At 36.0% G+C, this 50,827-nt stretch overlaps 4 protein-coding genes across 8 annotated transcripts; 1 reads left to right on the forward strand and 3 right to left on the reverse strand.

The window, feature by feature from the left end:
* The first annotated feature begins 15,360 nt into the window (after nt 1–15,360).
* On the forward strand, nt 15,361–17,674 carry LOC108211470 (homeobox-leucine zipper protein ATHB-13). 2 transcript variants are annotated; one of them, XM_017383076.2, is made up of 4 exons: nt 15,361–15,672; nt 15,895–16,274; nt 16,846–16,984; nt 17,325–17,674. In XM_017383076.2, exons 1-4 carry the CDS (start codon nt 15,570–15,572, stop codon nt 17,492–17,494), a joined length of 792 nt encoding a protein of 263 aa, XP_017238565.1. In that variant the 5' UTR covers nt 15,361–15,569; the 3' UTR covers nt 17,495–17,674. The 2 variants fall into 2 exon arrangements, with proteins under 2 accessions (XP_017238565.1, XP_017238566.1); XM_017383077.2 differs by having other exon boundaries at nt 15,901–16,274.
* A 486-nt stretch (nt 17,675–18,160) lies between these two features.
* Nucleotides 18,161–31,454, reverse strand: LOC108212578 (uncharacterized). The gene is made up of 6 exons (XM_017384303.2): nt 29,380–31,454; nt 28,950–29,290; nt 24,125–26,309; nt 23,651–23,991; nt 19,162–21,469; nt 18,161–19,055 (listed from the first exon to the last, which is right to left on the reverse strand). The coding sequence occupies exons 1-6, from the start codon at nt 31,178–31,180 to the stop codon at nt 18,691–18,693; spliced, it is 7,341 nt and encodes a 2,446-aa protein (XP_017239792.2). The 5' UTR covers nt 31,181–31,454; the 3' UTR covers nt 18,161–18,690.
* Nucleotides 31,455–31,973: 519 nt separating this feature from the next.
* On the reverse strand, nt 31,974–34,231 carry LOC108212580 (MDIS1-interacting receptor like kinase 2). The gene is made up of 2 exons (XM_064089230.1): nt 33,306–34,231; nt 31,974–32,695 (listed from the first exon to the last, which is right to left on the reverse strand). The coding sequence occupies exons 1-2, from the start codon at nt 34,066–34,068 to the stop codon at nt 32,346–32,348; spliced, it is 1,113 nt and encodes a 370-aa protein (XP_063945300.1). The 5' UTR covers nt 34,069–34,231; the 3' UTR covers nt 31,974–32,345.
* Nucleotides 34,232–37,741: 3,510 nt separating this feature from the next.
* LOC108214575 (protein IQ-DOMAIN 31) lies at nt 37,742–46,352 on the reverse strand. Of its 4 annotated transcripts, none has more exons than XM_017386646.2 (8): nt 46,199–46,352; nt 45,956–45,996; nt 44,674–44,780; nt 43,420–43,713; nt 42,222–42,419; nt 41,072–41,149; nt 39,805–40,831; nt 37,742–38,149 (listed from the first exon to the last, which is right to left on the reverse strand). In XM_017386646.2, the coding sequence occupies exons 3-8, from the start codon at nt 44,746–44,748 to the stop codon at nt 38,118–38,120; spliced, it is 1,704 nt and encodes a 567-aa protein (XP_017242135.1). In that variant the 5' UTR covers nt 44,749–44,780; nt 45,956–45,996; nt 46,199–46,352; the 3' UTR covers nt 37,742–38,117. The 4 variants fall into 4 exon arrangements, with proteins under 4 accessions (XP_017242135.1, XP_017242137.1, XP_017242136.1 ...); XM_017386648.2 differs by having other exon boundaries at nt 44,674–44,761; nt 46,199–46,342; XM_017386647.2 differs by lacking the exon at nt 46,199–46,352 and adding an exon at nt 46,085–46,197.
* Between the last annotated feature and the right edge of the window lie 4,475 nt (nt 46,353–50,827).

Consider the following 50,827-nt stretch of genomic DNA (forward strand, 5'->3'; position numbering starts at 1 on the left):
GATTAATTGAAAATATTTTTTCAGATGTTAATACCCACTTATTTTAGTCATGTACAAAATAATATATTTATAAATTTATCTTGTACAACTTTTTAATAAAAATCTTGTAAAATTACTAGTCCCCAAAATAGGACTCGTGCCAGATTCGTTGAATTATTTTGATAAAAATCCGTTGTTTGGTCAATGAACCTTCTAGAATAAGGTCTAAACACAAAATTTATTTTATTAAAGATCGTTGTGTCCTCTTTTTCGAAAGTTCTAGAAGGAGGCTTTTAGACAACGGTTTTCTATGAGAAAATATTGTGTGAGAAAATCTCTGACAACATTTCTTTTGACAAAAACCGTTGTGTAAGCGTATCAACGTTTTTTAAACTGACGACTGATTTTAAATATCCTTTCAATCAACGGCTCTCATTGCACCATCTCAACAATCCAAGTGATAGTCTTATGACTAATCATATGGTGCCACCTCATCATGTGGTGTCTATTGAAATTCTAAAAGAGTTACTTTAGACAACTGTATTCATCCGTTGTGTGATATTGTATAGGACAATACACTCGAAAAACCATTGTACAAACTTTCTAATTTGCACAACACAGTTTCAAAAAGGCTTGTCTAATTCATTAATTAGACAATTGTTTTGAAACCGTTGTCGTGATGTTTATTAGACAATGTTATTTTTTTAAATTAAATGTAACCGTTGTCTGAATTACACAACACTACATCAAAAACCATTGTCTTAACCACCTCGATTAACAACGGTTACTAGACCATTGTGTTAACAATGTCACACAACACTTCCAAAAATAAAGCTTGTCTGTCGAGTTTTGAATATTATCAAATAGACAATAGTTTACGTAACCAATATCTGTTCCGCTCTCAGACAACTGTATTTTAAGGAAAAATATTTCGCCGTTGTATGTCGGAATGGCACAACGGAATTTTTTCGAACCGTTGTGTAACGTGTGTTGTGTGAGGCTGTTTTTCTTGTAGTGAAACCGAAGATGCCGGTGCCAAGAAGTGGATTGTTGGACGCTTTCTTGACTACAAGATGGTGGATTCCAAGACTGTTGACAGTCAGGTGCAAGAGTTGCAGCTGATTATTCATGAGATGCATGCCGAGCGGATGGGTCTCACAGAATCTTTCCAAGTTGCTGCTGTAATAGAAAAGCTGCCTCCTGGATGGAAAGATTTCCAGAACTACCTTAAGCATAAGCGAAAGGAGATGACTATGGAGGATCTGATTGTTAGACTTCGCATTGAAGAAAATAACAGGGGATCTGGAAAGAAGCATATTGCCGGTGAAAAGGCAAATATGGTGGAGCATGCTCAAAGCTCCAAGTCCAAGAAGACCAGTTCCGGGAAAGGGGCTAAACTAGCACCCAAAGGAGGAGTTTCGAAGCCTTCGAAGTTCCAAGGAAAGTGCTTCAATTATGATAAAGTTGGTCATAGGTCTGCTGACTGCAGGAAGCCTAAGAAGACAAACAAGAAGAAGGAAGCAAACATGGTTGATGATATCTCCAAGGAGATAGGTGATATAGACCTCTGTGCTACGGTCTCTGAGGTGAACCTGGTTGGATCTAATCCGCGAGAATGGTGGATTGATACAGGAGCATCTAGGCATATTTGCTCCGACAAGGCGACTTTCTCTAGCCTTGTAGCTTCTGATGCTGGTGAGAAGCTCTACATGGGAAACTCTGCGACTTCTACCATTGAAGGGGAAGGCACGGTGATTCTGAAGATGACCTCTGGGAAGAATCTGACTTTGAAGACTGTACTTTATGTGCCTGATATTCGCAAGAACCTTGTGTCCGGTTCTTTGTTGAGTAAACATGGCTTTCGCATTGTAATAGAGTCAGATAAAGTTGTTTTGTCTAAGAGTGGTATGTATGTAGGCAAGGGCTATGCTAGTGATGGGCTGTTTAAGCTCAATGTAATATCCGTTAAGGAAAATAATGAAATGAAGAATTCTTCTGCTTACTTGCTTGAGTCTCCTAATTTATGGCATGCTGGATTAGGACATGTGAATTATGACACTTTACGAAGATTAAGTGCAAAAGAATACATACCAAAATTAACTATCAATTCAAAACATAAGTGTGAAACTTGTGTTGAGGCAAAATTAACGAGATCATCTTTTAAACGTGTGGAAAGAAACACCAAGGTGCTGGACCTAATACATAGCGATATATGTGATTTAAAATTCGCTCCAACAAGAGGAGGAAATAAGTATTTTATTACATTCATAGATGATTGTACAAAATACTGCTATGTATATTTGCTGAAAAGCAAAGATGAAGCTATAGATAAATTTAAAATCTATAAGGAAGAAGTCGAGAGACAACAAACTGAGAAAATCAAAAGGATTCGTAGCGATCGTGGAGGTGAATATGTTGAACCGTTTGGGGAATTCTGTTCACAACATGGTATAATCCATGAGGTCACTGCACCATACTCCCCTCAGTCAAATGGAGTGGCTGAGAGGAAGAATCGCACTCTCAAAGAGATGATGAATGCGATGTTGCTAAGCTCTGGACTTCCGCAATCGATGTGGGGGGAAGCCATCTTAAGCGCAAATAATATTTTAAATATTACGATGCGCAAGAATAAGGATGTGAGTCCTTATGAAATGTGGGAGAAAAAGAAACCGAGTTACAAACACCTGAAAGTGTGGGGGTGCCTTGCTAAGGTACTGATCCCTACACCTAAGAAGGTGAAGATTGGTCCGAAAACCGTGGATTGTATCTTCATCGGATATCCTCCGCGTAGTACAGCATATCGGTTTCTTGTGTATGATTCTAAGATTCCTGAGATTCAAAAGAATACGATCATGGAATCAAGAAATGCCTCATTCTTTGAGACTACGTTTCCTTGTAATCCAAGAAACGAGCACCCTACGACATCTAAACGAACTCATGAATCTGTAGATGATGAAAATGAGAATGATGAAAGTGATGATGAAAATGTGGGGGTTGTGAGGAGGAGCAAAAGACAACGAACGGAGAAATCTTTTGGGTCAGACTTCATGACCTATTTGCTCGAAGAAGGTGATCCGAAAACCTATAAGGAAGCAGTCACCTCACCTGATAGACCTATGTGGAAAGAGGCCATCAAAAGCGAAATTGATTCTATATTACAGAATCACACTTGGGAATTAGTGGACCTGCCACCTGGTTGTAAAGCACTAGGCAGCAAATGGGTTTTCAAAAAGAAATTGAAACCTGACGGAACCATTGATAAGTATAAGGCCAGACTTGTAATCAAAGGATACAAGCAACAGAAAGGCCTTGATTATTTTGATACGTATTCTCCTGTGACGAGAATCACGTCTATAAGGATGATGTTTGCAATCGCTGCGATGCGAAACTTAACAGTGCATCAGATGGATGTGAAAACAACTTTTCTAAATGGGGATATAGATGAGGAAATCTATATGGAACAACCTGAAGGGTTTGCTGTCCCTGGGCAAGAAAGGAAAGTCTGTAAATTAGTGAAATCACTATATGGCTTGAAGCAAGCGCCTATGAAATGACATGAGAAATTTGATGAAGTCGTGTTAGCACACAACTTCAAGATCAACGAATGTGATAGCTGTGCCTATTACAAGGATGACGAGAGCGGTTATGTCATGATGACATTGTATGTGGATGATCTACTTATTGCCGGAAGCAATGAAAAAGTGATCAAATCCACAAAGGACATGTTAAAATCAAGATTTGACATGAAAGACATGGGACTCGCAAATGTAATTCTAGGAATCCAAATTTCTAGAACATCAGAGGGTCTCGCACTAAGTCAACCTCATTACGTTGACAAGATCCTTGAGAGGTTTCTTAAGGATGATACTGAGAAAGCTAGGACACCTGTGGATATGACTTTACATCTATCCAAGAATAAAGGTGAGGGGGTCTCTCAGTTGGAGTACTCTAGGATAATTGGAAGTCTGATGTACTTAATGAGTTGTACAAGACCAGACATTGCGTACTCAATTAGCAAGTTGAGTAGGTTCACGAGTAATCCTGGAGATGATCACTGGAAAGCGATCATAAGGGTACTAAGGTATCTAAGGGGAACTCGAGACTATGGATTGCACTATGGCAGATACCCAGCAGTATTAGAAGGATATACTGACGCAAACTGGATATCTAGCAAGAAGGCACTAAAGTCTACGAGTGGCTACGTGTTTACACTAGCTAGAGCAGCAGTATCATGGAAATCCTCCAAGCAAACGGTTATAACTCACTCCACAATGGAAGCTGAGTTTGTGGCTTTAGATAAATGTGCTGAAGAGGCTGAATATCTACGCCAATTTCTGGAGGATATTCCAAGATGGCCGAGGCCTGTGACTGCAATAGGGATACACTGTGATAGTCAATCCGCTATTGGCAGAGCACAGAGCACAATGTATAATGGAAAGTCCCGTCATATACGACGACGACATAGTTCCATTAGACAATTAATCTCAACCGGAATTATCACTATTGACTATATACCGTCAAAGGATAATATTGCGGATCCGCTAACCAAAGGGTTACCAAGAGAAGTGGTTGAGAAATCATCGAGAGGAATGGGTCTTAAGCCTATAGCTTAACGGCATCATGGTGGACACCCAACCATTGCTGACTGGAGATCCCAAGAACTTGGTTCAATGGGACAACTAAATCATGATGACCTAATCACTGTGGGGGTAACCCCTGGCCTGTTCCTATGATGAAGAAACAGTGAGACCCGTAAGGTACGAGGTTAAGCCTTGAGCTTTTAATGATCTTTGATGAATACATGGAGTGGTACACACATGGAATTCAGTTGAGTAAACGCGGGTTACTCTAGAAGATAAAGATCACCTATGCAGGAGAGAAGTGGGGCCGCTTCAAAGGAGAATTGCGAGGCACAATTCTTTAGAAACTCCCGCAGAACCAGGACGATGTTCCATGGCCAAAATGGACATAATCATGAGAACTGAACAAGTCAGAAAGGATATAGTGATAAGTATATCATCGTTTACACAAACGGTCGAACAGTTCAAGGACAAGCACGTCCACTGTCTACCAGTAAAGTCGATGTGCTTAATCAAGCGAGGGTTCAAGGAGCATTCTCTACCTATCGTATGCTATATCTGATCGCAGAAACTATCACCAAAAGTCAAACCCCGTGTCTGTCTGTCTGGTGTGTGCTACTGAAAATCATCAATCTCACCCATGTGGGGGATTGTTGGAAGTTCGTCATTTTGAGCACCAATTTGAGTGAGGCTCGGCTACGTGCTCGTGGCGGGTTATGCTTGGATTATGTTCTTCTCCGAGAGAGCTTTCCAATGCATGTTTATTCACTCAAAACGACTAAGGAATGGATGAGTTGTGATGATCCAAAGTTGCTTCCTTGGTAGTGGAAAATTAGAAAAGAGAGCAAGTATCCCACATAGAAAAGAATATGGGCCTTTAATGGGTTTATATAGTAGAACACTCTTGTAGTGTTTAACTTGTGTTAGTGTGTTATGCTCCACCACCTACGTGCGCGCAGGGGGGGTGCAAATTGTGGGATTTCGAGGGGAGTTTCGTGGCTTCGCAAGCCTCGGGCTTTTCCGCGTGTGCGACCTGCGGACACGAATGCAGCAAAATCTGGGCCCGAAGAATTACGGACTAGTTTTGCTGAATTTAATTTTCCACTAAGCTTGGGCTCAATTAAATTGACAGAAATTAATTCCGATTTGATTTCGGATTAATTGTTTGGTTTTAAATTAATTCGATTTGATTTCGGATTTAATTTATAACCGTGTGAATTAATTAACACGTTTTAATTAATTACAAAGCGTAGCGCACAAGTCTTGCATTGCCTATATATACTCATTATAGCTTAGGGTTTGCATTCACGAAACACAGCCTCTCGCATCCAAAACCCTAGCCGCGTCGGTGATAGTTCTCAGTCTTGTTCTTGTTCGTCGAAGGTGCTTACTGCATCGTTCAATCCGTTTTATCCTGGGAGGCGATCGTTCATCACACACGGTGAGGGCGAAATACGCTTTAAGGAGACAGTTACGCACTGGACTCGGATTTCCGTTCATATATCCTTCGTTCTGTTTTGTCTCCTTACGCCTACTGTTTTGTCACACACACACAAACGCACGTACTGTATTGTTGGTTTTTTCCACAGATTGTATAACAGACTCATATACATCGAAGTTAAATTGATTGTGATATATTTAAACTTCATAACCGAACTTTGATCATTTATGTCTCACTTGGTTTGACTCCGATCGATTTATATGATTTATGAGTCTATTTCAAGTATTTTTTTACAAAGATTTCAAAATACAAGGTTACCAGAGACAGAAGTCAAAAATATGATTGTACTATCGAGAAAAGCCAATTCCACGAATGTACCATAGAGAATTTCCCTAAAATATAAATTGAATATATTGCTCCACCATCTATGGTTATTCCCATGTAGAATATTTTATTAAAATTTTAAGAGATTACTTCTTTTGTCCCTCTCATTTCTTTATACTTTTTTTACATTACTCGACACGTATTTTAAAACGCATAAAAAACATAGTTTCATAACTTTTTTTTCAAATTATTCTTCTTTGTATAAAGGTTTAGATACTAAATTTTTATTCAGAAGAAAAAAAAGTTCAAAATAATATATCAAACTATATTTTATGAGAGTATTCGAATGCGTGCCGAACCTCCGTCCCCATGTAAATAATTGAGGGGGACGGAGAGTATATATATATAAATCTTAAACCTGTGTTCTAATGTTCTTAAATTAATTTTAAATAATCATGTATTTAGTCTAGAAGACAGCACGTTAAATCAACTAATTAAGGTTAAGAACCTTTTAATTTTAATGAAAGTAAGTGAACATGCATGGACGTGGACCACTATCAAAGTATGCATAGTTGATGGCTATGTGTTGTTTATGCAATAGTGCACATATACAATATGTGTACATATATAGCTAAAGAACCAGCAGGCAGGAAAAAAAAAATAAAGAAGCATATTCAAATATTCTTATTCTCGGTCCAAACATATATTTACAAATAAGAAATAGTTTACGTACATCCTCTGTCGTCTGAAGAAAGTGGGAAAAATCGAGCGACTAGCTCTCGAAGTTGATCATGTCTCATAAATGAGGATCAACAAGAAAGAACAACTGAGTGTACACAAGGAATATGACCCTACCGCGTCAATGAGTTTGTTAACGATTGTCTAGTTGACATAACAAGGTGTTTATATTAGGATTGTTAAGTTGAGAAGAGAGAAGGAGCACATGGAAACACGAGAGTGCATGTGAAGAAGGTAGGGATGAGGATTTAATTAAGACAAGAAAATAGAAATAATTAAGCAAGTCAAGACGAAAGGACTCGGTAGCAACCCGCCCTTGATGGAAAGGGGCACCACCCTAACATACCAACAAATATTATAATACCGTTTCGTCGAGTTTAAAATAATATTTCATATGTAAAATAAAAAATTGAAATAAAAATAAAAATCAAGTTAAGATTTATAATTGATTGAATTATTTGTGATACAAGTGAAAGTTATAAAACAAAAAATAATATCCACAATTTTTTATAAATATTTCTTAATTTTTATACAAACGATACGAATAAGGGTTTCTTCTAACTTATAAAACCGGCGAAACACCACCCATACATCCATGTGGCTATACCGCTTGTTTCCAGGCCACATTTTCACAAACCATCTCAAACTAAACCATGTAAGGGGTGTAGATATGTAGCAGCGACTACGACAGACAGGCCATAAACATCGGTATTTCGGTCGGGAAAAATTTATTATAATTATAATGAAGAAGGTCATTTACGGTCTGCTCATTTTTGTAAATTCTGGAATTAAATGTTACTCACTAATTAACTGATTGAAGACCATGTTATGTATATCCTATACTATGTGTGACCTTGACGATATTTACGATTGATTACAACTTTTTTTCTTGTATATTATCCCAAAATTGGCGAGCGAGATGCCAAATGCTATATGTTATATTAGAGTCTTGACGATATTTTACGATCATTTAGATTTTTTTTCCTTGCATAGACTTAATTTTGAGGTAAAAACCGTTACGAAAGAAATAATAAATCATACTAATTTTTCAAAAGTTAACTATATATGCCCGTTCTTGGCTTCTTAGATCAAATCGTAGATATAAATTAGCAATCTTTTACAAAGATATCCAAATTAGAAAGAAAATTCAAAATACGGTACAAACTGTTCAATTACAACGGTTGGAACCTTAAAAACCACCTATTATTAACTTGTGTTACGGCCTCATATATAATTTTATCCGCATTTTTTAGAGTCTAAAAAGTAAAAATATTTTGAATGTTCCCTCTTTCTTAATTGCATATAAATTGAATTAGTAACCATGGGAGAATTAAACCATTGTTAAGACTCTGAGAAGTAAGAGCACGCCGTTAACTTGAAATTTGATGAGAATGAGAAAAAAATTATTCAAAAGATTCTTAGCAGCTTTTTATATCACTAAGGCTGTGTTCACTTCATGGAATGGAATGAAGGGAGAATGGAATGAAAAATTATATAGAAGTTTTAAGGAGAAAGAAGAAAGTATGTAAATAATGATGACAAAATATGAATGTAGTTAATTTGTTTGTGAGAAAGATTGTGAAGAAACATGATGTTCAAATGGAATGAGCATTCCTTCTAAAACATGTGGGTTAGAGTTATAGTTAAAATAGTAAGGTTGGAATGATTGAAGGAATGAAAATTATATACATTTTGTTTGATGAACACCATTTTAGAGTACAAAATTCATTCCATTCTTGATAGAAATGTAAAGGAAGAGAGAATATTGTGTAAAAACTGTATATTCACAAACAGAAAATGTTTACACATAAAAGCTATATCTCAGAACTCTCTCTTACAGCCTATATATAGACCTCCACTAACACACTCATGACTACAACAAACTTTGTAACTAACTATATGTGAGCTGGCATGAGCTGGCCATGTGCTGGCATGAGCTGGCCATGGCTGAGCTGGACACCTCACTAACAGCCCCCCTCAAGTTGGAAGGCACATGCAGATTGCAGACTCCCAACTTGGCAAGGTGAGACTCCAGAACAGCAGAAGGTAATGACTTGGTAAACAGGTCAGCCGGTTGAGCACAAGACTGAATATGCTCAGTGGTGAGCAGACCTTGCTGCAGCTTCTGGCGAACCAAATGGCAATCAATTTCAATATGTTTGGTTCGCTCGTGAAAGACAGGATTAGAGGTTATGTATAGAGCCGACTGACTATCACAGTAAAGGACAACAGGAGACTGATCATGTAGCTTCATTTCAGTGAGCAGAGAAACAATCCATGACAATTCACAGCATGTATCAGCCAATGAGCGATACTCAGCCTCAGCAGACGATCTGGAGACAATGAGCTGCTTCTTGCACTTCCAACTAACCAAGGAACCACCAATAAGAACACAGTAGCCAGTCAATGACTTTCTTGTATTGGGGCAACTTGCCCAATCCGCATCACAGTAAGCAGTAAGAGCTAAGGAAGGAGAGGCATTGAACATCAAGCCTTGACCACAAGTACCCTTCAAGTACTTAACAACTTTAAGTGCAGCATTCCAATGAACTTCACGTGGAGAACACATAAATTGGGCCAACACATGAACTGGATAAGAAAGTTCAGGTCTGGTGATTGTGAGGTAAATGAGACGACCAATCAATCGTCTATAAGGAGTAACATCAGATAAGTATGTAGACTCAGAATCACGGAGAAGAGTATGGTGTTGATCCATTGGAAGACTGGAAGTAGAATTATCAAGCAGGCCAACATCAGTGATGATGTCCATGGTATATTTGTACTGATGAATATACAAGCCAGTTGCAGACTGTGATATTTGTAGTCCCAAAAAATACTTGATTGGCCCCAGATCCTTAACTTTGAAGTGGGTGCTAAGAAATGTGAAAACCTCTGTGAGCACAGTCATATCATTACCAGTAAGTAGCATATCATCAACATATATAAGGATATATGTGACAGAATTACCACACTCAAATCTCAGCAAACTATTATCACTGAGTAGCTGAACAAATCCAAACTGAATTAAAGCTGTAGTCAGTGCTATGAACCAACGCCTGGGGGCCTGTTTAAGGCCATAGATAGACTTTAAAAGTCTGCATACTAGACGCTGATTAGGATATTGAGCTAGCACAGAAGCAGGTGGATTATACCCCAAAGGAAGAGCCATATAAACTTCCTCATGAAGAGTTCCATGCAGAAAAGCATTCGTAACATCAAGTTGCTTCATGGACCATTGACGTTTAGTAGCAACAATTAACAACAACCGAAAGGTAGCCATTTTGGCAACGGGAGCAAAGGTCTCGAAATAGTCCACCCCTTCGGTTTGAGTGAAGCCTTTAGCGACTAATCGAGCCTTGTAACGATCAATGTCCCCATTGTCAAGATATTTAATCTTGTATATCCATCTGCAGCCAACAGTTTTATGACCAGCTGGAAGAGGAACCACAGTCCATGTATGATTAGCCTCCATAGCAGCAAGTTCCAGACTCATAGCTTCACACCACTGAGGATGTTTAACAGCCTGTTTGTAAGTAGTGGGAACTGGTAAAGCTGTTGTATTGGTAGCGAGAGCAACATGCTCAGGGTTAAAAGGTAAGGACTCCATATAAGTTGCCAAAGAACATGTCATAACAGAAGGTACTGTAAACTGAATGGTGTTGGCAACATGAGACGGGAGACCAGTATAATCAGTAAACTTAGCTGGCAACCGATGAGTCCTAACAGGCCTAGAACTGACCACAGGTACAGCACAATCAGTTGTGGTAGTAGAAGGCATAGTAGCCACTGGTACAGTAGGCTCAACTGAAGATTCAGTTACCGGAAACTCAGGGAGAGCCATGAGAGGGTCACCCAGATCACAAGATTCAGACACAGGAAACAACTGAGTTGCAGTTGAAGAAGGAAGAGTCTGAAACGGAAAGATTGTTTCATGGAATACTACATCACGAGATATAAAAGTTTGATGAGTAGTAAGGTCCAAAATTTTGTATCCCTTTTTGGCAAATGGATAGCCCAGAAATACACCTTTGGTAGCTCGAGGAGCAAATTTGTCTTTGGATTGCGGTACCACCGTTGCAAAACACAAGCAACCAAACACCTTTAAGTCTTGAAAAGTGGGTTTAGACTCAAATAGAACTTCATAAGGTGTGAGACCATGATGAAGGGCAGAAGGAGTCCGATTGATAATGAAAGCTGCAGTCATCAAACAATCACCCCAGAAAGCAATTGGTACTGCAGAATGTATACGCAAGGCTCGAGCTACATTGAGCAAAGTTCGATGTTTACGCTCAACACACCCGTTTTGTTGAGGTGTGTAAACGCAACTTGTTTGATGAATAATTCCCTTTGCAGCAAAGTAGTTAGTCAAATCTTTATTGACAAATTCAGTTCCATTATCAGAGCGTAGAACTTTGACTGGTGTAGTAGGAAACTGATTGGCCACATACTCACAAAAATTCTGCAGAACAACACCAACTTGTGTCTTATCAGCCAGTAAATGAACCCATGTGGTTTTTGACTTGTCATCAACAATTGTCAAAAACAATGTGCAATTGTTAAGAGTCTTGTGTTTGTAGGGTCCCCATAGATCAACGTGGACAAGGTCAAAAACACTAGAAGAGGTAGTGTGACTCGTAGGAAAAGACTGACGTGTTTGTTTCGCCAAAGCACAGACATCACAAGGTAGAACCTCAGGTGAGTATGACAAATCAGCAGGAAGAAATTTCAATATTGAAGCAGGCGCATGGCCAAGTCTGGCATGCCACAGACTAGACTTGTGATTTTTGGTACTACACACCATTTTGTCTAAAGGAGCAACAGTCTGCAGACAGGCAGTGCTGTTGAGTAGATATAGACCATTGTTAGCCCTGCCAATTGCAAGTTTGGTGTGCCAACTAGGAGCTTTCAAATAGCACAACTCAGCTGTGAAAGTTGCCTCACATTTATTATCTCCAAGCAACTTGGACACCGACAATAAGTTGTATTGAAAAGAAGGTACACAGAGGACATCATGCAGAATGATATCTGGACTGAGATGAATATTACCAACACAGGTAATTGGAGAGGTAGCTCCATTAGGCAAGTGCAAAACAGATTGAAAAGTCTTGACATCAGAAAGCAGTTCAACATACGGAGAGATATGATCCGTAGCACCTGTATCCACAATCCAATAATCCTGTGTGTAAAATACATCTGGATACACAGAGCTAGCAAAGTGTTGAACCGTTCCAGCAAATTGACCAGTGTTGAATGAAGGATACCAAGTAGCAGGAACATCCTCTGTACTAGTATTGCGTATCATATTCTTTTGAAAGTATTGTAGCAGCTGATGACACTGACTATCAGAGAAAAGAGCACTGTCATTAGAGGCTGAGTCAGATTGGTTGGCAGACAATAACTCAGACGGTGCACTTGAAGGAACAGTAGACATTTTACTCTGAGACTGCACAGCAGCAACTCTTGGTTTAGGCTTAGGTTTGCCATGTAATTTGTGCCAAGTCGGATAACCGTGCAAACAAAAGCACTTGTCCTGCGTGTGTCGAGTCATGTGGCAGTAATCACATTGAAGTTCCTCACGATTCTCAGGCTGAGACTTCTTTACACTTTTAGAATTGTGAGATTTCGTACCAGAATTACGCACAGACATGGCAATTGCATCAGAATTCAGAGCCGTGTTATTCATTACCATACGCTGATTTTCTTCTTGCAGAAGTAAAGCATAACACTGACTCAAATTTGGAAGCGGTTTCATCATTAGTATTTGACCTCTAATTGCTGTAAATCGATCATTCAATCCCATAAGGAATTGAGATAACTGAATGTCTTGATCCTCAGCATCAAGTTTAGCATTTATGCCACAAGTACAGGATAAGCAAGTACATCTAGATTTGACAATCATACACTCCAATTCATCATTTACAGCACGAAATTTAGCAAAGTATGACGCAATTGACAGATTATCTTGCCTAAGGTGAGCAATTTCAGAACGCAATTGAAACAATTTAGGAACGTTGCTTTGAGCATAACGAATCTCAAGATCTCGCCAAATAGCACTAGCTGATTTCATGTAAACAATACTGCTACGAATTTCTGCAGAAACAGAGTTGAGAAGCCAAGACGTTACCATATTGTTACAGCGATTCCAGTAAATCGAGAGTGCGGAATTAGCAGCAGGTTTTACATACGATCCGTCCACAAAACCGAGTTTTAATTTTGACTCAAGAGAGATCTCCATTGATCGACGCCATTGATTGTAGTTAAGCTCGGAAAGTGTGACAGTCGTAATCAACATTCCAGGATTATTAGAAGGATGCAGAAAGAACGGATGATCAACAGTGACGTTCATCGATAACGATGACGAATCACCAGAAATGAAACCAGAAGTCATCTATGTAGTAGTAAAGTAAACAATTGAAAGTAGATCGAAGAAACTGTACAGATATGAGTGTGAAATGAGAGAGAAATCAACAAGAAAAGTTAGGTCGCCATTAATGGATCGAGAAAAAAGCCTGATACCATGATAGAAATGTAAAGGAAGAGAGAATATTGTGTAAAAACTGTATATTCACAAACAGAAAATGTTTACACATAAAAGCTATATCTCAGAACTCTCTCTTACAGCCTATATATAGACCTCCACTAACACACTCATGACTACAACAAACTTTGTAACTAACTATATGTGAGCTGGCATGAGCTGGCCGTGAGCTGGCATGAGCTGGCCATGGCTGAGCTGGACACCTCACTAACAATTCTCCCTCCATTCCATTCACTCCAAGTGAACACAACCTAAGAGTTTTTATTTCTCTCTCTTCTTCCTTCAAAGTTCATTCCATTCACTCCAAGTGAACACAACCTAAGAGTTTTTATTTCTCTCTCTTCTTCCTTCAAAGTTAAAAGCCATCACATGGCTCTTAACTTATTTCTATCAATAAAAAATTTCTACCTCCAATTCATTCTCACTTTTGAATTTAGATCTTTGTTATATTGGAGCTCAATATGAATAAAATATGATATATAAAAAGAATATAGAAAACATCATTGGAGTTCATGCTCTTATAACTTTGTACTAAATTGCTATGAATCATATTTTTTATATTATACTTAGGAGTCAATTAGAAGGCTCCTAGACATGCTGGTAAATGCTACTAGCTACTACACAAATTCACTAAACTTATAGACTTGTACACTGACACCCATGCAATTTCTGATTTACACACATTACATGTGAATGTGGAACCAAATTCCAGTGTCTGAATTGTGACAGAAAAAGTGGGATGGCCTGGCAGTAGCCAAGGGGTGAGAAAAGGATCAAAAGTGGTTTGGCTGATTTACAAACGCCAACTTAGTTTGATCTTATTTCTGATATATATCTTTCATCATATCTAACTCCATTCATGTATATATTAGGTTTTGGCCTAACCTCTTAGCTAGGGATCGAGAGTTAGGGTTACCAAATTATTCCTATTCATGCATCTTTTCCGACATATCGTAGTAGTACTACTCGGGACCATTTTTTTTACTTTCTCTTGATCAACATTCTCTTTCTCTCGTTGTATCTTTGTAACATCCTCCTGTACTGTAGTAATTCATGTTTAAGTCATCATTAAGTGTTGATAATTAATTAGTACTGCACTGATTAGCAACGGTCCTTTTCTAGTTTAGCATTAGATTAGTTATAACTTACACCTTCACGTAAATTATGATTTTTGGTTTGCTGGTCTAATTCTATCCTTTTGTTTGCGTGTTTTTGAAAAGTGAATAATAAAAAATGAGATAAAATCGACTTTATAATAAAACCTAGCTTTGCATATAAATTTATGAGGCGAGTTTATTTTTGGTGGCTAAATATTTATATTTAAAATGAAATTTCGTTTTTTTAAATTATCAAAGATTTTAACTAAAATTATTCAAATACTAAAATTTATAAGTCACATTGTTCAAAAACTTTAATAATATGTAAATTGTTTATTACCAATAAATCACTTCCTTGCCACTTTAAATGATAAACAAATTATTTTTGAAATTCACTAAATCTGAGAAGAAAGAAAAATGGAAGATGGTAACAAAAAGATATTATATGCTAATTTAAATATGCGTAGTCCATGAGAGTGTACCTTCTGTTATGCACCATATTTTATGCAAAATTCACTAAAGAACTCAAATATACTTCTGAGCGCAATCATTAAAAGAAAGAAAAATGCTAAGTAATAAAACACCACCACATTGCAGGTAAACAGAATCTCTCTCCAGTGGACAGTATATAGTAATGTATTGTGTGTATATATACGCTTCTATGCTACTGTATATATAGAAACCCTCTCTCTCTCTCTCCCTCTCTCATTCTCTCTCTCCTCTCTCTCTCTGTCAGCTTCAAACATGTTATCCATGTTTGCGGTGCTTTCTTGACACCCATGTTCATGTTCTCATCTCTTTCTAGCTAATACCATCTGCGTATACTTAATTTTGGTAAGAGATCGAGAAGAGAAGAAAAGAGAGGAATATATATGATATTCAGTGATATATCGTTCCAGCTCCCACCCGAGCCCATGTTTCATCAGCCCTATCATCATGACCCCTCCATTTCTCCCCACTCCCAAGACTTTCAAGGTTCTCTCTCTAATTTATCAAAAATCACAAGACAATCTTCTTTCAAAATTTTGTTTTCACTTAAATATCAGGGAAAATTAAGGATGATTATTTTCTGTCCCGACTGTTTTGAAATTCTGGTTCCGTTACTGTATTTATGTATGTAGAAGAATAGTCAACCTCTTCAGCTGGTTTTTGAGTAGTTGTTATTAGTTAATGATTCTGTTGATCCTAAATATGTAGTTGCAGGTTATTCACCCCTATTAATGAGGAGATCCATGTCGTTTACGGGGTGTGAAGAAGTACGAGGAGAGGAGGATCAGTCGGATGACGAAGGATCACAGTCACTTGGAGAGAAAAAGAGGAGACTAAACTTGGAGCAAGTGAAAGCATTGGAGAAGAGTTTTGAGTTGGGAAACAAACTTGAGCCGGAGAGGAAAGTGCAGTTGGCTAGGGCGCTGGGTCTTCAACCAAGACAAATAGCGATTTGGTTCCAAAACAGGAGGGCCAGGTGGAAAACCAAGCAATTAGAGAGAGATTATACTATCTTGAAGAGACAGTTTGATGCTCTTAAGGCTGACAATGATTCCCTTAGGACTCAAAACAAGAAACTTCATGGAGAGGTACGTACGTCCTGACACAGTACGGACCCGTTTGGATCATGAGATTTCAACCAGATGACAATCTTATTTTCGCATAATTTCATGATCCAAGCGGCCGCTAGCTTAATATATAGATTTATGTGTAATATGCTCAACCTTTCCATGCTCCCCTTTTAATTTCCATGTCCAGGAATTCTTATTATCATTATTAATTTTCAAGCATTAGTTATCTTCTTTAAAATGAGAAATATTTAGAATAGTACTCTTCTTTACTGAAATAAAGGAAATTCTGACTCTTCATGCAGTGAATGTTGTTGTACTTGAGAATTATTCCCCTCTCGCTTAGCTTGTCCTTAATAATCAGAACTTTTCAGCTAAGAACAAGTAAAAAAGTGAAACGGTTATCACGTACTAAGACTAGCTAGATATACAGTAGACTCCCTAGTTAATTTATTGATCCATTTGTCATATAATTGTAAACGTAAGACATTTGCCGCTTTACATAGCTAGGTTTTTTACTGACATTATTGTAAAGTTGATTTCATGTGTTATGCAGAAAAATATAATTAATGTATTAACTTGTGTTGTGCAGCTACTAGCTCTAAAAGGTAAAGAAAGCGGTAGCAATATTGAAAACAGGCCTATCAATCTCAACAAAGAAAGCACTCATCATGAGGGTTCTTGGAGTAACGGAAGTGACAACAGTTGTGATCATGTTAACACTACTGCAGGTATAGCTAAAAATCTGCAGCCTCTTTTATTTTCTTGACTGAAAAAATAAATACTTACTAATTTTTGAATGCAAGATTCCTCTAGTTCTGCCACTCCGGAAAAATAATATGTGTTAAGTTTTGATTGGAATGACCCCCTCTATATGCATTAATAGCACCAATTAAAACATCCCATCTCTACTGCCGTGTCATTTTGTGCAAAATTTAACCCAATTTTGTGCATATAGCACTGCTCCTCTGAATAATAGTAGTAGTTATGTTGAAGGCCAAAGAGGTCTGAAGCCTAAACTCAATTGAACATGAGTTACTCATCAAGTTGACCTAATTATATGTAATGCAGGTCTGACTCAACTGTTCCTCCAGAGTTCATCCACACCAGATCTAATGCATCCTCACCAGAAACTCAATCAAACAGTTAATCCTGATGAAACCTTCTGCAGCATGTTCAACAGCATCGAGGATCACCCTGGATTCTGGCCATGGCCCGAACAGCACCAGAATTATAATTAATTTATCAATCATCCCCCGTTAACATCATGCAGGATACGATGCATGAATAAACCTCATCGGTCATCAATCTTTTTCAATTTCTTGATTATTTTTTGTTTAATTTCTAGACTGTTATTGTCTTGTCTCTAGTGATATTATTCAATCTATATATTCTGCACTAAGATACTAGTATTCCAGTGACATCGATCTGTTTCCAGCTTCATTGACATGTTATATTTTACTGTCATCAAGGCCAAAAGCCGAAGCTTCGAAATTCACAAATTATCATTTCTATATTGGCGATGGAGATACTATAATTTATGCAAGGTTGGGCCAGTTGGGGATTGTTAAGTAAGAAAACAAACACAACAGAAAAGAAAAGAAAAGAATGAGGCTTTACATGTGACATGTTACATGACTTACATTGCATCTGGAGTTTGAGTGCGTAATATGTTCTGGCATGGGCCATGACTTATGAATATTCATTACAAAAACAAAGAAATGAAGATTCTCCTTGCATGTTCATTTCAACTGCTTATTCAGTGCTCACTTTTCGGCTTATATTTTAAGCTTCTGTATCTTTTAAGCACAATAAAATAGTTAGCTAGGTTGATCGTTTAGTTTCTTTTATTTATTATTATACCATCATCGCTGTCACACTCACACAGTCGATGATATATAATAAATAAAAAAATTGTATATGTATGTTATGTTATGTATAAAATTTGTACCACTGCAACTAAAAAGTACAAGTAAAGATTTATGATTCTTGCTCAACTATATCTAAATAGCAAGTAGCAACCCACCAAATTGGTTAAGCTGAAATTTCACCCTGGCCCAGAGAATGCAAAAGTTTGGGCCAGAGAAGCCCGTAATCAAACAAACATAATACGCTGAATTTTACTCATGAAAATGTAAAAGATGCATCTGCATTCACTACAACATTGACGAATTCACTTCAACATTGACGAAGTGTTTGCTTCGTATAATTAAACACAATCACGTACCAGCTCAGCAAATTGGACTTCACGTGGCCCGTGGGTGCTAGTGAAGTCCAGCAGCGTTGGTAAAGCACTTGAGCATAATGGTGACTAGCAGCTGCTAGTCAGGGCCAGCCCTGAAATTATGTTCTGTTTCAGCTCCAGCCTACAGTATTTCACAAGTTAAGGTCCTCAACCAGACCCTTCAGATAATGCTATTTGTCGTTGTAAATTCAGTTACTCCAGGATATCAATACGCTCTGTAGCCAATATCTTTGAAGTGGGATGATTAGAATTTGCATCTAGTATCTTTGGCGAAAACTCCTTGAGTAGATCCTTCATAGGTGGCCGAAATTTGGGATTCAAGTGTAAGCACGCGAATGCTTGTTTTATGACATGAATAATGTCATTTTCTTGCGGTTTTGTTGGAAGTGGGAGGCGTTTGTCCAATATATCATTTAACATTCTGTGGGAGTATGATTGCAGAGTTGTGAATGATGACAGGAAGTCTCCTGGATGACTTCCCATCATGATTTCTAGTGACACCACTCCAAAGCTATACACATCACATTTTTCGGTCACAGCCATTGTGTAAGCAAGCTCTGTAAAAATCAGAAACTAAGAACATTATTAAAAAAATTCCTGTTGCATAGCAAACAGGAGAGTGTTAAAATTTAAAATTGTGGCGTGGTGAGAATAAGAGAAAACCTGGAGCAATATAACCGCGAGTTCCTGCAACCATAGTTTGATTCGATGAATCAGGATCTAGCAACCTTGCTGCACCAAAGTCAGCGAGAAACGACTCCATTTTGGAGTTCAATAGTATGTTATTACTTGATACATCTCGGTGAACTATAGGTGGACTGCAGTCGTGGTGCAAGTAAGACAGAGCAGCTGCTATACCTTTCAATATGTTCAGTCTCTTATTCCAATCTAATTGCACAGCGTGGGCATCATCTCTCAGGGAACAAAATAAACTACCCTTATCCATGTACTCGTAGACAAGAAACATGCATCGGTTGTGCAAGCAGAAACCATAGAGCTTCACGATATTCTTGTGTCTTACATTTGTCAAAACCTTCACCTCATTCCTAAAACTTTGATCAAAAGCTGGCTCCTCGGCTTCCAAGCGATGAAGTTTCTTAAGCGCCACAGTGTTACCACTTGGCAATTTGGCTTCGTAAACACTGCCATAGCCACCTGTTCCAATGCAGTACTTGATATCAAAGTTATTTGTTGCTCTTATAACGTCCTCATAAGCAATGATTCCGTCAAAGTTCCATACTGAACACATATCACCATTTCCCGGAGACGTCTTGATTTGATTTACTGGAGGTGTTTGACGGCAAAAGAACACAAAGGCTAGAATCAATAAGGGAACACCAATGGCAAGAGGAAGCACTATGTAAAGGACAGGAAAGACTGACTTTCTCTTCTGGGGAGTCCCTTCACTATCATAACATTTGTGCTGCTCGTATGGGAAATCAATGGGTGGGGTTGGTTCAGAAAGATTGTTTTGGAGGAGGTTTAAGTAATTTAATTTCTTAAAACAACTAAATTTATTGGGTATGCTTCCGGTCAAATTGTTGTTGTTTAAACTCACCGACTCCAAAGATGTGCAATCACCAAGTTCTTCTGGGATGTGTCCACTGAACAAATTGTTGGAGAATTTTAGATCTAGTAATGTTTTGCAGTTTCTGAAAACAGGTAGAAAGCCTGTGAGAGAATTATGAGATACATCGAGTTTCACAAGCTGAGAGATTTCACCTGGCAAAAACACTAAAGAGCCATTCAATTGGTTAAAACTAAGGTCTAGGTAGTTGAGTTTAGCCAAGGAGCCCAAAGTTGATGGGATTGTTCCTGTGAGTTTGTTCTGGCCAAGAAGCAAACTGACCAAATTACCTAGGTTTCCTAGTTCCAAGGGAATGATACCAGTGAATTTGTTTTCCTGGAGATTTAAATAAACCAATTTGCTAAGATTTTTGAATCCCGGGTGAATAAATCCACTAAGTTTATTATGTCCAATGTCTAGATAAACAAGATTCACTAGGGACGTGAGGTTAGCCAGATGAAAGTCTAGAAAGCCATAAAATCGATTAGAACCAAGGTCTAGGTGGTTTAGTTTGGTCAAGGAGCCCAAAGCCGATGGGATTGTCCCTCTGAGTTTGTTTTTCCCAAGGTATAAACTGACCAAATTTCTCAGGTTACCTAGTTCTGAGGGGATGATCCCAGTGAGATTATTTTCCTGAAGATTTACATAGACCAAATTGCTAAGATTCCCAAATTCCCGGGGCACAAACCCGGTGAGTTTATTGTGTCCAAGGTCCAGATGTTCAAGATTCTTGAGATGAGTGACATTAGCCAGCTGAAAAAAATCTAGGGAGCCATTGAATTGATTAAACTCAAGGTTTAGGTGTTTGAGTTTAGTCAAGGAGCCTAAAGAGAAAGGGATTGTCCCTGTGAGTTGGTTGGCCCCAAGGTCTACAGAATACAGAATCTCTAAACTGCTTATTCCAGAGGGTATGGAACCACTGATATCGTTGTCAGATAAATCAAGCACCTCTAATTGAGTAAGGTTAAGCAGGGAAGAAGGTAACATACCAGTGAGATAGTTGGCGTAAAGGGACAGATAGTTTAGTTTTGAAAGCATTCCAATCTGGAATGGTATGCTTCCGTTGAGCCCACAGCAGGAAAGATCAAGTCTTTGGAGGTAGGGGAAGGAAGAAAAATCAATTTTTCCAAGGTCATCCCCTATAAGAATCCCGTTGAGATCTATAGAAAGGATTCTACCAGCGTTACTGCAGTGGATGCCCCTCCAATTACAATGCTGCCACCTTGAAGAGTTATATAAAGGAATTTGATTCCCCCACCATCCCGTGCTGAGTAGAGCTTTTCTCTCTGATTCTGATGTTGTTACAGACAATGATGAAGATGAATCACGAGTGTCCTCCGCATCAGCTAAGCAAATAATTAGCAGAATAAGTGTGTTAATAATCCGGGAGTGTGAGGCCATCTTCTGTTACTAACTTGCTTCTCCCATACTTCATCTCTTATACTACACCTTAGTGTAGGAACATATTCTATCATCGGACAAGAATTCTAGAATCGAGTCTTTTTTTATTTTCAACATTTGTATCATATTATCACGTGGAAAAGTAGAATCGAGTGTCTTTTTAGTTTTCAACATTTGTATCATATCACCATGTAGAAAAGTAGAAATCAGAGGGGAAATGTCCAAGTATTGTTGTTAACTTAAAGCATCCCTTCTATCTGACGAGAAAAAATTAAAATAAACATTTTACAACAATTCTGAGAATCTTTTTAGGAGCATTATCTAGAACACAATGACTAAAATAAAGATAAAGTTGCATAATTTGGTATGTGTATGGCTGAACTTTGAAATTATTAACAAAATTCCTTCTTCAAGACCCTGCCGACTTTGTAGCCAGTTGAATCCTCTTGCATGGTCTATAGAAGAGTTGTCAAAGACTCAAAATGGATATGTATAAGGAAACAGATTGATCACTTTTTCGACTCATGAGTTGCTTCTACACACCGTGAAATTTGTCAATACCAACTCAGTTGTGCTAAAGTACCTAACTCTGTTTGATTGATTATCTGTTAAAGACTTGTTCAATCCGGAAAAGGAAGCTTCTTGATCTGGTCGTTACATCAATGCATCCTTTTGCTAGATTGTAAAGAAAATTTTACTGATATTTGGTTTTTACTGATTTTTAACATGCCAAGATGAGGGACAGAGTGCGATAGGTGTGTGAATAAATGCATGATATATACTATGTAAATCAGAATTACTTGCCTCCTGCAAAAATAAAAGTTGTGTTAGTTGCTTTTGTGCTGCTAGCCTGCTACATTTTAAAGTTGACCAACTGATTAAGTTATGAAAATAGAATTTTATAGCCAATATCTTCAAACTTTGCAAAAAGTCTAGAGATATACTAATTACAGATGGCTGAGATATGGAATTTGAGCATAGACACCTGAGTGATTACTTCGAAGAAAGAATAATGTAATGTTCTTGTGACGTCTTTATTTCAGGTGGATTTGGGAATTGTTAAATGATGAGAGGACTTCTCCTGGACACTGCCCCATCATAATTTTTAGTTCCACAACTCCGAAACTATAAACATCACATTGTATGTTTCTCTTTCAGAATTAATTCAATTCACAATCTTAACAATAATCACCAACCCTTGACAGTTTTTGATAAAGCACTGACTACTTGAAAACTTCTTCTGGCTATCACGGCCTCCTGAGCATTGTGCAGATAGTAATGAGGGTCTTATCGTCGTAGTCGAATTTTCATTCTAGTCATTGAGTTGGAGAGTAAACTCTTAACACAACAATTCCCTGATATAAAAATATATATGCTTTTCATGGAGATCTTGAAAGAATCTCTTTGCTAGACATGCAGACTTTATCTAGTATGATTGCTAGATATGCAGACTTTAACTAGTATGATTTAGAAAAATGCCAAGGACCCAAATTGGTTCACAAAAAAATTCCCAAATCACACATGTCATATTCTCTTTGATGATAAAAATGGAGATTGACCCATTGTATTTACATCAGCCACATCAATTAAAATCGTCCATTCTGCTACATCATATCCGTCACATAATTTTTGAACTCTTTCTAGGAACGTGTTATAATACTATGAATCTATGATACTATGATTTATTCTGCTAAACACTGAGATATGTCCTTTTACATATTATGCTCTCTAGCTTCTTAAAATTTACAAACTTTAGCAGTTCAATTATAAAACCTACCGGTACTGGGACTCTGGGAGTAGTTTGGAACCAAAACTGCAATAACACACAGTTTAAAGGTACTCCGTCCGTCCCCAATTAATGCTCTCATAAAACATAGTTTGATAAATTATTTTGATTTTTTTTTAGAATGAAAACTTAATGTTTAAATTTTTATATAAATTTTTTTTCTAAAAATGAGTAATGAAACTATATCTTATATTCACCTTAAAATGCGTGCTGCAAAAAAACTGGAAACAAATGAGAGGAACATAGGGAGGAATTATTAATCTCAGAATTGAAGTTTATGATCTATATAGCTATTAAATTTTTCAGGCAACATACAATCTAACGGCACCAATGAATGTCTAGAAGCAGATCACGTTACATGTCATCATGCTTTCAGTTACAATAGAATATCAACAAACTTGTTCGATTGAAGTTGTATAAATTGAATCTCCAGCCAACGTCTTCGGAGTTTGTAAGAACTTCTGAGATAAACTAATCATAGATGGCCTTAATTTGGGATTTACGCATAAACACGCCAATGCTTGCTTGAAAACAAGAATAATGTCGAGTTCTTGTTGTCTTGTTGGTCGTGGAAGGCGTGTGTCCAGTAAATTATTCAACATCCCATTTTGAGTGGATTTGAGACTTGGGAGTGATGAGATGAAGTCTCCTGGATGGCTTCCCATCACAATTTCTAGTGCCACCACTCCAAAGCTATACACATCGCATTTTTCGGTCACAACCATCGTGTATGCCAGCTCTGTAGATTAAGAAAATAAGAAAACAATATAACTTAGAGCTGCAACATACAAAATGTGGGAAAACAATATAACTTAGAGCTGCAACGTACAAAATGTGGATTAAAAGTTGAAATGTCGAGGACAAGAGATAACCTGGAGCAATATAACCGTAAGTGCCTGCAACCATGGTTTGATTTGATAAATCGGGGTCTAAAAATCTTGATGCACCAAAGTCTGCTACAAAGGCCTCCGCTTCAGAGTTCAATAAGATGTTATTACTTGATATGTCTCGATGAACTATAGGTGGGGTGCAGTCATGGTGCATATAACATAAAGCATGTGCTATTCCTTTCACAATGTTCACCCTCTTAGTCCAGTCTAATTCCAAGGCGTGGGCCTCAGATCTGAGGGCACAAAATAAACTTCCATTGTTCATATATTCATAAACAAGAAACATGCATCGATTGTGCAAGCAAAAACCATAGAGCTTGACAATATTCTTGTGTCTTATATTTGATAAGACATGCACTTCATTTCTAAAACTTCTATCAAAATCCGGATCCTCAGCTTCCAGGCGATGAAGTTTCTTTAGTGCCACAGTTTGGCCGTTTGGCAACCTCACTTTATATACACTACCATACCCGCCAGTTCCTATGCAGAATACAATGTCAAAATTATCTGTTGCTCTTATAATGTCCTGATACGCAACTTTTCCATCAAAGTTCCACACCGAAAAGAAATCACCATTTTGCACATCCACAATGTTTTCAATTTTTTTAGGTGTACCCCGACAAAAGAACACCAAGGCCAGAATCAATAACAAAAGGCCAATGGTAAGCGGAAGAACTATGTAAAGGACATGAGTATCTTGCTTCTTTGGACGAGAGTTCAAATTGGTATCAGGCCCATTGTTATGTGAAAATTTAGGTGGGGATGGGGACAGATGCACCGGTGGTGGAGACAGAGCTAGTGGCGGTGGTGGTAGACCATCGTTGTAGATATATCGGATTGTCCTAGAAAGATTAGTTTGAGAAATATCCAAGTCCATATATAACAAGCGAGTGGGTATGCCTCCGCTCAAATTGTTATAACCGAGTCTCACGTGCCTCAAAGCATGACAATATTCAATCTCTTTTGGGATGTGCCCTGTCAAAAAATTGTGAGATAGGTCCAGGTAATATAGCTCATTGCAATTCTTGAAAACAGGCATGGAACCATTTATCTGATTGTAACTGAAGTCCAGTTGGGTAAGTTTAGTCAATGAGCTTACTGTCGATCCGATATCCCCAGTGAGTTGGTTTCTCTTGAGGTCTAAGATGGCTAAATTACTCAATTTTGCTAGTTCCCTCGGGATGGAGCCAGTAAGTTCGTTATGACTCAATATCACTTGCTCCAATGCATAGCAATTTCTTAGCTCCTTTGGGATGTGCCCGCTCAACTTATTGTTGGAAAAGTCTATAAACCTTAGAGAGTCGCAATTCCTGAAAACAGGTATGGATCCAACAAGAGAATTGTTAGAGACATCTAACCACCTCAGCTGAGTGAGGTTAGCCTGTTGAAAAGGCGAAGTGTTATTAAATTGATTGCAACTAAGGTCCATTCGTTTGAGTTTAGGCAAGGAGCCCAAAGCTGAGGGGATTGTCCCTGTGAGCGTGTTTTGCCCAAGGTCTAGATTCACCAAATTACTCAGGTTGCCTAATTTTAAGGGAATATAACCATTGAGATTATTATTCCGAAGGTATAAATCTAGTAAATTGCTCAGATTACCTAGTTCCTTGGGGATGAGTCCAGTGAATTCATTGTATCCAAGGTCTAGATAAACAAGATTTTTGAAGCTACCTACTCCAGAGGGGATGGAACCTTTGAGAACATTGTGAGATACATCTAGCACCTGTAGTTGAGCGAGATTACTCAGGGAAGAAGGTAACTTACCAGTGAGATAGTTGTTGTTCAGGGAGAGATAATTGAGCTCTGAAAGCATTCCAATCTGGTACGGTATGGTACCATTAAGCCCACAATAAGAAAGATCCAGTCTCTGGAGGTACGGGAAAGCAGAAAAATCCAGCTTTTCAAGTCCATCCGCTATATGAGTACCCGTTGATCTGAAATCAATAGATATGACTCTCCCAGCACTACAACTAATGCCTTTTAAATTGCAAGTCTTTGATATAGAAATTTGATTCCCCCACCATCCTGAGGTAACAAGAGCTTCTCTTTCTGTTTCACTTGTTGATGTAGACGATACTGATGATGGATTACTGGAGTCCTCTGCAACAACTAAGCATACAATTAGCAGTACTTGTATGTAAACAAACCAGGAGCATGAAACCATGTCTTGCTACTGATCACTTGTTCTATACTAACTTTTCTTCTTTCACACACTTGTAAAAGAACAAAGTCTACTACCATACCACAAGTTTTATTAAGTTGATGACACTTCTATACCTTGATCAGTTCTCAGTCATGTAGGCGTTTATACGTATAATAATACTGGTAAATTACTAGTTTCTTCTTAATTAATTAGCTTGTGATGAGGTTTTAATACAAGTCTTCTCTGCCATCCTCTGTCAATATTCTCTTTGCACTAGTTGTACTTATATATGTTCATATCATTACTAAGTCAATTAATCAGATAGGGAAATCGATATGAAGTTGGTGTGTTAAGAGCTGGTATGGCACATGGAATTTTAAGTAAATAAATTGAGTTTAGGTTTCAATGTTTCATCATATACTTCATCACAGATATACAATGACTAACAAATGGAGCTTATGTCACTCCTGATGACGATGAATGAGATTCAGTTCCACCACTAACAAAACACTAGCTTCTACAAGTATATAAAGACCAATGAACATGATATCATCTTTCTGCAGTTTCGGAATAGTTGAACATAAAACACTACTGCTCTTTTTTGTTTTGGTGTAAACCAGAGCCTTCTTGCATAATAAAGCAACTATTTTACTACTTCCGCGTATCATCCTAATGATTTTAGAATTAAATCCCAACAATATATCTTTCCTTCTCCATTTTCCCGAGCTTATTTATAATGATGTAAACAGTGACCAAGAATTTAATCTCAGCTCTCATTTTCAGAAAGTGACTTGCCAGCAAATACGTTACTATCAATTTCCTAGGTAATTCTTTCATGTTATTATATGATATGATATGAGTTGATGAATATAAACTGAGGGGAAAAGTCTTCCCCGTGCTCCCTAGTTGCTGGTGTGGAGAAACTGAGGAGAAAGTGACATAGTTACCTGTTTGGCTAGACATCTGTGTTAAGAAATCTTCCTCTCTTTTCTTTTTGTTGAAGTGATTCTAGTAATCTCACACTTCTATCAGAATTTTGAACTGATATTTTTAACGACGACATTCAAATATATCAGTTATGCATATATCTTTTAGGACATGCATTATTGCTAGTTACAAGCAATAAAGTAAATGCAATGAAAATAATGATGCAGTATTACTGTTAGACATGTCTAATAATTGTAGACTGCTGCAATTCTTGAAAACAGGTATTCAGCCAAGGAGAAAATTATGAGCAACATCAAGATCCAGTAGGTTAATTAGAATAGCCTGCAGAAAATTTAAAGAGCCATTAAATTGATTAAAACTAAGGTTCAGATGGTTGAGGTTAGTCAAGGAGCCCAAAGCCGATGAAATTGCCCCTGTGAGTTGATTTTGCTGAAGGTCTAAAGTGACCAAATTACTTAGCTTCCCTAGTTCTAGAGGAATAAATCCACTTAGATGATTGCAAAATAAATCAAGGTTTTGTAGACGACTGACGTTAACCAAGATAGAAGGTGACTTACCCCTAAGGATATTGTAATGAAGGTCCAACATGTGTAATTTACTCAGATTTCCTACATCCCAGGGGATGTACCCGGTGATTTTATTGTATTGGAGGTTTAAAGAAAGAAGATTCTTGATGTTACTGATTCCGGAGGGGATGGGGCCGCTGAGATCATTTCTAGATACATCAAGTATATGTAGATAAGTGAGGTTAATTAGGGAAGAAGGTAACTTACCAGTAAGGTGTTTTACGGTGAGTAGAGATAGTTGAGTTTTGAAAGCATGCCAATCTAGTAAGGTATGTTTCCAGTTAGCTGGCAGTAGGAAAGATCAAGTTCTTGGAGGAACGGGAAGGAAGAGAAGTCGAGTTTTCCAAGCTCATCGTTTATTTGAATCCCTGCGAAATTTATAAAAAAGACTTTGCATGCCTTATTGCAGTGGATGCCACTCCAGTTAAAATGATGTTTACCAATTGTGCTGTTAAATAAAGGAATTTGATTTCCCCACCATCCTACAATGACAAATTGTGAGCGCCCTCTGCCACAGCAAGGCATACAATTAGCAGCAGGAGTACATTAATAACATAGGTGTGTGCATTAGCCATGTTTAGTTACTTGCGTCAGCAATGTATTTTACTAGTGTCTTGTTTTCTGTTCTTTCGAGTCTCTGATCTGATTCACGAACGCTTATGCCTTTAAGATTACTGGTACTAGTGCCTTGACAAATAAGATGGCTGGAGTGTTGAATCTTATAAGTACTTAAACGCGTATGTCTTTACTACTACAGGTAGTCACTAGTCAGATACTGTGATGTCGAATTACATGAAGTGTTCAAAGTTCAAACTCAGTGATTTAACTGAGATATAAAATTGATTTTAAGACTGAAAAATTGACTGCACAGCCGATTACAAATATGAAAAGAAAAAAAGAGCAGAAAACATCACTCTGCCTCACCCTATAAAATCTGGAATTCATTATAGTCAAGTAAATTGATGTCTAATATAAATTATATGCTGATGCTTGCATATCTTTCATGACAGTAACTGCATGCTAAAACTACAGGTTCTATAAAGATTAAACCATCTCTAGATGCCTTAAGAAACAGTATGTTACATATGATGTCCCCTTTAAAATTTAAAGGCTTCTGCTTTCAGACTTCACTTACAATTGAATTTCAACAAACTTGTTTAATTGAAGTGGTATAAATAGAGTCTGCAGCCAACATCTTTGGAGTTTGTGAGAACTCTTGAGATATACTAATCATAGATGGCCTACATTTGGGATTCGAATGTAAACATGCAAATGCTTGCTTTAAAACAAGAATAATGTCTAATTCTTGCCCTCTTGTTGGACGTGGGAGGCGTCTGTCCAGTATATCATTCAGCATACTATTCTGAGTGGATTTGCAAGTTGTGAATGACGAGATGAAGTCTCCCGGATGGTTTCCCATCATAATTTCTAGTGCCACCACTCCAAAGCTATACACATCGCATTTTTCAGTCACAACCATCGTGCATGCAAGTTCTGCAGATTTAGAAGATCACATAACATTACAATATATAAGTGCAATGTAAAAAAATGAGTAAACAGTTGAAATGTTGAGAAGAAGGAACCTGGAGCAATATAACCGCAAGTGCCTGCAACCATCGTCTGATTTGATGAATTGGGGTCTAGAAACCTTGATGCACCAAAGTCAGCAACAAATGCCTCCATTTCAGAGTTCAAAAGGATATTATTACTTGATATGTCACGGTGAACTATAGGTGGAGTGCAGTCGTGGTGCATGTAAGATAAGGCATGTGCTGTACCTTTCACAATGTTCACCCTCTTACTCCAATCTAATTCCACAGCATGAGCCTCGTTTCTTAAGGCACAGAATAAACTTCCGTTCTTCATATACTCATAAATAAGAAACATGCATCGGTTGTGCAGGCAGAAACCATAGAGTTTCACTATGTTTTTGTGCCTTATATTTGACAAAACATGCACCTCATTTCTAAAACTTCTGTCAGAAGCTGGATCCTCTGCTTCCCAGTGATGAAGTTTCTTGAGCGCCACAGTTTTACCACTCGGCAGCCTGGCTTCATATACACTGCCATATCCGCCAGTTCCTATGCAGTATTTGCTGTCAAAATTATTGGTTGCTCTTATAATGTCATTATATGCAACATTTCCATCAAAGTTCCATACTGAAAACATATCAGTATCACCATTACTAACATGTATCTTGTTTTGAATTGCTGTAGGGTGGTGCTGAACAAAGAACACAAAGGCTAGTAACAATAATGAAATGCCAATGGTAATGGGAAGGACTATGTAAAGAACGTGCAAGACTGGCTTCTTCCTGTGGGAAGTCAATTCACTATTACCTTGATTGTCACAATTGTGGTTCTGATATGGATTTTTGGTAGGTGGGATTGCACCCGAAAAATTGTTGGAGATGAGGTCTAGGTGAGTCAAAAGTAACAAACAACGAAGTCTATGAGGTATGCTTCCAGTCAAATTATTATTATTCAACCTCACTACCTCCAAGGAAGAGCAATCTCCAAGTTCTTCTGGGATGTGTCCACTGAGCGAATTGTTGGAGAGGTCTAAATACCGTAAGTTATTGCAAGAACTCATGACAGGGATGGAACCAGTTAGTGCATTACTAGACACCTCCAGTTTCGTGAGCTGAGTGAGGTTAGCCTGCTGAAAAGGTAAAGATCCATTCAATTGATTGAAATTAAGGTCCAAATGATTGAGTTTAATCATGAAGCCCAAAGAAGATGGAACTGACCCCCTGAGTTGGTTTTGTCCAAGATATAAGTAGACCAAATTACTCAGATTTCCTAGTTCCCATGGGATGGACCCTGTAAACATATTTGACTGGAGGTATAAGCTAACCAAGTTACTCAAATTTCCTAGTTCCAAGGGGATGAAGCCACTGAGTTGATTGTCAGATACATCTAAAAATTGTAGTTGAGTGAGGTTACCCAAAGAAGATGGTAACTTACCCTTGAGATAGTTGCCACTGAGGGAGAGATGGTTTAGTTTTAACAGTGTACCAATCTGGTACGGTATGCTTCCATTAAGGTCACAGCCACTAAGATCAAGTGTTTGGAGGTTTGGGAAGGAAGTGAAGTTGAGTTTTCCAAGCTCACCCCACGTATACAATTCTATTAGTCTAAGATCTATAGAAAGGACTTCACCTACCTTGCTGCAGTAAATGCCTCTCCAGTTACAGTGCTGCCACTTTGAAGTGTTGGATGAAGGAATTTGATCCGTCCACCATCCAGTGGTAAGAAGAGCTTCTCTTTGTGCTTCCCTTGTTTCAGATAATGACGCTGATGAATCGCCATTGTCCCCCGCCACAACTAAGCTTACAATCACTGGTAGAGGAATGTATTTAGTACTCCAGGAGCATGACACCATGTTATGTTACTGAATGACTTGGTCTCTATGAATTTTTTTTCCACTACACTTTGGTTTAAGAAGAAAATTTATTATACCAAAAGTTCCTGTTCGCCCTGGATGCTCATGTGGTACCTAACATCACACATATACATCTAGTATAATTTCTAGGAAAATGAAAGTAGAAAGCACAGGGAAATTGCATTACAATTCAATGTTTGACAAATGAGCATAAATAATTTTGTTGGCTTTAACTTGTGACCTTTAAGTGAGACGTGACATAAAACAACTTGCTTCCCCACCAGCCAGTGCAAAGAAGAATAGGAACACAGCCTGAATTTTACCAGAAATATTTGTGGGTGGAACTCAACTCTATATGTATTCTATTTTTTTATTAAGGTATATAATTATGCAAATAGTTTGATTTTTATATTTTATATTTAAAACAAATACAAGTTAAATTATGAAAATAATCTTAAAACCCCTCTCCAAGTCTTCTTCAGGTCTTCCTTTACTGTTTTTGCTTTATTGAAATTATGAAATTGCAGTTTTGATATTACTCAGTACTCACACATTCAACTCATGTCACCTGCAGAATTTGTAATTATTAGTTTTATGTATCTTACATAAATTATATATTTAACTGCATATGTTTCATGACAGAACTGCTCACCAGAAATAACAATGGCAGAAAGAAACATGATTTTTACTTTCGGAAGATAAGTTAAAAATGGAAGATGCTTCCGGCAGAAAACCAGAAAACCGGGTATAAAACATTTTCGATTTGAATGGACCATGTATTCACATAAATCACATCAATTAAAACATTTCACCTAAATCATATCATTTTATGCAAAATTTTGTATTCAATTTTGTGGATGCAGCACTACTCATATTATATACCTTATACATTTCATAGTACATATACAGAGACGTGCCTTCTGCAAACGAAGCTACAGAGACCTTGGTGGAGCTGCAGAGAATGCTGCCTGGTAAAACCATTGTCAGCCTCAGTCATCACAAAGCATTGATATTGCTGAGCATGTCACTATGTCAATCACCTCAAGAAAGTCATTCTGCTTAACATACTTCATTTATGTCCCGAATATCAAATAATAACCACGGCATGGAACACTTGAGTAACAAATCAGGTTAGTTGCTGCGATCCTCTCAATTACTCCAAAAATCAGCAAACTTGTTTAATTGAAGTGGTATAGATAGAATTTGCGGACAATGCCTTCGTGGTTTTTAAAAACTCCTGAGATAAAGTAATCATAGATGGTCGAAGTTTGGGATTGGAATTTATACATGCGAATGCCTGCTTCAAAACAAGTATAATGTCTAGTTCTTGTTGTCTTGTTGGACGTGGAAGTCGCGCATCCAATACATTATTCAACATTGCATTCTGAGTGCATTTCAGAGTTGGGAATGATGTGAGGAAGTCTCCTGGATGCTTTCCCATGATGATTTCTAAAGCTACTACTCCAAAGCTATACACATCACATTTTTCTGTCACAACCATTGTGTACGCAAGCTCTACAGAATTACAAAAATCAAAGAATAGTATGAGAGCGAGACTAAGACATACAATGGTTGTGAGCTATACATATCATCTCTGTCTCATTTTAACTGCTTTTGACTTTTTTACACGTATTTTGAGGTGTTAAAAAAATGACTATCTAAATATAATTAATCTTTATAAAATTTATATCAAATAAAAATTTAGAATCTAAACTTTTATTTGATATAAGAATTGAATTTTTTTATTGAGCGTAAAATATAAGTGTCTAAGAGTCAAACATCAGTTAAAATGGGACAGAGGGCGTAGGTAAGAAATACTGAACTATCTTCGAGATGATCATTCACCGGATCACCAAAAATGGATAAGTTATTCCAGATATGAAATCAAAAATAGTTATCATTATCCTTGCATTTGTATGAGCTTAAAAACTAATACAACTATTTCTTGAGTTATTTCAGCAATATCATTGGAGTATAAACTCTATTTTACCACCAGAATCCAATTTTTAGATCAATGTACAGATATCTGTATAGCTAGTTTAACATAATTAGTATCAGAATTTCATCAGAAAGATATCTCTGCATACTACAAAATAAAACATGTGACATGGAGAGATGGGCTAACCTGGAGCAATATAACCGTAAGTGCCTGCAACTGTAGTGTGATTCAATGAATCGAGGTCTAGCAACCTTGATGCACCAAAGTCAGCGACAAATGCCTCCATCTTAGAGTTTAAAAGGATGTTATTACTTGATATGTCTCGATGAACTATAGGTGGTGTGCAGTCATGGTGCATGTAAGATAAAGCATGTGCTATACCTTTCACAATGTTTACCCTCTTACTCCAATCCAATTCAATGGCGTGGGCGTCATCTCTAAGGGCACAAAATAAACTACCCTTCTCCATGTACTCATAGACAAGAAACATGCATCGACGATGCAAGCAGAACCCATGGAGCTTCACAATATTCTTATGTCTTATACTTGACAAAACGTGCACCTCATTCCTAAAACTCCTGTCAAAAGCCGGCTCCTCGGCTTCTAGGCGATGAAGTTTCTTCAGCGCCACAGTGTTACCACTTGGCAACCTGGCTTCATATACACTTCCATAGCCTCCAGTTCCTATGCAGTATCTAAAGTCAAAATTATTAGTCGCTCTTATGATGTCTTCATATGCAATGTTACCATCAAAGTTCCATATTGAACACATAGCACCCCTCGTCACATTCATCATGTTCTGATTCTTGTATCCTGTCTCAATATCAGGAGGTGTATTCCGAGTCCGACAAATGAACACGCAGCAGGCTAGTATCAACAAGGGAAGGATGATGCTCAGGGGCACAACTAAATAAAGTAGAGTAAGAGAAGGCCATTTATCTGAAGCCATGCTAAGTTACTTGATCATTTCTTCTGATACTGATTATTATTATAAAGGTATAATTTGGCTCAAGAACAGACCTTTATACCACAAGTCCACAGGTCTTCTGTGCACAAGTCTTCTCTCTGCTCAACTCTGTAGCCAGTCTTCTCCGTCATTTTCAGTAATAATTCTTTGGAGGAAAGAAGGGATGAAGGAGCACCTCATTTTATTTTATTTTGCTAAATAGAAAAAGAAATTGTTAGACCTCAAATTCATTCAAAATTAATTTAAATGGCACATGTCAAACATCTCAAAAAATTTATAAATCAAACATCTCAAATTTAAATGCTACATTTAAATTCATTAAATTTGTTTGACCGTAATAAATTCATATTATGATGAGATATTATATTTGTGCGGCGGATTTGTACCATTCATGGGTGGTCATAATTGATGGCGTATATCTCGACGTGTAAGAAACAATTTACCAATTTTAATTATTTTAGTGTCTAAACAAAGATCCTTCTTTGGTTGAAACTTTATTTTATTTTTTTACTTTACGAAATTTACATACACACATTTTTAGAAATAATTTATTTTTGGATATATTATCATTTATAATTTGTGTAATGTATATAATTTCTATATATGAACTTATGTTTTTCTTATTTCGTGTTCTTATTTCGTGTGTATTTTGCAGGATCTTTGGTAGAGATTTATATGGGTTTTTTCTCTCGGACATTAAATATTGTTATCTAAACGTCCGGAGATATCTTGCATATCTTTCGGTTAGATGATAATCTTTTTTGAATGAATGAAATTTCTTCAAGCTATTATTGTATCTGAAGATACAACTCATCTACGAATATGTAGACCCTGACAAAAAAAAATCTCAAATTCCATTATTAGTACAATTTTTTGTAATATAGGAATTTTGGATGCCCAGTATAATTCAAAATTAATTTAAATTGTACATACTTTTACATTGAAGTCTTCTTTTCGATACTTCCAAGATATTCCTCAATGGAATTTTTTGGGGAATACAGGTGGCCCGTTAGAGCTTGTCAAACTATCTTTCTAAAGTTTTAATTACTTTGTATTTTTAATATGCTCTTCGATATTCATCCTCTTTTATATGTTATTCATAAAAAAATCATATATTTTTAAAAAAAATATTTTGATAAGTTAATAATTGAATCTGTATTAGTTGTACTTGTCAGAAAATATAGGATGATAGTTTTAAAAGAAATATCTAATTTTTAGTATTCGGAGAGTAACAAGTAATTAGAAATTATTTTTTTCTAAAATTGACATGAAAATGAGAAAGAGCATGTACTTTTTTCTTGCATGTTGTCCCCGGACCAATTTTTGTAAAATCTAAGAGTACCTCCTACGGGCCACGCTATAAGTTTTTAATTAAAATGGAATAAATGATATCATAATAAAAATTATAAAATATATGAAAATTTTCCATTTCACGTGTACCTCTTAGAGGTCGTTTGGTTGAGTGATATCTGGAATCAAGTATGGGTTTCGTCCATTTCAAACCCATACCTGATGTTTGGTTGGCACAAAATAAATTTTCAAACTCATTCCTCAAACCCACAAGGTATGATTTTTGATACCCAAGGGATGAGGTGGGTATGAAATGAGGATATAGGTATCAGTTTTATATCTTATTTTTTGTCTCTATCTAAGCAATTATATATTAATATTTAATATAAAAATAATCAATAATGCAAAAATATATAACAATAATAATTTTATTAATATTTTAATTAATATAAAGAATTAATATAATTATCTTTAAAAATTAAATATATCAATTCCAGCAATCAACCAAACACATGATATCAGATATGATACCTTAAACCCATACCACTTTAACCCGATTCCTCATTCCAAACTCATATCACTCCGCGAACCAAACGACCCCTTATATGTTTAGAGCATCTCCAACCATGAAGACTCCTTAGCTAAAATCTTAATTGTCATACCAAAAATAAAAGTTATAGCTAATGGCTTCAAAAATTCATGCTCCAACCATTTCCACCTGTTATCAATAATTATAACCAACCTCCTATGTATGATTATATTTGTCGATCCGCTATAGGTCTGTAAGAAAATCTGTAGGAAGATTACACATCACTTAATATCATATTAAGTGATATATTCTATTTATAACAATCCAAAAATATCAATAACATACTATTTTTAATTATAGCCAACCAATATAGCTAATACCATCGAAGCAGTCTTATGCAAATTTTACATAATCTCTTACAGGTCCAATTTAGTCAACCATTATGTCAACGCCGTTGGAGATGCTCTTACAAATTTAAGTCAAATCATAATATTGTCTATATTTACTTACTGGACCTTAAACATAATCTCTTACAGGTCCAATTTAGTCAACCATTATGCCAACACCGTTGAAGATGCTCTTACAAATTTAAGTCAAATCATAATATTATCTATATTTACTTACTGGACCTTAAAATTGAGCATATCGATATTGGTTACATTTCTCTAGAAACCGTATAAAGATTTCACATGTATTATAATAAAATAATAATATTTTATATTTATAACAACATGAAATAATAATAATATTTTTTTAAGATATAGTCCGTCAATATATATATAATATCATGAAAACAAAATGTGTTACATATTTATCAAAGTTTACCTAATATCTTACCTATTCAATTTTTCAATCATGTTTAACTAATACCAAATGTTGTCATGTAACTCATAACTACTCGAAAATCACAATATAAATTTTATTTTTGAAAACAAAATTTTGGTTGTTCCCGAAGGAACTGAACCAAATCAAAATATTTTTTAGTTCCAGTTAGTTCTGGAATAAAATAGTAAATTCACTCCTCTCCCTGTTGATCACTCCACAATGACACACAAGAGCGTGTGCACACATATAATAATAACCAAAAGAACTTCAATTCTTGTGGATGGATTGAAGGCGGTGGCGGATGGTGGTTGAAGGTGAAGGCGAGATAGAGATCAGGAAAAATGCCCGCCATCTTTTTCCTATTTTCGTAATTGAGCCGTATTTTTATAAATCGGCACAAGCTGCAGTCACAATATTTTAAAAGACGGAACCGAATGTCAACCATCTTTTTGCTATTTGCAAAATTCAGCCACATTTTATAAATTTTTATAAATTGACGTAAACTGTAGCCACAAACATGTTATTTACTAAAATTTCACGTGATCACATGATCTATGTATGAAAAAATATATATTAAAAGAACCTTCTTTTTTTGGAGAGAGAAACCGAGGGAGAGATAAGAGAGAGATGAAATGAAACAAAAAGAGGTTTGTTTTTCATTGTTGAGCTTTGAGTTTCTCCCAAAAACTTTAGAGAAGCGTGTCCGAAGGATACAATTTTGAGGCTCAACCACAAAATATAAATTTAGCATGGTTGATCTCCAACCTAGCATGTTTTAAAGATGCATCTGACTAGAAGGCTTCTATGTAGCTAACCAGCCTTGACTTGTTCTCACTTTTCTAACACAACTAGCAACATAATAGTCCACATGTGTTCCCTTGTATTTCATTAATAATTATATAATCTATATTTTCTGCAAGACTTGGCCAACACGAGGAATCAACGGAACATATATCAAACACACAAAGCAAGCATCTAAGTAGTCGGATATGGCCATGAAGATCAGGAAAGTAGAGAAATTATGTAATCATATTGAAGTACATCCGAAAACAGGATCATTCCCAAAAAGTAAATAATCAAGGTTTTTCACATGTTTAGGCATGACCGGAGAGGGGACTACAATGCTCACATCAAACTCTAAACTCGGGATGAAAAGAAAACACAGGTTAAACAAAATCAATACAAACTGGGGAGGTCCATGACTATACATTCCACATAACACCAGATGACAGATAAATGTAAAGAGAGCAACAAAAAAATACACCAAACGGTTACCAATCGTCCGATCACATTCAGTTACTTCTGCAATAGATTTCTTATAACAAGAAAAATATATAAAGAACCAAACTGCAGTATAGTCCTTCTGTGCTACTATAAAGCCGGCCACTCACCTCCTCCAGCCACTCTGGAGCAACTTGTCTGTAATGAATATACACAAAAAGAATCAGAAAGTAACATATTACACCAAAACTACTGGTTTATTTCCTTTAACAAAAAAGAACAAGTAAATAAGAATATTGCTAGATATTGCAGATGACTAACAAGAACATAGAAAGTTTGATGACAAGTGTATAAATGCCACGTACAGAGATTAATGACTTAGTTCTTCAGATTCCTAGGCAAGCCAACTTCAAGTATAGAATTAAAATAGTTCTACTTAAAACAAAGGACTTTTAATGGCAAAAGAGATTTTCACGATTACATATTACCAACACATGACATGGCAGAAATTCAGAGACCTGTTGACAAACACAAAAGTCCCCTTGCTTTTTTGGAAGGATAACCGTTTTAGTTTGTAAACTCTTGTAACTAATGAAATAAATTTAAGAATAAAATGCATTTTGTGTACCTGCATTTTAAGTGAGGCACCACTTGCAATACTGCAATTCTAAAACCATCACATGCGATATATATATCACAGTTCATAACCCGATACAATTTATGTATTCCCATCTATTATTCTCAACGCCGTTAACAAATAAAGGGGTATTTGTGTAATTTCGCCTTTGTAATGACTCTTTTGTGCTTTTTTTTACTATTTAACGAAGTTGCAACCACTCCAAATCATTCTACAGCTTCACGCAACCCTAATATTCCAACAAATGTCTCATATGCTAGCTGGATAATTAGGGTTGCGTGAGGCGGCGGCTTCATTAAATAGCAAAAAGAAGCACAAAAGAGCCATTACAAAGGTAAATTACATTAATACCCCTTTGTCTGTTAACGACGTTAAGAATTATAGACGGGACTGCATAAATCGTATCGGGTTATGAACTATGATATTGCATGTGGTAGTTTTAGAAGTGCAGTATTACAAGTGGTGTCTCGCTTAAAGTGCAGGTATACAAAATGCACTTTACTCTTCTTGAAATTTTGAATGTATTATGATTCAATTAATTAAGGATTCTTCCTAACACCTTATAGTAATGGTTGTTGAAACCTTAATGTTGTCTTTGGTTGGAGGAATGAAATTGGAAGGAATGGAATGAAATTTGAGCTATATAATGGGTAAATGATCAAAATTTTCATTTTACCTCGTTCCATTGCTTACCATTTAAACTATAGGTCAAGCCCTCGCGTTTGAGAAGGAATGGTCCATTCTCCTCTATAACTATTTTCTTCTCAAATTTTATCATAGAAACTTTGTTTGAACTAACTCATTTTATTTAAATCTTCCCTCCTTTCATTGTTCCACTTTAATTTCACTCATTTCATTCCATTCTCCCCAACCAAACACAAGGGTTTAGGAGAGCTAATTGCCAAAACACTAGGAGATTAAAATTTACCTTAAAAGTTACAACTAAAGCGAAACAACTTCATAACAGTTGGGTATGGCCACATAGCCTAGAATGGAACAACTAGAGACCAGAATTTAGCTAATGACCAAAGCAAAACACCTTCAAAACAGTTTAGAGGGGTTCAATTGTGAACCAAGACCAAGGTCTGCAACAATCCTCTCAAACGACCAAAACTTGTTTATCAGTGATATACTTCTCTTTGATATTGATGATTAAATATTTTTCATGACAAAAATGCGAAGTAAAGGTAAAAGTGCCATAAAGATGTATTCATACCATCTCTAGAAGACGTGAGAGATCTGTTACTTTTGCTTGCGGTCTTGCCATTTGCTTGTAATGGCTTCTGCATACGAGGAGATGGAGTGCTAAGTTTGACATTGGTTGAGGCTGGCAGAGAATGCCTTCTGGTGAAACCGTTTTCAGCCTCTTCATCACCAAATCTTTGGGCTTCTTGTGCTCTAAGCTTTGCCTTCGCAGATTCAGTTGCTTGCATATAGCTTGGCAAGGTGGGCGAGTTCTGAGACACACTCTCAGGATATTCCGCCTTCACTGGATTGGATTTCCTCCTCCTCCTTTTCTGGCTTTCCTTGCTAGATTGATCTTCCTTATAAGTTTGATCCTCGTCAACCTTCAGACTGTTTTCTACCTTCTCATTATTTTCTAAAGGCTGTAGTTCAACAGCAGAGAGATTATCACACACCACGTCAACTGGCTTATCCAATGCCAATGACTCTGAAGGTGCTTCTGCCACAGGCTGTGTAGGCAATGCAACAGATGAATCACTTACTTTTATATCACTAGGCTTTTCAGAAGAAAGATCAGCTACCTGCTCGGAAGCATCATGCTTCGGGGAGCCGTGTGTTTTTTTCGGATTGATCGGTTTCTCAATTACAGTTTCAGGAGTATCAGTAGGCACTAAAGCAGTTGCGGAGATTTTTCTTAAATTACGTTTAACTTTCTCAAGTTCATTTTGGGGCTCTTGCACTGATTCCGGCTGATGGCCTAAAGATTTCCTTGGATTACGTTTGGGCTTTTCGTATTCTGAGGAATGCAATTTACTACTGTCACCATTCATTCCTGAGATCTTGCGAACACTTCTTTTTGGCCTAACTGCTTCTACTTCATCAGATTGCATACCAGCCTGCTTTCTCTTAGGTTTTGCATCAATAATCTTGTTTGGACGTGCGAGTGGTACCCAAAAACTAGACGAGGACCAACGCTCAAGCCACTTCCATGCAGAATTTGGTTCTCCTAAATCATACTGAAGACTTAAGGGCATTGCAGTAGGTGACGAAGATAGAAGCTGCATTAAACACAATGAAGCTGTCAATGTAAGTTTTTTTTCTATGATTTAGTTAACATAATCAAGAGAAGATAAATGTTCTTTGCATTATTTACTTCAGTAGATATAACCGGCTGGTCATTATATCTAGAAGCACTTGGGGATATACATCAAGAGAAAATAAATTCCCTCTCAAGGAAAAGAGATGTATAAAATAACAAATTAACAATAATATTTATATAAACTTAAAACACGAGATACCTTCCTAACAAAAGGATTGCTCGATTCCTTCAGTGTCCCAGGAAAAGTATTTGCTCGAAGCATGTCGAGTGGTTTACCCTGAAATACATATACAAACGTCAAGTTCAACGAGAAAGGTAAAAGTAATGATTGTTAAAAAGACAATAATTATTGACTTGACCACAATGAAGGAAACAGATGAAGAACATAGCTAATATTCTAGCATGGGACTTGAGTAGTCAGTATATAAATTAGTAGTACTTTTTAAAATCACTACTTCCTACACGTATGACCACAACTTTATAGCTTGACATAATAATCTTTTTCACATTTGCAATAATACATTAATCGTTCATTTTAAACCTTATTCCATTAATCTGATTATAAGTGATGCTGAGCTTCACTCAGCATCACAACAACAAAAAAAAAAGGATAACAAATAATTTTAAAAAATTCTTAATATGAAATTTTTTAGCTGAATCTATTAGAATTAAGAGAACGCTCTTAGAAATATCTATGATCCTTGTTGCTTCAAGCTAGGTTACCCTGACCTTTATCAATTATCCTCAAGTACCCATGTTTGACACTCAGTACCCAGAGATGGTCATAAACAATTGCACTTCATCTGGAGCCAAAAACATACAAAATTTTATGTTTCGCCAAGTCCACACTTGGACAGGTATTAATGTTTGAAGCTTCCGGAGACTTCAGGTAACAGGCTTCAAGATGCTTCAATGATTATCTCATTATTATCGACATATGACATGGAGTGGACCAAAGATATTTAAAGTAGATATTGAAGAACAAGATACTTCTAAAGCAGTTGTCGCTATGTGAAAACTTTTTCTGTTTATGTAAGTATCAGGATAGTACTTGGGTTTTTGCGGTTGTAAAAGGCCAATGCAAAGATATGAGAAAATCCCATGCATGTCAATTACTTGCCTACTTTTGCGATCAACTTTACAATAACAAGGTAAGAAAGAGTTAACCAGTAAACTAATCAGGTTGATTGTTAGTTCTGGATAAAAAATTGTTGATAATAACAGATCTTCCCAACTAGTACCTACAAGAATACGAAAAAAATGCATGCACCGAAAAACTATCTGGATCATACATAAGTTACGGTGTCAACAGGTACAATAAAACCACTTACAGGTCATAAAGTACTTACCACAGGTTCTCCAAACTTATATTGCACTTCACGTCCAACATCAGAAAGTCTGACAGCACGCCCTCGAACAAGTGCTTGAAACTTAACAATTGCATGCATGCATTGCAAAGTTGCAACAGCCTGTCTTCTAACCAAATGTCCGCGAACAAGCGCTTGCAGCCTTATGATGCCCTTCAGGGCCCAGAATGCCCTCCGCGCCTTCACATTATATGATGGAAAACAATCAAAAATTGAAGGAGAAGGCATATGACATTCAAGCAAGTAATGCTTATCTATACATCCCTAGGAGGGCCAGGGAGAGGGGGCATAAATATTTGTAATAAATAGAAAAAGACAAATCAATTATATAGCAATTGAAAAATCATTTATTTGTTACAGAAAAGAATCATCTGGGAGGTTAGAGTTATACAAGACTTAACAAGCTTCCAGGTACCAATCATATGTACTTTAATATGGAGTAAATTATTAATAGGTTGACCTCTTATCACATACACATCACAACATCTTACTCCAAATACAGTAATAAATTGCTTGCTTCACGGCTGCTGGCACTCCAGTTCATCAAATACAATTGGTGTCATAATTATGGAGAAAAGACGCCCAGGAAATTTTAAGAAAAAGACATGGAGCAAAGTTTATCGCAGATATATGCCTTTTACTTTATTGTCAGATCCTCATATGAAAGATTTCACACCACATTTCACATTAGAGCATAGTGATCGTATTGCAAGTATACAAGCTGGAACCAATTAAAAAATGCATTTGAAAGAGTTTACATGGTTGGGAATTGTCAAGAACACTGCCTAATGTTTAAACAAATTATCTAGGTAATAACTAATAGGGTTAAATGCATTTAATACAAGAGGGTGTATAGTTTAGGAAGTTCCAGCATCAAACTCAAGTAACAATACTACCACTATCTGGCTAATACGAAAATGTGCAAGGTTTGTCAACCACGAAACTCTTGCTGCAGCATCCAGCAAATAAGGTAAAGTTCCACAGTGATATACAGGTGAGTTTATGACAAACAACGCAATATCGAAGTTACTTGGCATTTAGAATTAAGCTTTCAGCATAATGAGAACAAGGGCTGTTAGAAGTCAGCATCACTAGTAGAGACAACAACATCAGCAGTTTTAACTGTGTACTTAATAACTGGTTAATCAGAATTGCGCTACATATTACAACAAAATATTACCAAGTATCCCCTGAAAGCTGCCTGTGCCTTCGTAGCAGCTTGGTGTTGCCTATTTAGTTCATCAGTGTCTGCTGAGCTTAGTGGCATGGTACCTTGATCATCTGCACCTTGCACCCCAGACAGTAAAGTAACCTCAGAAGTTGGAGCTCTGGTAACTTCTGTCGCACGTTCTGGCAAACCACCATTTGGGTTAGTGGTCTGCATAGCAGTCTCTAAGACAGCTGAAGGATTCTCAACCAAATCACTGGATGGTGCCCTAGCAACAGATGAAATCTTTCTCCCGCTTGTAACATCCTTCATGAAATTTTAACAATAAAATCATGGATTTAGCACTTGCAATACTGTGAGTGAATTGCAACTACAACCGAACAGAGTTGCTGGTCCTTAAGAATAGCAGTGTCAGAGCGTAAATTGTGTAGACACGCACACGCGCATATAAATTTGTCACCCCATTGCAGGTGTATTAGAAAATTGTGAGAAAAAAGGTAAAAGGAAAAAAAGTAGACAATTTAAAATGACCTAATTCAAACTAAAGCAGAACTCTTTAACTTGGTAAGCATTAGAGAGGGACAGAACTGTGAACATATAAGACATAGTCAGAGAGCAAACTGATAAGTAAGGTAGCTGCAGAGGGAGTTTGTGAATTAAAATCAAGTAGACTATGATGCTTGCTGGGAATTCTGGATCAAACAAGAGGCAGCATCTTATCAAAGTAACAGGCAGAGGATCAAACAACTTTTTTTTTGTAACTATCAAAGTATTAATACAAACGGACCAAAACAGAACAACAGTTGGCAATATGAGATCAACTCCATCAGACATGAGCGGCACAAATACTTGGAAGGTTCAAGATATCGATATAAAGCAAAATATATAGTTCCTATGTTAACACTGATACTTTATTACCCATAACTGTATCAACATCTAAATAAGATTCTTACAATTGTATGCTGACTGCACTCGAGCCACTTCTAGATACTTAGAACATTAGAAAGAAGAAATATGATCTTCAAGCACAGATCTCAGGCAAATAATATTTTTACTGCATATAATATGTATTAAAAATAGCAGAAAAGAGTAACTTCTATTCATTTTTGCCAAGTGAAAAATAACTTTTACATTTAAAGGCATATTAAAAGAAACAGTTATAATCAATTTTGAAGTGAGTGTTTCTGTAAGAATCACAGAATTACAGCAAAAACAATTTAAATCACAATTAGTGAGTGTTTGAAACTAGTATGAAATAATTCTTACTTTTGCTGCATTGGACTTGGAAGATTTCTTCCCAAAAAGCACAGTCTTAATCCATTTTCCTGGTGATTTACCCATTGCTCACTTGTCCCTGTCAGAAATAGTGCAACCTGAAATTGTAGCACTTACTTATTAAGCTTAAAAAACAATTCTAATTATTTGAAACCAATTATCACACATATTAAACCATGACACCTTCACATTGGCAACTAAAAGTGATATAACTCTCCGCAATATATTGTCAAATGAACTGATCAACTATCATACTGAATTACTAGCTACAGAATACAAGACAAGCTCGTTTATCTGGTAATGATCAATTGCTTGATACTTTTTTGTTAGGATAATACTTGTAAATTGATACTCCCTCTGTCCCATCCAATTCTTATCATTTGAAATGGACTGCTCGGCACGCATTTTAAGGCTCATAAAAAATATAGTTTCATAACTTATTTTTAAAATTTTCCTTTTCTGAATAAAAGTTTAAACATTAAAGTTTTATTCAGAAAAAGAAAATTTTAAAAATAAGTTATAGAACCATATTTTTCATGAGTCTTAAAATGCGTGTCGAACACTCCCCTCCAAATGATAAGAATTGGAGGGGACGGAGGGAGTACCTTTTGTCAAGACTCGTAAATTGATACTTCTTATGTATAAAGAGTATAAAAATCAAAACATTCTTCTCACTACAGTCAGATCCTGTGAGATCCCCCGAGATCATAACATGTCCATACTTACTACATAGTGTGTACAAGCATATTACTGAATAAAGTGAGAAACAGCTACAAATAAACATAAATCAAAACACTGGGATGTGCAGAAAAAATTAGACCAGACGACTACTACCATTTTCACAAAGATCAACTTTATGTCACTAAAATTAAAAATACTTAGCATGATCCAACAATAGAATCAACCGGCAAACTAAAGCACATTTTGCCAAATTCTGCCTCAATTTTGTAGATAATGCCACTGACACTGAGACGGTGAGATCTCACTGCTAACAAAAATCATAGAAAATGCTACATAGTCATATATATCAGCAATGCAAAACCCATGCTGAAAATACTTCACCTTTGCAAAAATTACCTTACAAGTTACAGCCTACTTTATAAATTAAATAATTCAAAACAATTCAACATAATCTAAAAAGAAACTGCAAAACAAACAAGACAACATATCCAAGCAATATCTTACAAGATCTAATAAATTCAAGGCTGTAAAACACTAAAATGCACAAAAACACACAGATCAAAACCCAATGTGCTTCAGATCTGGTAAATACCTGATAAACAAAGGAGATCTAACACCCAAAATCTCTCATATCTGGATAAAAAAATAAAAAAATTAGCTCAAAACAAAATAGAAAAAGATGGGTATTTGTAAATGAATCAGCTTTGCAGAAAATACAAACCCCCAGATAAAGAGAAAAAGCAAAGAGAAGAGGGTGAGCAAGATTAAAAAACAAGTACAATGAATATATAAATAAAAATAATCATAAATACAAGGTTGCATTGGCGTCAGAAACCTTGTGGGTTATTATAGTAGGGACCCTCTTCCCATCACGGTCTCCACCGTTTGTATAAAAAGCTTGTGTCTTTATATTTCTTGAATTTGTATGTATAGGTGTATGTATCTGTGAGTTCTTGAGTTGTGCTTAGTACACTGGTGTAATGTTGTTTGAAGTGAGTTTTGTTTTAATAAAGTGAAGCTTGGTTCCTAGTTTGGGCCCACCTTATGAATTGACGGCCACGTTTTAACGGCGTAGTGACTGGTCTGCACGCGTAGCTAGGATTATACGACATCGTTTCGCCACTTTTGTTATCCTTATCTCTTTGTAACTCGATCGATAATTTTTGTGGCAGGTTCAGAGAACAATCTTACTTTATACTTGTATTAGTTAATGTTGTATCATCGTAAAATAATGTGGATGCTTTACGTTTAGAGTAAAGTCGCATTTTGCTCAAAACACCACTTATAATATTGTAATTCAAAATCGAACACTTACGATATCAATTTTTTTATTTCATTATGTTTTGTTGCATTCCGTTAATTTGGATTAACTCCGTTAATAATTTAGAGAGTAAAGTGCATTTTTTGCACTCACACTTTACTTAAAATATATTTTTTATACTTGCACTTTACTGTAAATTTTCAACTAGAGTATTGCAAGTGAAATTTTTGAGTAAAGTGCAAGTCACAAAGTGCACTTTACTCTTTAAATTACTAACGGAGTAAACCCAAATTAACTGAATACAACAAAGTGTAATAAAATACAAAAATTGATATTGCAAGTGCTCGATTTGGAACTACAGTATTACAAATGATGCATTGGCTAAAGTAGGAGTACACAAAGTGCACTTTACTCTTAAACTTAATTATTTGTAGTGAATTTATTCCGCTCTATCTTGTGAAATTCAAATATCGTGGTATCTCATACTTACGGGGTTTCTATTTTTCACGATAAATCAAATTTTTGATTAAAATAATAAAAAATTATTCATTACGTAAAAAATAATTATATTTTGAGCATGTTATATATATTGATTGAACATATATATTGAAAATGGTATGTTATTTTTATCTCGAAATATAGTTGGGTTAATTTTATATTAACACAAATATGTTTGGTTGGGTCAGGATTTATGAAATATTAACCCTTATCCAACCCAACCTATTTACATGATATCAGTCCAATTATAAATTAAAATTATTGTTGTATCCTTAAGTTGAAGTCGATTTTACACTTATGTGATTATTATAGTGTTATAACAAATGATGTTCACGGTAAGATTGGTAACTAATCATTTTTACTCTGCTAACAATATTCAAACTTTAAATGTTAAATCAGATAAAGAACTTATCTGCAAATGTTTTTTATAAAATGATTTGCAAAAGTGTGGTAAATATTATTACCCGGAAAATATTATATGTTTTTAAAGAAACCAAGTCTTATGCATTTCTCGTTAAATAATAATTATATAGCGCGAATCATGTACATATGTGTACATATTTTGTGGAGATAATAAAAAATTGATTATTATGTTTTAAATTATATAATTGTTGTTTCTCAAATTACTTTGTGACTTTGACAAGGTAATAATCCAACCTAACCCGGTGTATAAATTATAGGATGGGATAGATATATTTTCGAGGATTATCGGGTTCTGAATTTTTGTTAATCGAATATAGTGGGTAAGTTTGATTTTATGCTCTAATCCGACCAATCCAACTCATGTTCACCCCTGCCCGAGACTCCGGGAGTATAATAACTACTTGGTCGATCTGCTTCATAAAACATCTTCAATGATCTCTTCAAACAAGCTCTTAACTATAAATCTAAAGAGGATATAAAAAAATAGAACTCCTAGGAGCTCTTTAAAACTTTAACGTTGTGTTCACTTGGCGTGAATGGTATGGAGGGAGAATGAAATGAATTTTGTACTAAAAAATGGTGTTGATCAAAGAAAATGTATACAATTTTCATTCCTCCAATCAATCTATTTCTACTATTTTAACTATAATTCTAACCCACATGTTTTGGAAGGAATGCTCATTCCATTTCTACATCATGTTTTCTTACAATCTTTCTTATAAGAAATTTGAATACATTCATGTTTTGTCATTATAATCTTATACTTTCTTCCTTTCACCTTAAAAATTCTATATAACTTTTCATTTCATTCTTCCCTCATTCCATTTCATCCAAGTGACCACAGCCTAAGAGTTTTCTCTCTCCCCTCTTTTTTAAAAAGTATGTAGGTGCTCTTAACTTATTTTCATGAAATAAAATAATCACTTCTTTTGAATTCTATTCATTTATCTCTAGTTCTCTCTCTAACTTTTCTATCAAATAATAATAATATATAAATAAACAACAAGTATAAAACGTAGATATGGAGTTGTCACAATTTCAATGGATTAACCAATTACGAGCCACATATAATATTATTTTTTTAAAAAAATCCAAGAGCATCGTTGGAGAGGCTAAAAGAGCTACATATCGAAAGAGAAATGATAATTGATACCGTTAGTTGTGAACTGACACTCTAACAAAAAGCCTCCTCTGACAGTAACCCAGCCATGATTTCCTTTTTCTTTTTCCTGCCCTTATCTTTTCTCTGTAATTTGTTTTTAAATATTTTTATTATTACTATTTTCAAGACCATTCAATCTAGAAACTTATTTATTCAATTAAATAATTTTCTTAGAAATAGATATTTTCATATATGATTATTCAATCTCACTGTTTGACATTCCACATTTTAAAAGAAAAGAAGGAATTTTTCGATTTGTATTCGCGTAATTATTTTCTTATATTATTAAATAAAATTCATATTTAGTTACTACCTTATCAAATTGATATTATTTTTTTTTCTACGTTAAAATTGAGTTTTTATTTAACCTCCTCAGGCGTCTAGTTTCGCTTTACAACTTGAAAGACACCACCAATATCAGACTCACTAAAAAAAATATTACATTCAATTATTGTTAAACTGTCGAATTAAAAAGCAAGTAAACGCGAAACTCAGATGCACAGATGGTGATCTATATACACAGTAGCTCGATTAGGTGCACCAAACAGAATAGAGAACATTGATTTCTCCGACAACATATATTACAATATAGGACCATGCAATAATAAATTAGAAAATATAATAGGTTAGTTGTTTCCCCTATTTTGATGTTAACCAAGGTCCAAGGCACATTCAAAGTGTAATTTTAATTTTCTGGGTCCATCTGTTATATTGACCAATATAAATTTTTATCTAAATTTACCCTGATCATTCACAAGTAAAACCAAAATTGTATCTTATGTCGATCTCATGAGGAGTGTATAAAAAAGTGTATAAAAAAGAAGTTACAGACTTTTGAAGAATTACCAAGAAGTGTGATGATATTAATTTTAAGAAATTAAAAAGAATAAAAACTATGAGCCGAAATGAGCATCATCAGTTCTATTTATCATACAAATAATCGAACAATGAATCTTCATCTTAATTTAAGTATCAAACAAAATAGAAAATTCCCCAGACAAATTATTCCGGGACCATTATTTTGAACGATAAAATAAATCATAAAATTTTGTTTTTATATCTTTTCATATTAATTTTCCAAATTTGTCTGGACTGATTCGCATACATTCTGGGCCTCTGATTTTAAGTGTATCATGGTCACGGATACAAATGAGACGATGGTTAAGACTTCAGAGTTTGTTTTATTACACTACACAAGAAGCATCGTTTGGCAAAAACTAAGGGCAACTCCAACCCAACACCAAAACACCATTTTGGTGTCAAATTTGGTGTCAAATTCACTCCAACCCAACACCAAATTGGTGTAAAGTTGACACCAAATTTGGTGTCAAGTATTGATTTGGTGCAACTTTTACACCAAATTTGGAGTTTTCCAAAATACCTACTATACCCTCACATATGTTAATGAAAACAAAATTATTCCATCTATGTCCCATTAAAGTTGTTTTATGTTATATTATTTATTCTTTAATCATAATTGTTTTAAATTTTCTTTCTTTACTATTTTACTCAAGTTTTTTATTTATTTCCAAATATCAATAAATTTATATTCTTATATAGAAGATATGTTTTTTTAAATAGATTTGATTAAAAATAAAATACACAATGATTAAAATTACCTCACATATGTATACCCTCACATATGTATCATCATGCACAACTTGATAGTTGAGGATGAACGAGACTTGAATTTGCATGTACATGATTACGTGGAAACATCTTCTGCTGCTGTCGAAATGGAAAGAAATGGAGATGACGAATTTCAAGATTTTCTTAGTAGATATCGACAAATTAAAGATAAGGAAGCTCATTTTGAACTTCGCAACGCCTTGATCGAGCACATATGGGAAGAGCATGGGAATTCATATAATTAAGTTGTCCTCTTGAATTTATTAATGAATTTATAATTATTTTAGGTCCTTGTTTATTGAACATGTTAAAATTTAAGTACAAATTCAATAATGATATAAATAACTTAGAAGAAAGAATATTCCATTTAATGTGTAAAAGATTCTTTTTGGTGTAGGATATGGTGTTGATGGGTTGGAGTGAAATTTTGATTTGGTGTAGTTTTCACACCAAATTGGTGTATTTTTCACACCAAAATGGTGTTATGGGTT

Source organism: Daucus carota, chromosome 3 (genome assembly GCF_001625215.2).
Source record: "Daucus carota subsp. sativus chromosome 3, DH1 v3.0, whole genome shotgun sequence".
Taxonomy (NCBI): domain Eukaryota; kingdom Viridiplantae; phylum Streptophyta; class Magnoliopsida; order Apiales; family Apiaceae; genus Daucus; species Daucus carota.

What these genes read in the sequence shown, in the direction of transcription:
- LOC108211470 (XM_017383076.2), top strand. Translation starts at nt 15,570, where the DNA reads ATGATATTCAGTGATATATCGTTCCAGCTCCCACCCGAGCCCATGTTT. An exon ending in ACAAGAAACTTCATGGAGAG is followed by an intron (nt 16,275 to 16,845) that starts GTACGTACGTCC and finishes TGTGTTGTGCAG; the next exon opens with CTACTAGCTCTAAAAGGTAA. An exon ending in TCATGTTAACACTACTGCAG is followed by an intron (nt 16,985 to 17,324) that starts GTATAGCTAAAA and finishes TATGTAATGCAG; the next exon opens with GTCTGACTCAACTGTTCCTC.
- LOC108212578 (XM_017384303.2), bottom strand. Translation starts at nt 31,180, where the DNA reads ATGGTGTCATGCTCCTGGAGTACTAAATACATTCCTCTACCAGTGATT. An exon ending in TTGCGGTTATATTGCTCCAG is followed by an intron (nt 29,291 to 29,379) that starts GTTCCTTCTTCT and finishes CTAAATCTGCAG; the next exon opens with AACTTGCATGCACGATGGTT. An exon ending in TTACGGTTATATTGCTCCAG is followed by an intron (nt 23,992 to 24,124) that starts GTTATCTCTTGT and finishes CTTAATCTACAG; the next exon opens with AGCTGGCATACACGATGGTT.
- LOC108212580 (XM_064089230.1), bottom strand. Translation starts at nt 34,068, where the DNA reads ATGGCTTCAGATAAATGGCCTTCTCTTACTCTACTTTATTTAGTTGTG. An exon ending in TTACGGTTATATTGCTCCAG is followed by an intron (nt 32,696 to 33,305) that starts GTTAGCCCATCT and finishes GTAATTCTGTAG; the next exon opens with AGCTTGCGTACACAATGGTT.
- LOC108214575 (XM_017386646.2), bottom strand. Translation starts at nt 44,748, where the DNA reads ATGGGTAAATCACCAGGAAAATGGATTAAGACTGTGCTTTTTGGGAAG. An exon ending in CCAAGTCCAATGCAGCAAAA is followed by an intron (nt 43,714 to 44,673) that starts GTAAGAATTATT and finishes AATTTCATGAAG; the next exon opens with GATGTTACAAGCGGGAGAAA. An exon ending in TCTCACGTCTTCTAGAGATG is followed by an intron (nt 38,150 to 39,804) that starts GTATGAATACAT and finishes TATTCATTACAG; the next exon opens with ACAAGTTGCTCCAGAGTGGC.